Source organism: Sciurus carolinensis, unplaced genomic scaffold (genome assembly GCF_902686445.1).
Source record: "Sciurus carolinensis unplaced genomic scaffold, mSciCar1.2, whole genome shotgun sequence".
Taxonomy (NCBI): Eukaryota; Metazoa; Chordata; class Mammalia; order Rodentia; family Sciuridae; genus Sciurus; species Sciurus carolinensis.
Genome location: NW_025920126.1, coordinates 1,044,989 through 1,117,077, shown reverse-complemented (window position 1 = coordinate 1,117,077; position 72,089 = coordinate 1,044,989). Strand labels below are relative to the sequence as shown.

At 39.6% G+C, this 72,089-nt stretch overlaps 1 pseudogene; it reads left to right on the top strand.

Annotated features, from left to right (window-relative positions):
• Positions 1 to 28,947: 28,947 nt before the first annotated feature.
• On the top strand, positions 28,948 to 61,461 carry LOC124973928 (CCR4-NOT transcription complex subunit 4-like; annotated as a pseudogene).
• Positions 61,462 to 72,089: the final 10,628 nt, after the last annotated feature.

Genomic DNA, 72,089 nt, shown 5'->3' with positions numbered 1-72,089 from the left:
ATTTTCTTTGCATTAATTTTATCTGTTCCTTTCCTTGCCTTTACATGAAATTTTTCTCATACATATGAAATTTTAAGTTTAACTCACTTTCTGATTCTAATGTACTTTTTCTCTGATTAACTCAATTTCTTTCTGATTGTAATGTAGTTTTTCCTCTGATAAACTTATTCAGCATATCTATTTTAACCAAATATATATTCTCTATGTTTATTTCATTACCTTGACTTTTCATCTTGTCTTCAAGTTTTTGTTTATTAAATCAGGGTACCTAAGTTTGGTCCTTGATACATTCCTTTGTAATTTCCCTTCCATTCTTTGTTAATGCTCCATTTCTAAAGATAATTGTTTACTCATTTATTTCATTCTGCTTTGCTTTACTCAGTATGTTTATACACTTACTGTGTAATTTCTTCTCTATGATTTTGGATTTCTACTCTCCTGCTGCTGTATTTCACTACAGGTAAAATTCTCTTTGATGCATTCTGACTTTATTTTGGTGAGCAGGATGAAGAATGGACTTTCTCCTCCCACTCCTCTAAACCCTAAAAACAAACAAACAAACAAACAAAAAAACCAACCACATGTTAACTGCCTAATCCCTGGAAGCATGGAATGTGTGTCAAACAGGGTAAGAAAGAACTTGGCAGATGAGATTATGTTGATTATTTTGAATTAAAAGATGTTTCTGCATCATATGTGTATAGCCAAGGTCATCACAATAGCCTTTATGAGAGGCATCTGAGAGGCTGATGGACTGAGTGGAGCTTTGATCAAGGAAGCAGATGCTGAGCTGATGCCTTTTGAAGATGAAGAATGTGAACAATAGCTAAGAATGCAGGCAGCTCTGGAACCTGAAAACTAATGAAAAAGGAACTGTCCTTCAGTGAAACTTCCAGACAGGAGCTGCCCTACTCACACACTGAGTCCCAAAATACAGAGTGAATCTTGATCTAACACCTACAAGTTAATAAATTTACATTTTAATCCATAAAATTCTGGAAAATTCATATGATAAGTTGTAGATTGTGTGCACATTTCTATGAATCATTGCTTAATTGTTCTTCAATCAATATTTCATTTTAGTTCTTAAAATTTAATCATTAACCTATATCCTCATAAGCATTTGGTATATTTTGACACAGTTTTACCAATTGTATATATAAAAGATAGCATCTATTTTCATTTTTTCTTTTTTAAATAGAAAAAGCTGAAAACCTATAGGAAAAATGTGCCTATGATTCAGTGATGGTGGAGTACAAGAGAACATCCGGACTAACAGGCCTACAGGAGTGAAGGAGAGTGAGGGGGCTGGGTCATGTTCATTCATTAGATTTAGAGTAAACAATTCTACATTGTGTTCTACACTGGGTGGGAGGTAAAATACATCTGCTTCAGAGCTGAAACTATGTATGGACCCTACATAGTTCCAGAAGATGGACTGGGCATTGGGACAGAATCCAGGAGAGTGAGATATTCTAGCTTGACAAAAACTGAATGCCTGAGAAAGGCTAGATGTGGTGAATCCAGAGTTATCTTCTTCCTACCAGTATGCATATGATGAGGAAGAAAGGCTGGAGAAGACAAATCTGGCTGTGAGGATACAGGAGACTGTTGCCAGCAGCAGGGGAAATTCAATAACTGCTGGTGGTGTGTGGATGGATGAGATGTTCGCAAACCCACACTTACATTCCAGTCTGCCTCTCATGTGGGTTTATCCATAATGTTAACAGTACTAATGAGATTTAATGGGAAAAAGGAAGTTTCTGAACAGTATAGGCTGTATGGTCCATTTGTACACACACAAAAAAATTTAAGGACATGTGTATGTTGGTAGATATATGGAAAATTCAGTGAGGTTGTCCATGCAAACTTGACCTGTATGTACTTTTGCTTTTCACTTTGTCTTTTTTCAAAAATGCTTTTCCCGTGAGCATACATAGTTTTACAAAAAGTAGGGTGTGTGTAGCAGGAAGAAAAATGTAGGGAAAGAAGAATCCAAAATGCCAAAACAGTGGTCACCATCAGTAGCAGCAAGGAAAACAGTCCCCGTTCCATAAACCAAAGAAGAGGCAAGACCCCAGGGTGCTCATACTCCCCACACACCTGCCTGCACAGCTTCCCAGGTTCAATGCTTAGTGGTGAACGGATAAAATTAAGGAGGGTAAGAAGGACAGGTAGGGTGGCTCTAAGGCCCAGAGTTACTGGGAAGGACACTCTGAGATAACCAATTGCTGCTACAGGAACTGTGAAAGTGAGAAAGTCCCAGGACCCATCCATTATTCTCAGACCTGGATCGGCCAGCAGCCCATGTCTTCTTCCTTTCCAATGGAGCTCCAGAGGCTGGGACAGAACCAGAACTGAGGCTCCACACACTGTCCTCCATGGCCTAGCTTAGGACCCTTAACACAGCCCTGCTTCACCCTGGTTTGGGGAGGCTAACAAATAAGAAGGAGATTTGAGGATTGTTCAGGGGGCAAGGAGTGGGGGAACCAGGAGCAAGAGGGCAAGAGAGGAGAATTGTGTACGCTCCTGCTGGGTTCCCCATGTCTTCCTCTGCTGACACCTATCCCCACACCACATGCACTCAGTTACAGAGACACTAGCATTCACCCTCCAACCATCCCAGGAATATCCATTAAAACAATAGGTGATTTTCTACCAAATGAAAAAAGAAAGTATAGTAAGTCTTCTCAGGAGTCTCCTGAGTAATGAAAGTCCATCTTCAGGCATCTTTCTGTAGTTTCCCAGGAGTTGGGTAATCTCAAGGTTCCAACAAAAAATTAACCTGAAACATGAAGAGTCCCAGGGGCATAGAGTATCCTCCTTATTCCTCTGCCTCTCACCACCTTTGGATCACCTAGGGACTCATACAGAACCTCCACAATGATCTTGATCATCTCCCTTATATTGGTTTGGGAGACTGCCAGAGATCCTAGAAAGGAGAGGTTGAGGAGGGACTTTCCTTGAACTTGGCTGACATTGTTTGAAGGCAGGCAGGTCAGGACAGGCTGACTAAGTCTGCTGCACATGGCAGACTTTCGTTGCTCCAGCCACTTCCACTGCAGAGATCCCACAACTTGTGTCTCCCAGGACAGCTGAGGATGACTATGCTGTGTAGTTTCCCAGGTGTCCGCAATCTGTGGCTTCCAAAAGCTCTAATACCACTTTTGGCTCAAGTCTGTGGACTGGCCAGCAGCGCCATAGTGCATCCAACCTCCACCTGCAGCAGCTTTCACTCTCACATGCCACCTCCTGGGCAGGTGCCCAGGTCTCAGGTTAGCTGACTTCATCTGTGGGTCTGAAATCAGGTGATAATCAAGGCAGAAGGGCCTGGTGGAGGACAGCACCTTAGCTCATGGCAGCCAAGAAGATAGAGGAGACTGGCAAGAGATAAAGTCCAAGATCACACACGTAGTGACCTGCCTCCTCCAGCCATCCCACCAACCACAGTTGGCACCCTGTTGTCCATTCAGATTATTAATCCTTCAAAGGGACTCATTCACTGCAGCCTCCCATGTAGTTCAGGTTACAGGTGTGTGCAGCTGTGACCAGCTTGCTAACACTTACCAGCTTACCACACTATTAAGAGTAGGTTAAGGTTTTTCAAGATGGCGAACTAGAGGGTGGCTGCATTTCATGTTGATCCAGGACTCAAGATTCAAAAGAGGAGATAGTGAGAGACTTGGGACCAACTCAAAGCCGCCGGGTGAGGCTCTCCCGTTGGGGAGGCGTCCTGGATGGGGCGTTAGCCCCGAGCAGGGAACTTTGTGAAGTGGAGTTCCCTGGCGAGACACCCCTCCCCCCACTGGAGTGGTAAACACGGACCACTGGGAACATCGTAGAGGAGGCGGCTCAGCACAGTGCTTGGACTCGGAGCAACCACTGGGACTCCCGGCGGCTGCCTGAGGAGGAGCAGCGTGGCGAGCTGTTTAGACTCAGAGCAATCGCTTCTGAACACCGGGGGGTTGCCCGGAGGAAGAGGAGAAGCACACCGGGTTGCTTGGTCTAGGAGTGACTGCATCAGAGTCACAGGCAGTTGCCAGAGGAGGAGGCGAGTGGTGAGTTGTTTGGACTCAAAGCGACTGCTCCTGAACACCGGTGGCCTGCCTGGAGGAGGAGCGCGGTAGATTGCTTGGTCTCCGAGTGATCGCTCCTGAACACCCAGGGGGGCTACCCCAAGGAGGAGGAGGAACAGGGCAGGTCACCTGGACTCGGAGTGACTGCCTAGGACTACGGGCAGTTGGCGGGAAGAGGAGACGCGAAGTGAGTTGCTTGGACTCCTAGTGACTGCATCGGAACACCGGGCGGCTGTCCGGAGGAAGAGGTGTGTGGCGGGTCTATGGGTATCGGAGCTATTGTACGGGGCTCCAGGTGGCGGCTCAGAGGAGGGGCTGCATAGCGAGGTGATTAGGTGCAGAGCAGGGTCCCAGGACTGGCTTCTTGCTGGAAGAGCTGCACAGAGACACGACTAGGGGTGGAGCGAAGTTTCCAGGACTGGGGGCAGATTGTCTGAGGAGAGGTAGCCTAAGGAGACTCATCTGCGAAGGGTGAGGCTCCCAGGCCCAGGAGGTAGGTCCGGGGCCCTGGGAACGTTGCAGAGAAAGGCAGCCCAGCGCAGGCAGTAGTTGTAGATTGAGGGGAACCTCTAGGAGGGGAAATGACCAGCGAGACCTCCCCACCGGGTGAGTCTTCCCTGCCGGGTGAGGTTTTCCCACAAGGATGGTAAAACCAGAGACACAGGACCAAATAGGCCTTGCCTCAGCTTGCAGCCTAGTTCCCCTTTGGATGACCATTGGTCAACAAGTGGAGGCACCTCTGCCCACTATCAGGGAATATACCCCACCTGGGGGTCACCAAACCTAGAGAGGCGGCTTCCTTGTGGAGCACCACATTATCAACTTCCTCCAAGACTGCAGGCTACTGAAGGATAAGAGGAGATATACTAGCAATCTTCAGGCACATTATAAGTCAATAGAGGAAATCTGCAATATCTTAATGACCCACTGATTCCTGAACAATATGAGAGAACAAAGAAAGAAAATGCCCCAAACAAATCTAGATGTTACATCAATAAAATCCAACGACAGCATGGCAGAAGAAATGACAGAAAGGGAGTTCAGAATGTACATAATTAAAATGATCAGGGAAGCAAATGATGAGATGAAAGAGCAAATGCAGGCATTGAATGATGAGATGAAAGAGAAAAGGCAGGCATTGAATGATCGCACCAATCAACAGTTAACAGAGCAAATTCAGGAAGCAAAAGATCATTTCAATAAAGAGTTAGAGATATTGAAAAAAAAAACAAACAGAAATCCTTGAAATGAAGGAAACAATAAACCAAATTAAGAACTCCATAGAAAGCATAACCAATAGGATAGAACACCTGGAAGACAGAACCTCAGATATTAAAGACAAAATATTTAACATTGAAAACAAACTTGAACAAACAGAGAGATGGTAAGAAATCATGAACAGAATCTCCAAGAACTATGGGATATCATGAAAAGGCCAAATTTGAGAATTATTGGGATTGAGGAAGGCTTGGAGAAACAAACCAAAGGAATGAACAATCTATTCAATGAAATAATATCAGAAAATTTCCCAAATCTGAAGAATGAAATGGAAAATCAAGTTCAAGAGGCTTATAGGACTCCAAATACACAAAATTACAACAGACCCACACCAAGGCATATTATAATGAAAATACCTAACATACAAAATAAAGACAGAATTTTAAAGGCTGTGAGAGAAAAGAACCAAATTACATTCAGGGGGAAACCAAGACGGATATCAGCAGATGTTTTAATCCAGACCCTAAAAGCTAGAAGGGCCTGGAACAACATTTTTCAAGCTCTGAAAGAAAATGGATGCCAACCAAGAATCTTATACCCAGCAAAACTTACCTTCAAATTTGACGATGAAATAAAATCATTCCATGATAAGCAAAAGCTAAAAGAATTTACAAAAAGAAAGTCAGCATTACAGAATATTCTCAGCAAAATATTCCATGAGGAAGAGATAAAAAACAAAGAAGCAAACCAGCAAAGGGAAGAATTAAGCCTAAAGGAACTGTCAAATAAAGGAGGAAATAAGGTGTGTCAAAAAAATAAATAAATAAATAAATAAAATTTAAAAAATGAACCAAAAGACCGGGAATACAAATCATATCTCAATAATAACCCTGAATGTTAACGGCCTGAATTCATCAATCAAAAGACATAAACTGGCAGATTTGATTAAAAAGAAAAATCCAACAATATGATGCCTGCAAGAGACTCACCTCATAGAAAGAGATACCCATAGACTAAAGGTGAAAGGATCGGGAAAAACATACCATGCACATGGACTCAGCAAAAAAGCTGGAGTATCCATCCTCATTTCAGATAATGTGGACTTCAAGCCAAAGTTAGAAGGGATAAAAAAGGACATGTCATACTGCTTAAGGGAAGCATAAATCAGCAAGATATAACAATCATAAACATCTATGCCCCAAACAGTGGCTCATCCATGTATGTTAAACAAATCCTTCTCAATTTTAGAAACCAAATAGACCATAACACAATAATACTAGGTGATTTTAACACGCCTCTCTCACCACTGGACAGATCTTCCAAACCAAAATTGAAGAAAGAAACCAAAGAGCTCAATAACACAACCAATAATTTAGACTTAACAGACATTTATAGAATATACCATCCAACCAAGAGCAAATACACTTTCTTCTCAGCAGCACATGGATCGTTCTCTAAAATAGACCACATATTATGCCACAAAGCTAATGTTAGCAAATACAAGAAGATAGAGACACTACCTTGTATTCTATCAGATCAAAATGGATTGAAGTTAGAAATAAATGAAAGAGTAAAAAACAGAAACTACTCCAACACCTGGTGATTAAACAATATGCTATTATATGATGAATGGATAACAGAAAATATTAGGAAGGAAATTAAAAAATTCTTAGAGGTAAATGAGAACAAAGAAACATCATATCAAAATCTCTCGACACTATGAAAGCAGTACTTAGAGGAAAATTTATTTCATGGAGCACATTTAATAAAAGAAGTAAAACTCAAAAAATAAACGACCTAACACTACAGCTCAAAGCCCTAGAAAAAGAAGAAAAAACCAACACCAAAAGTAGTAGAAGACAGGAAATAGTTAAACTCAGAGCTGAAATCAACGAAATTGAAACAAAAGAAACAATACAAAAAATTGACAAAATAAATAGTTGGTTCTTTGAAAAAATAAACAAAATTGATAAACCTTTAGCCACAGTAACAAAGAGAAGACGAGAGAAAACCCAAAGCACTAAAATTCGGAATGAACAAGGAAATATCACAACGGACAGGACTGAAATACAAAACATAATTAGAAGCTATTTTGAAAATCTATACTCCAACAAAATAGAAAATTTCGAAGACATCAACAGCTTTCTAGAGACATATGAATTGCCTAAACTGAACGAGGAGGACATACACAATTTAAATAGACCAATTTCAAGTAATGAAATAGAAGTAGTCATCAAAAGCCTTCCAACAAAGAAAAGTCCAGAACTAGATGGGTTCTCAGCCGAGTTCTACAAAACCTTTAAAGAAGAGCTCATTCCAATACTTCTCAAAGTATTCCATAAAATAGAAGAGTAGGGAACCCTCCCAAACTCATTCTATGAAGCCAATATTACCCTGATACCTAAACCAGACAGAGACACATCGAGGAAAGAAAATTTCAGACCAATATCCTTAATGAACATTGACGCAATAATTCTCAATAAAATTTTAGCAAATCGCATACAAAAACATATTAAAAAGATAGTGCACCATGATCAAGTGGGTTTCATCCCAGGGATGCAAGGTTGGTTCAACATCAGGAAATCAATAAATGTAATTCACCGTATCAATAGACTTAACGTCAAGAATCACATGATTATTTCAATAGATGCAGAAAAAGCATTTGATAAAATACAGCACCCCTTCATGCTCAAAACACTAGAAAAATTAGGAATGGTGGGAACATTCCTTAACATTGTAAAGGCCATCTATGCTAAGCCCATGGCTAATATCATTCTAAATGGTGAAAAACTGAAAGCATTCCCCCTTAAAACTGGAACAAGGCAGGGATGCTCTCTTTCACCACTTCTATTCAATATCATCCTTGAAACTCTAGCCAGAGCAATTAGACAGACCAAAGAAATTAAAGGGATACGAATAGGAAAAGAAGAACTCAAACTATCCCTATTTGCTGATGATATGATTATATACTTAGAGGAACCAGGAAATTCCACCAGAAAATTTCAGATCTCATAAGTGAATTCAGTAAAGTAGCGGGGTATAAGATCAATGCTCATAAATGTAAGGCATTTTTTACATAAGTGATGAATCTTCAGAAAGAGAAATTAGGAAAACTACCCCATTCACAATAGCATCGAAAAAAATAAAATACTTGGGAATCAATCTCACAAAAGAGGTGAAAGACCTCTACAATGAGAACTACAGAACATTAAAGAAAGAAATTAAAGAAAACCTCAGAAGATGGAAAGATCTCCCATGTTCTTGGATAGGAAGAATTAATATTGTCAATATGGCCATACTACCAAAAGTGCTATACAGATTCAATGCAATTCCAATTAAAATGCCAATGATGTACCTTACAGAAACAGAGCAAGCAATTATGAAATTCATCTGGAAGAATAAAAAACTCAGAATAGCTAAAGCAATCCTTGGCAGAAAGAGTGAAGCAGGGGGTATCGCAATACCAGATCTTCAACACTACTACAAAGCAATAGTAACAAAAACGGCATGGTATTGGTACCAAAATAGAAAGGTGGATCAATGGTATAGAATAGAGGACATGGACACAAACCCAAATAAATACAATTTTCTCATACTAGACAAAGGGGCCAAAAATATGCAATGGAGAAAAGGTAGCCTCTTCAACAAATGGTGCTGGGAGAATTGGAAATCGATATGCAACAGAATGAAACTAAACCCATATCTCTCACCATGCACGAAACTAAACTCAAAATGGATTAAGGACCTCGGAATCAGACCAGAGACCTTGCATCTTATGGAAGAAAAAGTAGGTCCAGAGCTTCAACATGTTGGCTTAGGACCAGACTTCCTCAACAGGACTCCCATAGCACAAGAAATAAAAGCAAGGATCAATAACTGGGATAGATTCAAACTAAAAAGCTTTCTCTCAGCAAAGGAAACTATCAGCAATGCGAAGAAAGAGCCTGCAGCGTGGGAGAAAATCTTTGCCATTCATACTTCAGATAGAGCACTAATCTCCAGAATCTATAAAGAACTCAAAAATCTCTACACCAAGAATGCAAATAATCCAATCGACAAATGGGCTAAGGAAATGAATAGACACTTCACAGAAGAAGATCTACAAGCAATCAACAAACATATGGAAAAATGTTCAACATCTCTAGTAATAAGAGAAATGCAAATCAAAACCACTCTAAGATTCCATCTCACCCCAATTAGAATGGCGATTATCAAGAATACAAGCAACAACAGGTGTTGCCGAGGACGTGGGGAGAAAGGTACACTCATACATTGCTGGTGGGGCTGCTAATTAGTGCAGCCACTCTGGAAAGCAGTGTGGAGACTCCTTAGAAAACTTGGAATTGAACCACCATTTGACCAAGCTATCCCACTCCTTGGCCTATACCCAAAGGACTTAAAATCAGCATATTACAGAGATACAGCCACATCAATGTTCATAGCTGCTCAGTTCACAATAGCCAGATTGTGGAACCAACCTAGATTTCCTTCAATTGATGAATGGATAAAGAAAATGTGGTATATATATACAATGGAATATTACTCAGCCATAAAGAATGATAAAATTATGGCATTTGCAGGCAAATGGATGAAACTGGAGAATATCATGCTAAGTGAGATAACCCAATCTCAAAAAACCAAAGGACGAATGATATCGCTAATGGGTGGATGATGACACACAGTGGGGGGTGGGAGGGTAAGTGTTAGTGTTAGAGTTAGGGTTAGGGAGGGTGGCAAGAATGGAGGAAGGAGGGACTGAATGGAGGGAAAGGAGGGGTGGGAGGGGTGGGAGGGGTGGGGGGGAAGGGAAAAATTAACAGAATTAATCAAACAACATTACCCTATGTAAATTTATGATTACACAAATGGTATGCTTTTACGCCATGTACAAACAGAGAAACAACATGTGTCCCATTTGTTTACAATAAAAAAAAAAGAGTAGGTTAATTTTGTTCCTCTCAACAGTCCTAGAAAGGAAGCATTTCCCCATTTTGCAGGTGAGGAAACCAAGGCTCAGAAATAAAAATTGAAAGGTCTTTCACCCCTTGGACATTGCTCTGTTTTCTACACTTGAACTTCTGGAGGGACACTCCTAGATCCATACTACGTAATCAGCAATGTTATTGAATGTGTTTCAGTGTTTTGTTGCTTGGTTTTGGTTGAAGTTTACATAATTTTAACATAATCATGATTTAACTTTTATCATTGGTTAGTAAAAATAAAGTAAGATAAACATCTCTTCATCAGGACTATTCTATACCTTTAAAATATCAGAAATTTTAGCAATGTGATGACCTATTTTCAAATAAATATCCTCTAAAAGGAGGTACATAGCAAAAGAAATGCTATCTATGAGCTATCAAAATGTGTAAATGCATTCTAATCTCATGTATAACTAATTAGAAAAATAAGATTAAAAATTAAAAAAAGAAATGCTAAACTATGCAAAAGTTTCAAAATATCTTCTCTTCTCCAAACTTATTTTCATTTTTTCTTCCCATGAATGAGTGATTCTGTTTGAATGATGTACATTCAAACAGAATTTCAAATGTTATTATCAAAGTTTACTACTCAAATGTAACCATTCTAATCATCAGTTAGAGATCATCCCAAGTAAATATCACACCTGTGCCTAGTTATAAATATAAGGCAAAATGAGGAGTTGAATAAGTTTCAGAAAATTGTATATATGATATATATAGATTTTTGTATGTAACAATTCACCTAATAAATCTGTTTAAATGTGCATGCATGAAGCATGGATGAGGGATACAGTATTGTTGTTCTCCAAAATTTTAATCATGCTATAATTATTTAAATCACATATGAAATTCAATAATTCTTGAATATGCCAAAAAAAATGAAACTGGAATGAGTTTAGTAGTGCTGTTGAACTTCAGGTGTTCCCTAGAAATGAATATTAAACATAAAAATGAGGTGCATTCTATACTGGGCGGGAGAGGGAATGAGCTGCTTCAGAGCTCAAACTCTCTGTAGGACCTAAATTTTTCCAAAAGATGGACAGGGTCTTGGGACAGAATCCAGGACAGTGAGACCATCAGGCTTGACAAGAATGAATTCCTGAAAAGTCTGGGGTTATGTTCCTCCTACCAATATGGACATGAGGAGGAAGAGTGGTGGAAGAGACAAGCCTGGCTCTGAAGATACAGGAGATTGTTACCAGCATTAGGGGAAACTCAATACCTGCTCGGGTGTGTGGCTGGATGAGGTGTTCTCAGATTCACCTAAATTCCTGCATGCCTTTCCACTAGGTTTCTACGTAAGGTAAACAGTACTAAAGAGAAATAGCCATTGCTCTTCCTATGCAATAAGCATGGTTCTGAGCCTGACCCTCACTGCTACTGCCATAGCCTCATCATTGGGGAGGTTGAATAATGGGGTATATCTTGGAAAAAAATAATTCCCTCTATTCAATCTATATTACCTCTCTGATTTTGGTGTCAAGTGCTAGGTTGGAAAGTTCAAGTTTATAGAATAGAAATCCCATTTTTAAAAGGTATCACCTTTAGCAAGTGTGCAGTACTGTGAACACTGCCTGGGTCTCTGGATGTGCTGATGTCATCAGTAGGTCATCACACACTGCTCAGGCCTTAGGGATAGCTGGTCTCCTAACAACACGGATAGTGTAGTGAGCACAGCTCAGGACAGCAATCTGGTGAATAGATGGCCTCTTCTCATAAAATGTGTTGATTCTGAAAGTACAGGTACATTCTTTATAATCATCAACAAATTTTTTTGTGAGTTTAGGTTCATAGAGAAAGTTACCTGATCTGAGTAACATTCCAAGGAGTTGCATCATAAAGGAAAAGCAAAAGAGGAAACCTCTGGAAAACCCATTCATCCTTCAATCTGCAAAGATATCAAGGGATACGTGTTTGCATTTTGTCTGGCCCTGAAGTAACGAGGTATACCCTTCTACAGAGGGAGAAGAGAGAATTTCTAGTTAGTGGTAGAGGAGAGGAGGAGAGAGGGAAAAAAATAGCAAAAGGAGAGATGAGGGCACATGGGAGGGAGAAAGTTCCTGAGGTCTTACTGAGTGTCCAGGTTGAGAGTCGAGAAGATCCACATGATCCAGGTCTAGTCTCTTTGACTTTGAACCCAGGCCACCTCACAAAGTCATTTTCTCTCACAGCAGGTGATCGTGGCTAATTTTATTTTTACATATTACATTTTCTTTCATTAGATTTTTTCTAATGTAATGGGGGAAATAAATGTTATAATTATGGGGCTTCTCTGTAAAATATATTATAAAAAGAGATGTGCAAACATATAAACACTGTTTAATCCTGATGGCTAAATGTAAGAGATGAGATTTGGCCCTTTATGGGAAATAATGCACTGGTGTTCAACATGGAGATTAAAAGCAAACACATCACTCCTATGAGACAGAACCTTTGTTCAACAGTGGTCGGGCCCAGATTGAAGGCAACAGTGAGATTCCAAATCATGGCTCATGGTTCTGAGGACAATCTAATGTTTCCAACAAGAATTTCTGAGAATAAACTGTTATTTCCAAAGAAGTTTTGGGCTTGAGTATTTCCTGATGTTCCCTTTGAAGAGGTCTGGAGGGTGAAGTATTCTTTACTCATCAATAAAATGCTCCAAGATGCTATTGATCACAACCTGAGATACACTGGCACATACATTAATTCATATCCATGTGTATATATATGGCACATATATCAAACACATAATAGGCCAGGGGAACATACATGTTTACATCTAACATAACTGTGCACTTATATAGTATGTCAGATTATTTGCTGCTCAAAAATTTGTTAAACTATGACTTCATTAGAGTAGTTCAAACAATAGCAGCTATCATGAGGAATTTCCTTTTTATTTAAGTAACAATTCAGAGCACAGGTGCAGATGAAAAAGACAAGGGTCTTCTGTGGTATGATTCATAATTCGTGGACTGCACAGGATGGAAGCAAACTTTATTATCACGAATGTAGAGTTTTCTAGGAAACCTTGGATTATTAACATTTCATTCAGCTAGAAAACACAAGAGCATGGAGAAGTCACAATGGTTATAATACCACAAGTGTTATACATATTTAATGAAATCTGCATCAATATATTAATGACATAGTTCACTGAACTAGAAAGAAAAACCGTTCTAAAATTCATATCAAAAAATGAGAGACTCAGAACATCCAAAGCAATCTTAAGAAAGAAGAGCAATGCTGAAGGTATCACAAAACTAGACCTCAAATTATATTACAGAAGTACAGTAACAAAAACAGCATGGTATTGGCACAAAACAGGTATAAAGACCAATAGAATATAATAGAAGGCACAGCCACAAACCCACCTAAACACAGTTATCTGAAACTAGATAAAGACACCAAAGAAATATGTTGGCAAAATGGTATTAGGAAAACTGGATATCCACCTGTAGAAGAATGAAACTGGATGACTATCTTACCTTGCTCAAAAGTCAACTCAATGTGAGTCAAAAACATCAGAATTAGACCAGAAACTCTGTAACTGTGAGGAAAAAAACTCAGGCCCAACTTTGACACAGAGGTTGACTTCCTTAACAAGACTCCTAAAGTGTAAGGAACAAAACCAAAAATCAATAATTGGAATGGAACATTATTATTATTATTATTATTATTATTATTATTATTATTACACAGGAGAGGAAGCACTGAAAAATTTGAACAGAGTGCCTAGAGAATGGGAGAAAAATCTCTGCCACATGCTTTGACAGGGGAATAAAATCTAGAAAATATAAAGAACACAAAGAATTTTACAGTGAAAAAATAATTGAATCAGTAAATGTGCAAAAGAAATAAGCAGAAATTTTTCAAAAGAAGAAACAAAAATGGTCAAAATATATGCAAAATATTCAGCATTGCTAGCAATCAGGGAAATGCAAATCAAAACTACACTAAAATTTTGTATTTCTCCATTCAGAATGGCAATGATCAGAAATACATACAATAAATAAATGCTGGTGAGGATGTGGCAAAAACAGGTACACTCGTACATTGTTGGTGAGACTGAATATAGTAAAATCGTGGAAAGCAATATGGTGCTTCCTCAAAACATCAAAACAAAACAAAAACTATGAATGGAATGACCATATAACCCAGCTATCCCACTGCTTGGTATTTATCCAAAGGAATTGAAATCAGCATACAGCCACTGCAATGTTTATATGAACACAATAACTAATTTATGGAATCATCCTAGGTGCTGGTCAGTGGTGAATGGTTAAAGAAAATGGTATATATACATATTTGGAATATTAGTCCAAAAGAAGAATGAAATGATTACATTTGCCAGTAAATGGATGGCAATGGAGAACATCATGCTAAGTGAAATAAGCCAGACTCAGAAAATCAAGGGTGGAATGTTTTCCCTCAGATGTGGAAGCTAGAGCAAAGAAAGGGAAAGAAGGCAGTAGAGTGTATTGGGTATCATAAATATATCGGGAATGGAAGGAAGATCCGTGGAATAGAAGGTTGAGAGGAAGGAAGAATGGGAATGAGGAGGAAATGTGGAATGAACTTAGTAAAATCATGTTACATGAATATGTAAGTGTACCACAGGAAATTTCACTTTTATATGTAGAAAGTACAAATCAAAAACAAATTAGAGAAAGAAGACCAGTAGATAGAGGAAGAACAAGAGGAGGAAAACAGAAAGGGATATGTGGGAAAATGGGAATTGAGATAAAGTTCAAACGTGTGAATTTTTTCTCTATTAACTACTACATATAACTATATAACTCTCTAATTTAAACAAAACATACACATGCGTGCATGCGTGCACACACACACAAGATTAGGAAAGAGGGAGAGAAGGGAAAGCGACCCAACCAAGTACATATATAAGAAATATGCAAATCCTCAAATCTTCAGTTCTGGATAAATCTCATAATACTTAAATTTGTGATCTTCTCTTTTGGAAGGAAAAGAATTTTTATTACTCCAAAGTTAACAACCAATCTCTTATTACAGTTATTAAATAAACAGCATTTAACTTTCAACAAAAAAAGAAAAAAAACAATGTTTGGGATTAAAGAGGAGGTGTCTGGACTTCAACACAGAGAAGTTGTGGACTTAAGTACCTCACTGCCATTATCCACCTTTGTTTTCTTTCTGAGTGGGCTCTCTTGTCCTGCTATGGTGTGTAAATAGTGTATATAAAGGACAAATGAGTCCTAATTTTTACTAGTCTATCTAGATGTTAAAGAGGTTTCCAGTGTTTGACAAAAGTAGAGTTAGTAAACTTACACATGCAGTATGCTGTTTTAGAGTCATAGGAGACTGTTCTTAAAACTACTTAGGAAGTGAAATTGTTAAAGTCATATTAAGCAATAAAGATGTGTATATCTGACCCCTGGATTGATAAGAGACTAGAAGGGGAAGGGTTCTAGGCCAGAATGTTCCTTTTTGGAAGACACTTTCGAATACTAGCCTTAAAAAGCATGGAGATTGCCTCTCAGTGTAGCCTGTGTTAAATAAATGTTGCAGTTTATTCAGTGCCACAGTATGTATAGTTGGAAAGCTCAGTCCTTGTTGGAAACATCTAGTGTTTCTAGATGTTTAAAAGTGCACAGTACATGGTAAACCTAGAGGGCTAAAGTAATGCCCTGTAAGTATTTTTCATTACTACCTAGGAATGGTTGCCATTTAGGGGAATGGAGTTTTTGAACTTGATGTCTTGGAGAGTGTGTTGAATGTTCACTGGGTGGTTGGTGGGGGAAGAAGAAAGTATGCATAGAGAAGCAACCTGTGCCTTTTAGATTAGTTCAGGTTGTCTAGCCATTGTTATATGTGCATTTTAATTAATATTGCTGAGTATTGAAGGATAAGTCCTAATGCCCAACATTTGCCAGAAGTAAGAAGGTAATCCCTATATAAATATCATTTTGTTAGTTTTTAGGAACAACTGTCTTCTGGGAGTAACCTTTGTTAATCTACCTCTTGGAGCTAGGGGTAGTCCTGAATTTCATCACTGGAATGGTGAAGGGTGAGAGGCAGTGCTCTTTGCTTGCATCTCCATATCTCAAGACAGATGTATTATACCCATGGATCTGTATGTGCATTTTTGGTAAAGTACTTGTGTTTATTGTGAATGAAGTTCATACTTTATTTCACAATGTCTAAGCTTTCTAGATGTCCTGAGGTGACAATGTGTCATAAAATTAGAGCTAGTGAATTAGCCCGTCTGGAAAAATTTTGTTATACTTGATAGAAAAGCTGCATGTTGGACTTGGAGTTGCTTTATCTCTGGGCAGTGTGTATCAGGACTTGTTCATGAGGCTGGCAGCAGAGGGGTACATGGAGGAATGAGGGAAAGATGAGGGCAAGTGCTCAAGGATTTACATTTTCCTGTGAGCATCTTCTGGGTGTGCTAGAAGAATAGTTTAATTCACTGGGAACATGCATTCTTGCTAATATTTTAGTAGTAGTAATCTGGTAATGAAACAAGCTTAGTGTATTCTGTTGCTTTATCTCATTTTAGATTGAGCATTAAGAGCATGCATTATTTTAGCTATAACTCTGTGAATATGTCTATCTAGAAGCCAGTTGCCATTTCTATCTTCAGTTAATTTTTTTGTCCCCAAGAAAGGATAACAGATTGAGTTGGTGTAGAGTATTCTTTCTTATCAGAAATGCTCATGTAACTTTGAAATTTTGAATTCATGAATATTCATGATTTGTGGAATAGCATAATACACACTACGATCTCAACCACAGATGGGATATTATGTATGTATATGCATGACCTGGAGGGACATGTCCTACCAAGCTACTTGTGACTGGATGACTTTTTTCTTTGCCTGTTTTTATTTTTCCTGTAATTCTCATATTAACCTTTTTAAAAAAAGATAATTGAAAAATATAGGAGGAAAGCAAGATAAATGTGTTCATCAGGACTACTCTACTTCCTCAAAGCATTGGATACTTTTTGCAATGTGATGCCCTATATAATTAAGCAAAGGAACTCTGGAATGGAGGTACTTAGCAAAAAAAAATGCTATTCTATACAAAAGATCCAAAGTATTTTCCCAGATTTCTATTATTTTCCTTTTTTTTAACCATGATCTAGTTATATGACTCATATATACTAAACTTCATTTGAAAAGTTATTAAAAATTCTAAACAAAAATTACTCCATATTTAACTACTGTAATGTGACATTCATTCATCATCCTATGACAGCAAAATAAAGTCAGAGTGTATCAAAAAGAATTCATCCATGGTAAAACATAGTAGTAATGAAGAGAAACCCAACATCAAGCAAAACAATAGAAAAAATCACATCAGAATTGTATAAACATATTGAATAGAGCAACATAGCATGAAATAAAGAAACAAGAAGTATAGTTGGAAATTGAACTTTAACCAAAGGAATGGAAAGGCAATCAAAAAATACTTCTCATGCTACAAATCCTAGGCAACCAGATTAAATGAACAAGAACTCCAATATAAGAAAAGTCACTGCAAAGAAATGAATATGGAAAACTCAGAGTTGTGTAGAACAGACATGTAGAACAAGTTCATAACAGAATTTAAAAAATAGAAATCACAAAGAAATAGAATAGGGCTTACAATTTTATATTTGTTATGTAAACTTACATAAAATATAGGAAAGGAACAAAATTATGTCATTCAAAGTTGATGGATATTAAAAACGAAAAGCTAAATGATGCATTAAAGTAAAAAGTGATAATTACAGTTTCTGAAGTAAATAGGTCAATACTATCCTAAAATATCCAATTCACAAGGTAAATGTCTAAAATCAAAAGAGAGTGAAGAAAATAATGAACAATCATTTACGTAACGCACACAGGCCATTTTTTCTCTGTCTTATTACCCTCACAAATGCCATCATTTTATATAATGTAGTCTCCATTTTCAAGAAAAATGAACTTATTTAGAAAGGGTATAAAGATGCTTAATGGTTATAAAGGATTAATTCCACAGTATTGCTGTATTAAAGTTTTCATTTTGTTTTCAACTTCAATCATACTTAATGCACATAAATAATCCATCAAGGACACATTGTATCCACTGAAGGTAAGGGTATAGTTTAATGTTTCAGCGCAAAGTTCCACTCCATATGATTTATTTAGTTGGTTCTAATTTCAGAGAAAAATTTTAACTTTTGTCTCTTACTTTGTCATGCCCAATCAGAGGGAAGAAAATAAAAGTTTAGAAAGTATTATTACTGACAATTATATACTCCTATAGGGGAATTGAAAAAGCAAAAGTGATACATAACATATATAAGTATATAACTCTGAATTGTCACATTTTAAATTATCATGTTATTGTTTTGTTTCTCTGGAGACAGTGAGGTACCAAACAAAAATTTAAAATTATCCTTGGAAGTGCACACAGTTAAATAGATTGAAGGAAGTGAAGGCAATCGGGCCTGGGGGATGACATGAAGGGTCAGGTGTTCAAGCCCCCAGCAGATGACATATGGAGACTTGAGCAGTGAGAAGCCAAAGTACAATATCACTGTAAAAACTCTGTCATCAGCACTCTCTTCCCTAACTTTTGACAAGTTGTCATCAATCTTCTATTCTCCTGTTCATAGCTCGAGGCATGAGAAGAATGTTACCTGTAGGACTGAGGCCTCTCTGCCTATACTGGTCACTTCTCCACAAGTCTCTTGTCACTTCCAACTGTTTTAACTTATTGCATCCAGAGGTCATTTGCTCATTTTCCTCTGTTCCTTCTCTCCTTCTTCGCTTTCACCATCCTTGTCTCCTAATTCTGGCAAAGGTGAGATGGAAAGTCTGGCAGCTAAAGCCCTCACTGACCCCAGGCTACACATAGTCCTGAGGGATCTCCAAGCTGGGAAAGACCCAACTGCAGCCCATACACCTGTGAATACTCTGCAGACCCACTAGCCAACCACTCAGGGGATCTGGCCCTAGAACTCTCCAGAGGAGACTCTGCAGGTCTGTGGACACCCTTCCTCCCCTCTTGTGCTACACTGTCCAAGCTGATCTCACTGTCCATTAGTGTGCATTTGTGGACATATGGGACAGGATAACCTTTCAGGAAAAGCAATAGTTTGAATTACTGATTCCTTTTGGAGAACTTCTCTCCTTCTCTCTCTCATGGGAGAGACACCTCCTCTTCATTTGGACATGCATGTGGTAAACATTCTGAACTCTTTCCTTTTTCATTTGACCTGAGGATGGAAAGGGCTTATTGGCCAAGATTGCTGAAAATTGAACATGTGGAAAGGGGAAAAAAGCTCTGGTTCTACCAAATTCTGTACTAGAGGCACTTCAGAGGGACCAGGTCATGGAACACTTCAATATAATTTATTGGTTTCTAGGATTAAATTATTCAAATGTAAGGAGACAGGATGGCCCTGAGAATGTGCCTGTGTGGGACCATGTGGAGTGTGGGCACATGTATCTGTGGTGTATGAGAATTATCCTGTGGCATGTCTCATCTGAGATGTGCACCTGGCATAAATGTGTAGAATGTGAGGTTGTTGTACGACTTGTGGAGTTGTGTGTACTTTCTGGCACACATCTGGTGAATATTCCTGGTGCTGTTTAAAGGGAATCAAGATAAGTGTGCATCTCTGCGTGTCTATGTTTGTGTCTGTGTGTGTATCTTCATGAGTGTGTACATCTTCTGTGTAATGACAGTACATAGTGCTCAGCTGTAACATCTTTCTCAGACCACACAGTCATCTCTACTCATTATATTCAGAGGCTGTCTTGGAAGATAGCTGACTTAAGAGCATCTTCTGAGTGTTATTTTCTTGCACACTTTCTTTTTAAATCAATACTATTGCATCCAAGATTTAAGCGATATCATAAAAATCTAGTATTTATGATTTCTGTGCAGGTATATTTCCAATGGGAAGAGCCATTATCTTTGAATTCACAAACTTTCTTAAATTCAAAATGAAAGACAGAGCATCTTTGATCTCTGAACTCTTCTGAATACCATGTGTGAGTTCTAAGAATACATATGGTCCATGACGTTATAGGCAGCAATTTTCATATTGTGCCAAACTGCAAATCTATGAGCCCTATATAATCATCACATGTTGGGGTTTGCATTAGACCTCCTTCCTTCAGATTGGATTCATGCCATCCATTAAAGCTCTATTGTTGAAGGTGTCAGAGTTCATGAAGTAGTAAAACTGTTAACATTCATTATTTTATGAAATTTTTCTTTAAAATTTCTGCTGACATGGAGCCTGAAGGCTCACACACCCCAGATCTCAGTTTTCTGGGCTCAGTTGCATAGCCAGAAGAACTAAAATACCTAAGAAAACTCTAGAGCACCATTAGGGACAAGAACTGGCTGCTACAAAAGCTGCTCACCTCCTAGCATTCATCTCCCTATCCTACTTCTCCCAAACCCCCGCATACAAATATACTTACTGGGTTCTGTACACCTTCCTCTGACTCCCACAGGGAACTGGTATGTGTCAGTACTCTCTGCTTCCACCTGGGCCCTGCCCTCAACACTCCTCATACTCAACAGCCTTGGTGAGTATCTTGGGAATGGCTCACCTTCCCCTGCATTTCCACACTTCCATTCTCTCCATACCACATCCTATGTATTCACAGCCTCAAATCAAACATTTGTTAAAATCTGGTTTTTGAAGACTTTAATTATTTATGATTTTTTGTCACTGTCCCTGTGTACAATGCTAACCAATCCCTCCAGACCGTATTTAACTGTCCAAGATTATCAAGATCTCTCCTGAGTGTTTCTGCATGCATCTTACACACACACTGCAGACAAGTGGTGTGTGGTGAATGAGTGAGCTTGCTGTAAGTACGTTCATAGCATGCTGATTTAGATTGGATCCTGGTTTAATGTATGGTGAACTAGGTGTTCATAAATGGTAATGTGGAAGGAGTACAGTTTGGGTGAGAATGAACATAGTTTGTGTCTGTTAGTTTCACACATATCTATGTGCATTGATTTCTTGTCCTGTAATGAATGACTTGATTGGTTCTGTGTGTGTAGTTGGTGTGCTTGAGCCAGAGTGTGTGTCATTTTCATGGGTTTCATCTGTTCAATATAATTAATGAAATATCATCTGAGACCAGAGCAATTAGTGTATTTGTGAAATCTAAGGAAAAAAATTAAAGAATATGAAGATTTGAAAATCAATGTATTTAAGGAAAAACCATGAGCTTTGATAACAGGTTGTGTAATTGGTGTGGCATGTTTTTATTCATATATTACACAAAGTAATGAAGATGAACAAATGAGTCACATGTAGCACAAATGAATTTTTCTCACATAATGTTGAGTGAATAGAGCCACCACAGAAAGTAACTAAACAGACACTTCTCAAAAGAAGAAACAAACATGGTCAACAAATATATAATAAAATGTTAAACATCTCTAGCAATTAGAGAAATGTGAATTAAAACTATCTTGAGATTTTTATCTCACTCCAGTCAGAAAGGCAATTAGCAAGAATACAAGTAAAAATAAATGTAGATGAAGATGTGGGGGAAGGTGCACTCATACATCATCAGTGGGGCTGCAGATTGGTGCAAGCATTCTGGAAAGCAATAGAATGTAGTACATATGTGTGTGTGTGTGTGTGTGTGTGTGTGTGTGTGTGTGTGTGTGTATGCAAGTGGATATGACTTGGTTATGGGCTTGGTATGTCTAACTTAATAACATCTTGAATACATGTTGATTTTACTGAAGGTGAATGAAGACAACTTCACTCTCCAGGTTTCTATACAGTGACCTTCAGAACACACAAGACCCAAACATACTCTCAGAAACATGAGCAATAATTTGAAATGTTACGGGTGACCTCTCACTGTCCCACAACAACCATCAAACACTGGTGATTTTGAGCAATGATTTGTTTAGACTTAATCTCCATGTTGACCACAACTACCTCTTTTCCCATAAAGAGCCAAAATTAATCTCAACTTAGTCATCATGGTTAGTTTTTTGCTTTGTTTTTGTGTGTACATGTGTTCTTTTATTTTTCTGTGTCACACATGAGCCACACATTTGTATCTTCATAGTCTGAAGCAGAACAATTACTTTCCATTCCTAAGCATATACATTCTATATAACTATCTTCATCTCTGTAAAATCAGTTTATAAGAATTTAAGGGTTCCTCAATGTTTCCTTAATTTCTATGACAAACACTTTCAGCTTCATTAGCAGGAAAAAGTATTATAATAGATTTATAGCATCATTTATTTACTCAATTTCTTAAGGAAGAGGCCAATGAAAGTTTTCCTACACCAACCATTATGTCTCTGACAGACACGCACTGCCTTGGTGTAGGTGATCTGGGCCAAAACCACAGAGACAAGACCTGGGTCATCTGAATCTTCTCTTCACTCTCAGACAACCTGTGTCCTCAGGAAGACTTCAGGAACCCTACAAATATCCCTTTATACCTTTTCAGTCACTTGCACTTTCTCCCTCTCTCCTCACACCACCCCCCACACCACCCACCATGAATTAAAAATGCTCTCTTCTCCTGTAGTAATTAGGGAAACACAAATCAAAACCACCCTAAGATTTCATCTCACTCCAATTAGAATGATTGTTATCAAGAACACAAGCAAGAAGGGTTGGTGTAGATATGGGGAAAAAAACACACTCATACATTGCTGGTGGAGTTGCAAATTGTTGCAGCCACTCTGGAAAGCAGTATGGAGATTCCTCATAAAACTTGGAATGGAACCACCTTTTCACCCTGTTATCCCACTCCTTGGTTTATACTCAAAGGACTTAAAATCAGCATATGTCAGTAACACAGCCACATGAATGTTTACAGTAATGTAGCCACATCAATGTTTTATAGTTGCTCAATTCACAATAACTGGATTGTGGAACAAACCTAGATGCCCTTCAATAGATGAATGGACAAAGAAACTGTGGTATATGCACACAATGAAATATTACTCATCCATAAAGAAGAATAAAATTATGGCATTTGCAGGTAAATGAATGGAACTAGAGAACATCAGGCTAAGTGAAAAATGCCAATCCCAAGAAACGAAAGGCTGAATATTTTCTCTGATAAGTGGATGATGAGGGGTGGTGGGGGCACAAGAGATGAAGTGAGGAACTTTGGATTGTGTAGAGGGAAATGGGGCAGGAGTGGGTGGGGACGGATGCACAGTGGACTGAGACAGACATCATGACCCTATGTACATGTATGATTACACAAATGGTGTGAATCTACACTGTGTAGACTCATAAAAATGAAAAGTTATACTCCACTTGTGTACAATGAATCAAAATGAAGTCTGTAGAAATAAAAAATTAAAAAATGCTCTCTTCTCTTTTTAGAAGCCAGTTCCAGGCTACTTTATACCCAGAGACTATTCTAATCATACCTCTTGATTTCTGTAATAGCTGGGGGATGAAGGTGTTTTCTAGGTTTTTCTCTTCTTCCTTCCCTTCAAGATATAACTCTTTGGAGGGTTACTCAGAACAGGTAACTTTCTCTTGAAGTTCACATCTCGAATAGTTCACTGATGATGACTGAGAATGAAATTTATACCTTCAAAAACAACAAAGAGAGGCTGTTTTCCAAACACTATCTTGAGCAGTGCTCAGTACAGCATCAAGGTTGTTATGAGACCAGCAGTCGCTGAGGCCTCAGCAGTGTATTATGACCTATTGATGACATCACAGGGACCCAGCCAGTATTCAGAGAACTGTAAAACTGCTAAAGCCCATCACCTAAGAAGATGCCATTTATATAGTGGACATTCTATCATAATTGAATTTTCCAACATTGCACTTGATAACAAAATTGGAGAGACAATATGGATTCCACAAAGAAAATTTTTCTATATGTCTAGGGATACCACATTATGCACCTGCAGAGACATGGTGAGTGTATGGCTGTATAAGAGAGGATCTGGCTCAGAACCATGCTTGTCTCACAGGAGAAGTAAAGAATTTATCTCACTTGTACTGTTTATGTTATGTAGAAATGTAGTTGGGTGGCATGCTGGAATGTCCATGTGAGTAGCCCCTACTGATCACTCTCACACATTCACACACACACACATGCACATACGGCATACATCACACACACATATACCCATATTCTGACTATGTCACACATTCACACTCAGTTATAAAGCCTATCTCCAAAGGCCAAAATATCCTGCTCTTTTATACATTAATTTAAAAACTGTTAAGCCACTTAACCAAAATGAAATCTGCATTAACGATAATTTTTGTGGAATATGAATGAGTATATAATATTAAAATAGCACTAGTGGATCCTGAGTTAACTATTTAACAAGAGAAAGGATGAAATTTTGCAGGTAAAGAAACAGTATGTATTAAAAATTATTGTCAGGATAATAAAGAAAAAACCATCTGCATAAGAAATCTGTCATCTTATGTCTGAGATCCAAAATTAGACAAATCACAAATTTCCTCCAAGGATCCTACCCTGGCAGTATATGCAATGTGACTTTTAAACTCTTCATTGTGCTCAGTTCCTAAATACAGTCTTGTCAGAAATAGAGGGCAAACTCTCATACATATGATGGCCCTGAAAACTTCCTAATCATTAAATATTTGCTCTTTGATACAGCCACATCAATGTTCATTGCTGCTCAATTCACCATAGCCAGATTGTGGAACCAAACTAGATGCCCTTCAGTTGATGAATGGATAAAGAAACTGTGGCATATATATATACAATGGAATATTACTCCACCATGAAGAATGATAAAATTATGGCATTTGCAGGAAAATGGATGAAATTGGAGAATATCATGCTAAGTGAGATAAGCCAATCTCAAAAACCTAAAGGATGAATGATCTCGCTGATAAGCGGATGGAGGACATATAATGGGGGGTGGGAGGGGTTAGCGTTAGGTTTAGGGTTAGATTTAGGGTTAGGGATAAGGAGGGTGGTAAGAATGGAGGAAGGAAGGATTGTATAGAGGGAAACGAGGGGTGGGAGGGGTGGGGGGAAGGGAAAAAATAACAGAATGAATCAAACAACATTGCCCTATGTAAATTTATGATTACACAAATGGTATGCCTTGACTCCATGTACAAATAGAGAAACAACATGTATCCCATTTGTTTACAATAATAAAAATAAATAAAAAAAAATTGCTCTGTGATATTTGAATGTATATTATAGAGAACTTTTAACCCCATGAAAATGTCATGAACCATTTCTTCCATAAGACATTTTTTAAAAAAATATTTTTTGTTCTAATTAGTTGTACATGAGAATAGAATGCATTTCCACACATCATACATAAATGGAGTGTAACTTCTTATTATTCTGCTTGTACAGGCTATAGAATCAAACTGCTCATGTAATTATATATGTACATAGAATAATAATGTCCAATTCATTTTACTATTCTTCCAACTCCCATACCCCATCCCTCTCTTCCCTTCCCCTCTGCCTCATGTAAAGTATCTCCATTTTTCCCTAGCTCTCCCCTCTTCCCCCACCATTGTAAATTAGCATCCATATCAGTGAAAACATCCAACCTTTGTTTTTTGGGGATTGGTTTATTTTGCTTAGCATTATATTCTCCAACTCCATCCATTTACCTGTAAATGCCATAATTTAATTTTTTGATGGTTGAGTAATATTCCAGTGTGTGTATATGCCACATTTTCTTTATCCATTCATCTGTTGAAGGGTACCTAGGTTGGTTCCATAGTTTGACTCTTGTGAATTGAACTGCTATAAATATTGATGTGGCTGTATCACTGTGGTATTCTGATTTTAATTCCTTTTTGTATAGACCAAGGTGTCGGATAGGTGGGTTAAATGGTGATTCCATTCTGAGTTTGCTGAGAAGGAGTTTGATGGAATCTCAGTGTAACTTTAATTTGTATTTCTTTAATTTCTCGAGAAGTTGAACAATTTTTCTTATATTTTTTGACCATTTGCATATCTTCTTCTTGATAAATATGATCAGTTACATTGCCCATTTACTGTATGGGTTATTTGATTTATTGTTGTAAAGTTTTTAGAGTTCTTTATATATCCTGGAGATTAAAGCTTGATCTGAGGTGCAGGTGGCAAAGATATTCTCCAATTCTGTGGGATTTCTCTTCACATTCTTGATTGTCTCCTTGGCTGTGAAGATTTTTAGGGTGATTCCATTTAATAATTCTTTTTCTTTCCAAAGCTTACATGAAGGAAAGATAGTCCTACATTTTCTTCTAGTAGTCACAACCTCTCTGATCTAATGCCCACATCCTTGACTCACTTTGAGTTTTGTGCAGGGTGAGAGATAGGAGTTCAATTTCATTTTGCTACATGTGTATTTCCAATTTTCCCAGCACCATTATTTGAAGAGGCCATCTTTCCTTGAATATATGTTCATGGCCCCCTTTTCTTGTATGAGATAACTGGATTTATGTGAGTTTGTCTCTGTGTCTTGGATTCTGTATCATTGGTCTCCATATCTGTATTGTGGTCAGTACAATGCTGTTTTTGTTTCTATATCTCTGTGTATAATTTAATATCTAGTATTATCACTTTTTTGCTAAGGATTGCTTTGGCAATTCTGGGGATCTTATTTTTCCAATGAATTTCATGACTGATTTTTCTATTTCTATGAAGAATATCACTGGAATTTTCATAGGACTTGCATTAAATCTGCACAACTTTTTTGGTAGTATGGCCCTTTTGACAATATTAATTCTGCCTAGCCAAGAACGTGGAAGATCTTTCTATCTTCTAAGGCCTTCTTCAATTTTTTTCATACAGTTCCATAGTTTTTGTCATACAGGCCTTCTACCTGTTTGTTAGATTGATTCTGAAATATTTTTTGAGACTATTGAGAATGGGATAGTCTCCCTGATTTCTCTTTCAGATGAGAAAATTTGCATTGGTACGTAGGAACAAAATTGGTTTATAGGTTTTAATTTTATAACCATTACATTACTGAATTTCTTTATGAGTTCTAAAAGTTTTCTGGTGGAGCTTTTTGAGTATTCTAAATATAGAGTGATGTCATTGACAAGTACGAATACATTGACCTATGCTTCTCTTATTAGGATCCCTTTAATTTGTCCTTTTAACTAATTGCTCTGGCATTAGTTTCAAGAACTACATTGAAAAAGTTTTGAAAGAAGATATCCTTATTTACATAATGTAAAAGTACTAATGGAATAAAGACTTACTTTTTCTATGAGACAAGCATGGTTCTGAGCCTGATCCTCTCTGGTACTGCCATATCCTCACCAATGAGGAGACTGAGGAATACAGTGTCCCTAGACACACAGAAGAATTTCCTTTGCATAATCCATATCATCTCTCTAATTTTGATTTCAAGTGCAAAATGTATGAAATCTCAAGTTCATGACAGAATTTCCACTGTATAAAAGCTACCACCTTAGGTGATGGACTTTAGCAATCCTGAAGTACTCTGAACACTGCCTGGACTGTGCTGATGCCATCAATCGGTCATCATGCACTGCTGAGGCCTTGGTGATTGTTGGTCTCATAGCAACCCTGATGCTGTCCTGAACCCTGCAATGCTATCCTGGTAAACACATAGCCTATTTCCATTTTACTGTTGTGTTTGAAGGTAAAGATTTAATTCCTAGCACTCATCTACGGACTCTCTAAGAGCTGAGCTTCAGAGAGAAAGTTACATGATCTGAGTAACCCTCCAAAGAATTGCACCATGAAGAGAAGGTAAAAGAGAAAGTATCTGAAAGCATACTTGTCCTTCAGCCTGCTAAGAAGTTGAGGGGTAAGTGTTATCATGCCCTCTGGGCCTAAGATGACGAGAAACTGCCTTCTAAAAAGGGAGATGTGTTCATTTCCTGATTCACTGGTTCACATGGATGTTAAGTGACTAAAGGACAAAAAAAATTCACTATTCTACACCAAAGTGAAAATTTTTTTGTGTCTCAAAGAGCACTATCAAAGAATACAAAGGCAATCCACAAGAGAAAATGTGCATAAAACATGAACCTGATAAATGATTAGTATCCAGAATATATTTTAAAATTTTTATACCTCTACAAAACAACAAATAGAACTCAAATGTGGGTAGAGTACTTTTCTATGAACTTTGTGTTCCCTCAAATTTCAAATCTTCAAGCCCTATTCCCTAATGTGACAATATAATTGGAAGTGAGATCTTTATAGTTGCAATGAAGATTAAATAAGATCTTCAGTTGTCATGATTCAACAGGATTACTGAGTTTTTCAGAGACACCAGAGGCTCACTCTCCAAGATGAGAGCCCTCACCAAAAACTGAACACTGAATGTTGATTTTGGACTTTTCAAACTCCAAAACTATGAGAAAATAAAGTGATTGCTTAAGCCACCCAGCCTGTAGTATTTTGTTATGGTAGCCTGGAAAAATTAGCATGCACTTGAGCAGACATTATAACAAAGACATACAAAAGGCCAATATGTACCACAAAAGATATTCAACATCACTAGTCACTAGAGTCATGCAAATCAAACACAATGGAATACTACTTCAACTCCATTAGCATTGCTACTATTTTAAAATTAAAAAAATTTTTTTGAAATATTGGTCAGGATATAAAGAAAACAGAACCCTTGAACATTGTGGTGGAAATCTAGAATACAGACACTAAGGAAATAACAATATTTCTCATAAAATTAAAAACAGGGGGAGTCTTACCCTAATGAAAGATGGTGATCTGTCTGGCTGTGGAATCGACCAAAAGCAGAAACTTTCTCAGTCATGGATGTTGGATTTGCTGAAGCAATCTGGTCTGGTTCTGAAGAGTTTTCCAGACACTAGTTCAGTGGTCTTTTGTGAGGATGTGGCAGCAAGTGGAGTTGACAAAGGAAAAAGTGAGGGAAGGCAGGTGGGTCTTCAAACTTCTGAAGTTTAGCTCTCAGTCCCTTAAATTAGTATAAATTTTTGTCACTGTTTAATAAACATCAAGAATCTCAAAATCCTGATGCTAAGGAAGACCCTATGGAATGCAGTCTGTGTGGAGCCCTTGAGATGTGTGAGATGAATTTTTTCCCTTGCACCTACCTGTGGCTATGAGATTTGTCAATTTTGTTGGCCTAGATGTTGCAATGATGAAAATGGTCTTTGTCCTGCACATAGAAAGCCACATCCCAAAGATCCAGAAGTTTGTAAACCACTCTCACAGGAAGAACTGCAAATGATAAAAATAAGAACAAAATGAGAGAAAACAGAAAAACTACCTTCCACTGTGGGTGTATTTTTTTTTTTTAATGTGCCCTGCAAACAAACCTCAACTTCTTTCTAAGTCTGTTCCAGTGCCTAGCTGACCCAGAGGTTTAAAAACAAACAGAATAATTTGGAAACTTTGGTAAAGCACATAAAGTTTGTCATCAGTAATAGCACATCATATGCAGGCTCACAGGGTCCTAGTGCCAATGCTTATATCTGACCTATATCTGGTCAGAAAATGCTCTAAGAGCTGTACAGTATGTCAACAATGTGGTGGTAGACGGCAGAACTCTTAAGACATCTGTAGGTACAAAAATACTGCAGTTACTTCTTACAGAATATACAGTGTCCAAAACCTGACCGTGTATATACATGAACTGGGAGACGAGGCAGGAACAAAAGAGGAAATTGTCATGGGTGAACACCAATAATATGAACAAAAATTATTTCAAGAATTGTATAAGTTAATTCCAATTTTCAATTATCTATGGGTTCAGTCAATAAAAATAAGAACCAAGTGACACCACTGCACAGCCCCATTGATACACCTTTAGATTCTCTCAGTATAGGAAATTGTGGTAATTCTCAGCAGAATCTAACAGTGATACACCTTCACCACCACCTGGTTTAACAAAACGCAATCCAGGCAACCCCACAAGTTCATGCAATCACAGTACAAGGTCCCCATTTGAAGAGGCACTAACAGAGTCACAGTCATTATTCTCTTGACAATTTTTGCCATTCCAACCCTATCCCTAGTAGGCCTCCTTTTCCAAGTTCCCCATGGACATCAAGTGATTGGCCTATGGCACCAGTCACAGAGTCTCTTCACACCATAAAAAATTCCCAGTATCATCCTCTACAGACTGGCAAGCAGCATTTGGCTTTGGTTCTAATAAACAATCAGAGGATGACTTGGGGTTTGATCCTTTTGATTTTACTCAAAAAGCCTTAGCAGACCTGAGTGGCAGGAATTGTTCATCCAAGGCAAACTTTCCCTTTAATCCACATCTCTTCAGAACTCCTCTTCACATACAACAACTGCCAAAGCTCTAGGCTTTGGATTCCTAACCTGCTGCATGGACAAACTCTTAATTGTACCCTTCTAGTCATGCCACAAAGGTTCCCTCAATTTGCAGAAGCACTGGGCAATTTACAATTCCTTCAGTTTTCTAGGCCAGGCAGCCTACTATTCTTGGATGGCCTTTCCATGCAATAGCATCATGCGCTTGAAACACACAGCAAACCCCACTTCAAATAGTACTTCCTTGGACTTGAATCTCTCACCACAGCACAACACATGTCGGGAAGGGATCCCAATAGCAGGTAGGTTCACTTAAAGCCTTTGAAGATTCTTAACTAACTCATGCTTCTCTTTGTTGAGGGAGAGGACTGTTGAATAACAGAAGGTACTTATTACTCATGGAAATTTATGTAAAAAAGTCTTTATCATAATTTAAATATTTTCACTTAGGTGCCTTGTAATATTGTGCATTGTAAGGATGGTGGAGTATTATACCAAGACATTGTTTGGAAGCTTTTGCTTAATAGGGTAATTACCAAGCTTTAATATGGAATATATGTGTATAAAGAAAAATAAATATATGAACTCTGAATCTATGATTCTGTAAAATCCAATACCATAGTCAAAAAATTTTATTTTACACTATAAAAGTAAAGTGGTTAAAAAATGTTTAAAGTGATAATGAGAACACGAGGGATTAAAGTTACTCTAACTTGTAGCGAATTTACTTATTTTGTTCACCAACATGATGCTATAAATAAAGTTTGAGAATATTTGAGAGATCTGATTATTAATGTTTTGTAACATGTTAAAGACATGCATTGTGTGGAAAAGAAATTATTCAAGGAGAGACATTTACCTTTTTAGTCTTGTTGTTAGTTCTAGGGAAATATATGTAAGAACACAAGTTTAATACCAGGATATTTATGGTTTTGTTCTTCTTCCCTTGAAGGTTTCAGAACATTTGTGTCTAAGATTCTTTGTAACATTTATTAGAGGTGGTGTTTTCTAAGGAAGTCATTCTTCTAATTAGTGTTCTCATTTAATTTGGGCTTTTGTGATTATGTGTAAAAGAGACTTTGTTCCTCTCCTGATTCTCTCAAGTAGAATAAAATAATTCCACACTCTGATACATAATTTATATAATTAATATTTATCTCTTGACCTTTAAGGTGTGGCACAACACAAGTGTTTTCATATTAGAATACTTTGACATTAAAACATTCATTCTTTAACTTTAGCAAGATTGATAGATAAATTTACAGAGCTCCCTCTAAATCTTTGGCTATATTCCCTTCAGACCAATAACATTTCATGATCTAGACAATTAGCTAGGCCTTAGTTTGTGGCTGTGGATAAGGGAAGTTCATTTACAATTTACATAAGTTTAAGAGCACCTGATGTCATGATTTACACATTGATGAGATTTCTGATACTAGCTCATTTAATTATGGTAGATAGTAGGTAATCCAGAGCAAAATTTTTCAGTCCTCTTTTATGTGATACTTGTTTATGAAACAGTAAGTGTTCAATTTCTGTACTTTTCTTCCATTCAAGACAGCCTATTAGAAAGCAATTATGTTTTCTTTTGCTTTGTTTTAATCATTTAGAAAGGTGTCATTTGAATTATTAGTGAATAGTGTAATTGGTTATAACTTTGAAAACTAAAGTGCCCATAAATATTTTAAAATAAAGTATTAGCCCAATTAGAATTACTATTTCAAGTGGGGATTCAAAAGAAGTATAAAAATATGAATACTATTTCCAAGCATTATAGAGTAATACTTGAAGAGATAAAGTTATATATAAAAATGGAAACCATATGTATGGTACTGGAATCTGAGAGACATCAAGGTAGCCTTTGCTCATTGAGGAGACTTCATTGAAGATGTAGGAATTGATCTGCACTACACTGTCTTTCACTTGGGCTAGTGGCAGGGGAAAAGACCTTTCACGCTGATGGAAAACTCCAGAGTAAAGGCACAGAGGCAGGCATTAGTGTGTCATTATATTAAGAAGCATTTGAATTGCCTTTTATAACAGGAAGTGCTTCTTAAACCATAGTAATACAATGGTTGAGAAGATGAGACTCTCTGACAGCAAGGCACAATAGTGTGGGCTTGACAGGGAACTCTAGTCTAGGCTGCTTTTCTGATGTACTTTCATTTGACTTTCTACATGTCCATCTTCAATAAATTATGTTCTTCCAATATCTTAGTTATCAAATTACCCATTAGTATCTAAGATCAAATTTAATCCAAATATTTCAAGTAAGAAGATATTTTGGAATGCTACACTGGTAATGAGAAACTACTGACGAGTGAGTATAGTTGGACTATGTTAGTTGTTTGAAATCTTCATCTTAATTAGATACTTTAATGTTAAAATGTGGCATTAAGTGATAGTTCTGTCTCTGTGTTTTTTTCCTTTCACTGTATACTGAAGCATAGAACACTAAAAACTTATTTTTCAGAGATGCTAAAAATAAATTGCCAACTTTAATACAATTTAAATACATAATAACCATATGATTCAGCAATTTCACTTCAGGATATATACCCAAAAGTCATAAAATCAGGAACACGAATAGATATATGTATACTGATGTTCACATCAGCATTATTCCCAATGGCTAAAAATGGTTTCAACTATCAATCAATGGATGAATAAATCAACAAAATGTGGTACAAATATATAATGGTTGCTATTCAGTCTTTAAAAGGAAGGCAATTCTGATTCATGTCACAATATAGATGAAGCTTGAGGATTTTAAGCCAAATGAAATAAACCAGTCACAAAACAGATACTCTACTGTTTCCACTTATATTCAAGTACTTACAGTAGCAAAGTTCATAGAACATGTGAACGGTGGTTGCCAGAGACTAGTGGGGGGTGAAGAATGGGAAATTAGAGTTTAATGAATACAGAGTTTTGGGTGAAAAAGTTCTGAAAATTAATGGTGGCAAGAGTTGCAAAATATGATAAATTACTTACATGCCACAGAAATATAACTTTAAAATACATAATAAAGTTAAACAAGAATTTCAGAAAATAAATGAACAATTCATTAAAAATAATTAAATCCAAAGCCTTCTCAAAAGAAACTTCCCAACAGACAAAACAGAATATTCATTAAGATATTGTAACATTTTTTAAAAAGTTATTTTAAATTACTACCATGTACCACCCATGCACTTCAAAAAATAAACTGAAATAAGAGTTTTTGTTGCAACTCTGACATAATAAATTTGTAAGCCTTCTTTGTGTGTGTGAGATAGAGAGTATGCTTGTGCGCTAGGAATCAAATCTAAGGCCTTACACATCCTAAGCATGCTCTCCACAACTAGGCTACATCAATAACACTATAAGCTTTAAAAAAATCTTTAAAATAAACAAAACTGATGGTGTGGGGATATAGCTCAGTACTTGCTCAGCATAAACCTGGCCCCAGATTCAATGCTCAGCACTGGAAAAAAACTTAGCAAATCTTCATGAAAGTAAGCATCCATTCAGATATATTCAAAGACTATTAAATGTCAACTACAATTAGAAGGAAAAGCAAAATCCTTGAAATTTATCTTTGCATTTGGTTAGCATCAATCATTAAGCCAAATGTGATTTAAGCCTATGCTTTACGTAATGTTTGAGCAATTTCTACTGTAGAGAATTATTTATACATAAATGATAAGAAAAAGCTGAGTCAGTGGCACATGCCTTGATACCAGCAATTCCAATAGCTGAGGCAAGAGGATCACAAGTTCAAATTCAACCCAAACATCTCATGAGACTCCATCTCAAAATAAAAACTGGAAAGGGTTTGTTATGTAGGACAGCATCCCTGTTCTAAATACCCAATACTGCAAAGCCATAAAAAAAAATAAAGCTCTGTGGGGTATGGTGGCCTGCAATCCCAGGAGCTTGGGAGGGAAAAGGATGGCAAGTTAAAAGTTGGCTTAGACATCTTAACAAAGCCCTAAGCAACTTAGCTAGACTCTGCTGTCTCAAAATAAAGGAATTAAAGGCCGGGGATGTGCCATGGTGATAGAGTGCCCCTGAGTCCAATATCTGATACAAATAAACCTTATTCATGATAGTTCTACACTATTCTTCCCATGATTTCCTTTGCCTAAGTTTCTCTTCTAACCTTTCAAAAAGTTTAAATATTCTTTAAAAAGGATAAATATCAATCATATCATTTTTGTTATGTAGGTGCAAAATCTAAGTACCCAACAACTACAACACAACATTTAAATAGTCTACATATCAGTAATCTTTCAGGTACAAAAACTGAATGTGCAAATTTAGCAAGACACTGTTTATTAAAATTCCACATTCATTTGGGTACTGTGGCCCATGCCTGTTATCCCAAAGGCTTGGGAAGCTGAAGCAATAGAAAGTAGAGACCAAAGCCAGCCTTAGCAACTTAGCAAGGCCCTAAGCAACTTAGTGAAGCCCCCTCTCAAAAATTTTTAAAAAAGACCTCTCATGCATCAGGCTACTGAACTCTGGGAGGTTTCATTCCTATATGACTGTTATACTGTAGATTTTCTTTTTTCTCCTTATTGAAAAAATTTAAGTTTTTATTTGTTTACTTTTCTTGTTCTCTTTTCCTTTTGTTTACCTGTTCCCTCAGAGTCTCTTTCTCCCTTTTTTGCATGCTAACATCCAATTTCTTTTGATTACACTCTCACCCTTTCTATTATCTAGAACTTGTGTGTATTCTTTTCTTTTTCCATTAACAGCCACATTCTACATCCCTCTGCATCCTCTTTATCCTCCATTTGAAACTGAAGAACTTATTGCAAATCTGTTTGTTTTACTGAAGATAATATTTGAACTCATTCTGTTTATTATGACAATTTTGTTATTGTCCTCATAGGGGCTATTTGGTATAGGATTGCATAGTGTCTGAATTGGGCACTGCTAATATTGATCTCCCCTTAAAGAAACGGTTTTGGAAACCTATAGGGCCACTAAAAGCCTATAGGGGGAAATCTGTAATACCCCAGATCTGCACTGCTAGAGGGGAAGATATATGAACAACATGAAAAAACAAAGGAAGAAAATGATCCAAACAAATCTAGATTCTATAAAAATAGAATCCAATGACAGTATGTTAGAAGAAAAATCAGAAAAGGACTTTAGATTATACATGATTAAGATGATTTGCAAAGCAAATGATGAGATAAGAGAGCAAATGCAGGCAATGAATGATAATACCAATAAGCTGAAAGAGCAAATGCAGGAAGCAAAAGATCATTTTAACAAAGAGATAGAGATTCTCAAAAAAAAAAAAATGGAAATCCTTGAAATGAAGGAAAAATAAACCAAATAAAAAACTCAATGGAAAGCATCACCAAAAGATTAGACCACATGGATGACAAAACCTCAGACAATGAAGACAAAATATTTAATCTTGAAAATAAAGTTGCTCAAACAGAGAAGATGGTAAGAAATCATGAACAGAATCTCCAAGAACTATGGGACATCATAAAAAGACCAAATTGAAGAATTATTGGGATTGAGGAAGGCACAGAGATACAAACCAAAGGAATGAACAACCTATTCAATGAAATAATATCAGAAAATTTCCCAAACCTGAAGAATGGAATGGAAAATCAAATACAAGAGGCTTACAGAACACCAAATGTACAAAATCACAACAGATCCATACCAAGGCACATTATAATGAAAATGCCTAACTTCAAAATAAAGATAGGATTTCAAAGGCCGCAAGAGAAAAGCACCAGATTGCATATAGGGGGAGACCAATACGGATAGCAGCCAACTTCTCAAACCAGACTCTAAAAGCTAGAAAGGCCTGGAACATGGTATTTCAAGCTCTGAAAGAACATGGTTGCCAACCAAGAATCCTATACCCAGAAAAAATAACCTTCAGATTTGAAGATGAAATTAAATCCTTCCATGATAAACAAAAATTAAAAGAATTTACAAATAGAAAGCCTGCACTACAGAATGTTCTCAACAAAATATTCCATGAGGAGGAAATGAAAAACAACAATGAAGATCAGCAAAGGGAGGAACTACCTTAGAGAAAAACTACTCAAAGGAGAAACCAAGCCAACTTAAAAACCAAACATAAGCCCAAATGACTGGGAATACAAATCATATCTCAATAATAACCCTGAACATTAATGGCCTAAACTCATCAATCAAAAGACACAGACTGGCAGAATGGATTAAAAAGAAAGACCCAACAATATGCTGCCTGCAAGAGACTCATATAGAAAAAGACATCCACAGACTAAAGGCGAAAGTATGGGAAAAAACCTACCACGCACATGAACTCAGTAAAATAGTGGGGGTTTCCATCCTTATATCAGATAAAATGGACTTCAAGCCAAAGTTAGTCAGAAGGGATAAAGAAGGACATTTCATACTGCTTAAGGGAACCATAAATCAGGATGACATAACCATAGGAAATATTTATGCCCCAAACAATGGTGCATCCCTGTACATCAAACAAATCCTTCTCAATTTCAGGAATCAAATAGACCACAACATAATAATTCTGGGTGACTTTAATGCACCGCTGTCACCACTAGATAGATCTTCCAAATAAAAACCAACCAAAGAAACCATAGAACACAATAACACAATCAATAACCTAGACTTAATAGACATATATAGAATATTCCATCCATCAACTAGTGGATTCACTTTCTTCTCAGCAGCACATGGAACCTTCTCAAAAATAGACCATATGTTATGCCACAAAGCAGCCCTTAGGAAATGCAAAAAAATAGAGATACTGCCTTGTGTTCTGTCTGATCATAATGGACTGAGAGTAGACATCAATGACAAAATAAAAAACAGAAATTACTACAACACCTGGAAACTAAATAATATGCTATTGAATGAAACATGGATAACATAAAACATCAGGGAGGAGATTAAAAAATTCTTAGAGGTCAATGAGAATGATGATACAACATATCAAAATCTCAGAGATACTGTGAAAGCGGTACTAAGAGGAAAATACATTGCATGGAGTGCATTCCAGTAAAGAATGAAAAGTCAACAGCTAAATGACCTAACATTACAGCTCAAAGCCCTAGAAAAAGAAGAACAGAATAACAGCAAAAGTAGTAGAAGACAGGAAATAATTAAAATCAGAGCTGAAATCAATGAAATTGAAACAAAAGAAACTATTCAAAAGGTTGACAAAACAAAAATTGGTTCTTTGAGAAAGTAAACAAAATAGACAAACCCTTAGCCACATTAACAAAGAGAAGGAGAGAGAAGACTCAAATTAATAAAATTCGTGATGAAAAAGGAAATATCATGACAGACACCAATGAGGTACAGAACATAATTAGAAGCTACTTTGAAAATCTGTATTCCAACAAAATAGAAACTACCAAAGACATTGACAAATTTCTAGAGACATATGCTCCTCCCAAACTGAACCAGGAGGACATACACAATTTAAACAGGTCAATATCAAGCAATGAAATAGAAGCCATTAAAAACCTACCATCCAAGAAAAGCCCATGACCAGACGGATTGTCAGCCCAGTTCTACAAGACCTTCAAAGAAGAACTCATTCCAACACTTCTCAAAGTATTCCAGGAAATAGAAAAGGAGGGTACCCTACCGAACTCATTCTATGAAGCTAATATCACCCTCATACACGAACCAGGCAAAGACACATCAAGGAAAGAAAATTTTAGACCAATATCCTTGATGAATATAGATGCAAATATCCTTAACAAAATTTTGGCAAACCATATCCAAAAACATATTAAGAAAATCGTGCACCACGATCAAGTGGGGTTCATCCCTGGAATGCAAGGATGGTTTAACATCCGTAAATCAATAAATGTAATCCATCATGTCAATAGACTTAAGAATAAGAATCATATGGTTATTTCAATGATGCAGAAAAAGCATTTGACAAAATACAACACACCTTTATGCGCAAAACACTAGGAAAATTAGGGATAGTGGTAACATACCTGAATATTGTAAAGGCTATGTATGCTAAGCCCATGGCCAACATCATTCTTAATGGAGAAAAACTGAAACCATTCCCTTTAAAAATGGGAACAAGACAGGGATGTCCTCTTTCACCACTTCTATTCAACATTGTCCTCAAAACTCTAGCCAGAACAATTAGGCAGATGAAATAAATTAAAGGGGTATGAATAGTAAAAGAGGAACTTAAGCTGTCACTATTTGCTGATGACATGATTCTATATTTAGAGGATCCAAAAAACTCCTCTAGAAAACTTCTAGACTTCATCAATGAATTCAGCAAAATAGCAGGCTATAAAATCAACACACATAAATCTAAAGCATTTTTATACACAAGTGACAAAACAGTTGAGAGGGAAATGAGGACAACAACTCCATTTTCAATAGCCTAAAAAAAATAAAATACTTGGGAATCAATCTAAGCAAAAAGGTAAAAGATCTCTACAATGAAAACTACAAAACACTGAAGAAACAAATTGAAGAAGACCTTAAAAGATGGAAAGATCTCCTATGTTCTTGGATAGGAAGAATTAATATTGTCAACGTGGCCATACTACCAAAAGTGCTATACAGATTCAATGCAATTCCAATTAAAATCCCAATGACATAATTTACAGAAATAGAGCAAGCAATCACGAAATTCATCTGGAAGAATAAGAAACCCAGAATAGCTACAGCAATCCTTAGCAGGAAGAATGAAACAGGGGTATCGCAATACCAGAACTTCAATTATGCTACAAAGCAATAGTAACAAAAACGACATGGTATTGGTACCAAAATAGAAAGGTGGACCAATGGTACAGAATAGAGGACATGGACACAAACCCAAATAAATAAAATTTCTCATACTAGACAAAGGTGCCAAAAATATGCAATGGAGAAGAGATAGCCTCTTCATCAAATGGTGCTGGGAAAACTGGAAATCCATATGCAACAGAATGAAATTAAACCCCTATCTCTCACCCTGCACAAAATCAACTCACAATGGATCAAGGAGCTTGAAATCAGACCAGAGACCCTGCATCTTATAGAAGAAAAAGTAGGTCCAAATCTTCAACTTGTTGGCTTAGGATCAGACTGCCTTAACAAGACTCCCATAGCACAAGAAATAAAAGCAAGAATCAACAACTGGGATAGATTCAAACTAAAAAGATTTCTTTCTCTTGGCAAAGAAAGCTATCAGCAATGTGAAGAGAGAGCCTACAGAGTGGGAGAATATCTTTGCCACTCATACTTCAGATAGAGCACTAATTTCCAGAATATATAAAGAACTCAAAAACTCTACACCAAGAATACAAATAACCCAATCAACACATGGGTTAAGGATATGAACAGAGACTTCACTGAAGAAGATCTATAAGCAATCAACAAACATATGAAAAATGTTTACCATCTTTAGTAATAATAGAAATGCAAATCAAAACTACACTAAGATTCCATCTCACCCCAATTAGAATGGTAATTATCAAGAATACAAGCAACAAAAGGTGTTGGAGAGGATGTGGGGAAAAATGTACACTCATACATTGCAGGTGGGGTACAAATTAGTGCAGCCACTCTGGAAAGCAGTGTGGAGATTCCTTAGAAAACTTGGAATGAACCCACCATTTGACCCAGCTATCCCACTCCATGTCCTATACCCAAAGGACTTAAAATCAGCACACTACAGAGATGCAGCCACATCAATGTTCATAGCTGCTCAACTCACAATAGCCAGACTGTGGAACCAACCTAGATGTCCTTCAATTGATGAATGGATAAAGAAACCGTGGTATATATATACAATGGAATATTACTCAGCTATAAAGAATAATAAAATTATGGCATTTGCAGGCAAATGGATGAAATTGGAGAATAGCATGCTAAGTGAGATAAGCCAATCTCAAAAATCCAAAAAATGAATGATCTCACTGATAAGCAGATGATGACACATAATGGGAGGTGGGGGAACAAGATTGGAGGAAGGAGGGACTGTATAGAGGAAAAGAGGTGAGGGGTGGGGGAAGGAAAAAATAACAGAATGAATCAAACATCATTACCCTATGTAAATGGATGATTATGCAAATGGTATGCTGTTACTCCATGTACAAACAGAAACAACATGTATCCCATTTGTTTACAATAAAAGTAAATTAAAAAAGAAAGACACCTTCATCATGGCAAATCTGCTGCATAAATCAAAACAATAAGTTTGCAGAAGGCAGACGTCCTCCATCAGGTAAATTGAGACAAGGCCTCAGTGGGGGCCCATTACCCTGATGGAAGCAGAGATGGAAGCTTATCTCCATCAATCTTCCCCCTGAAAAGACAGCACTAATTAGACATTGGCACATATTTGTGTCTGCAGAGCAGGAAATGAGCAGAACATAAAAGGGCTGCCTCTGACGACATCTTTCTGCCACCGCACACAACTGACGCCATGCAACTCTTGGGGTCCTTAAAGAAGAAGTTCTGCCCTTTATCTGGCTCTCCTGGAAATCCTGTGATGTGACTTTTAAAAGAGCTCAATACTTCAGATGGGGAAGTGAGGCAGGGAGCGGCCAGTCATGGACAGATGCGACATTTAGGCATTTGGTGGTGAGTTATTATTGCTACCAGGCCCATGCTAAGCACTGTGCTCGGATGTGATGGTGAGTCAAACAGTTTCTGCTTCTACAACCCTTAAATAGGGAGGAGAGAGGAGATTAGGACACACAGGGTGGGAGGGACATCAAACCTAGTCCAGGACCCAAAAAGTTGGTGCTCATCTGTAATCCCAGTTACTCAGGAGGCAAAGGCAGGAGGATCGCAAGTTCAAGGCCGGCCCCAGCAACTTAGTGAAACCCTGGCTCAAAATAAGAAATAACAAGGGCTGGGGATGGAGCTCAGTGGTGGAGCACTTGCCTAGCATGTGCAAAGCCTGGGGTTCAATTCCAAGGACCACAAATATTATAATAATAATAATAACGACAATAATAACACCTAGTCCAGGGAGCAGCCAAACAGGGACTTTGACCCAAGGAGGGTCAGCTTCAAAGAGAGAACCGCAGCTGTGAGGCAGGCATGGCACTGAGAACGTCACCAGCAAAGCAAGTGCAGGCACTAATCCCAGCTCGGCCAGGAGGCCTCTAAACCAGGAGGCCAGGGGGATGGCGATTCCAGATGTCTCCAGATGCCACAGGCTCCTGGGCTTTCTGCCTTTTGGAGTTGCACAGGGTAAGCACTGAGATGTCACAGATTTGACCATGACACTGTAAGATACCAGGTTCTCACACTGACTCTGTGGTTTGCCTAGCCTCTCTGCAGCTCTTATAATGCACACACTGTCCCTAGCGCTCCGGGGCAGCCTCTCTGCCTGTCAAAGAGAAAGAGAGCATTTCTCTCCAGTCTTCCTCCTTCAGCTGAAGTCTCTGGACATGAAGCAATTAGCCTGGGCCAGGAAGAAGAGGACTGCAGGTGCCCAGGGAAAGAGAAGGCACTTTCCCCCCAACCCCGCAGCCCTGTTGCTGTCGACACTGAGGACTGACTCGGCAGGGTGCATGAGTGTCCTTATTTAAGGCATCTCTTCTTTGTCAGTGTATTTATCAGGGTTCTCCAGAGAAACAGAACCAACAAAACCAACAGGGGAGTTACCCCACGGTTCGACCTGTGCTTTTTCAACTTTACTGTGCTACAAAAGGGGTAAGCATTTAGTAGAAACAATGCTGCAGTTCTGCATTCTGACCTTTTCCCAGGCTGGCCATAAGTGGTGTGATGTCCTGTACAACGCTGGGCAGTGACGGCAGCTGCCCTCAGCCCTGCCACCAGGAGAGGATTCCACCAAGGCTCTGCTGGGCGCTGTGCTGCTGAGCCAGGTTGCTGGTAGGCCGGGCACACTGAATGCATTTCCCAGCTGCAATGTGTTCAACTTATGAGAGGCTTATCAGGAGGTGACCTCATCGCAGGTTGAGGAGTATCTGGATTTATGAGACAGAAAGAGAGATTTACTATGAGACAGTGGCTTGTATGGTTATAGAGGCCAGGAAGTACAATGATTTGCCTTCTGCTGGCTAAAGACCCAGGGGAGCCAGGGATGTTGTTCCAGCCCAAATCTGAAGAAACAGGGGAGCTGGTGACAGAAACCCCAGTTCCAGGGTAGGAAAAGACCAATGCCCCAGCTCAAGTAGGCAGGCGGGAGGAGCTGACCCCTTCCTTCTGCTTTCTCCTCTGTTTAGGAGTCAAATGGTCTGAATGATGTCCGTTCTGGGGGGAAGAGTCATCTACTTCAGGTAATGCACCGATTCTGATGCTGATCTCATCCAAAAACATCCTTGCAAGTGCCCCAGGAATGATGTCTTCTCTAGTCATGCCTGCTCAAGCTGGCAGAGTGAAATTAACCCTCCGAACCACTTTCTCCCCCAATTTTGAGGCCAGTTTTCTGAGCCCCACTTTTGCTAGTGACGAATGTTTTGCCTTTTCTCGGTCAACAAAATTTATTAAATTTATTCTGTTATAAATTGGCCCCTACTCCAGTACCCCTTCTCCAGCCTTCATAAATTGCTAACCCAACTCCTCTGCACTCTGTTACAGTGAGCAGAGAGCAGCTTTTATGACGCTGCTGTAGGTGCAGAAAGAATACCTGGAAGCTCAGAAACATAAAGGAACAAAAAGTTCTAGCCACAGTGTTCTGAGCCAGCTCCCCCTCCATCAGGCAGATGAAGCTTCTCTCGTGTCCCAGGAGAACTCGAGGATTACAATGGATCTGGTTTTACCCTTTGTATTCTTTAAAACATTTACAGTCAACCACTGTGGTCTGGGTCACTAGTGGCCAATAGTAAGCCTTCATTGATCCACTTAACAAGAGTGGCACACCATTTATAAATGTGCTACTTTCAGTTCCTTTGTGTGAAAACTATTTTCATCCCACCTAAAACATATTTTATCCCACCTAGAATTATTTTTTTTATGTTTATGCACCCTGTCTCTCCCAACAAAATATATATTGCATGAAAACAAAGACCTCATCAATTTTGATCAGCATTGTATCCTGTGTGCTAAAAACACAGTGCCTAATACACAATAGATACCAATCGTATTTGTTGGATGAATGACAGGCAAAGTTACTGTAAAGAAGACTTGTTTCATTCAAGGATTTTACAAATAGCACTGTTCATTTTTTATGTCCTTGTGTTTATGACTTAATTGTGGTTTTCCCTCATACACAAATCCCCCATACCAGACCTCCTATCCTTTGGATCTTGGCTAAACAATTTCCTCTCTTTTTGTCTCTGTGAAGGAAATTTGATCACATGCATTGGAGATCAACATCCAAGAAGTCATTGGTGAGGCTGAGGAATTTAACATGCTAAGAACATTGTCATATCCCTTCCTGGAGATGCCTGGGACACCTAATTGAATTCAAATGTATCTAATCTCATTTACTCTACACCAATAATCTGGGAAGACTAGAAAACAGCTCCCAACAGAAGAGCACAACTTACTGGTTTATTGAATCAGGTGCCACAAATCAGGTGTCTGAGGGGAAAAGGGAGCATCTCTGATTCAAAATCGATTGTAAAACCACTCTTCTAGAGACCACAGGAGGCCTGGCTACCTCCGACTCCTCTCGTCCATTTCCACTTACTGACTCCATGCTCCCCTTTCCCTAGACCTTCCATACTTGTCAAATAAGTAGATACATGGACAGCGCAGAGCAAAATCTTATTTACAAAAATCCGTGAGCCTCCCAACTAACCTTCAGTTTGGGAAATGGGAACACCATAATATCCTATACATATTCCTACACTTTCATGTTTGTTTGTGTACAACAGACTTGTAGATTTTGTTTCGTGGACTATCTCCTCCTCTACAAATTAGCACTTAAGGCAACAGGAATACTGAAGTTTGTCCCAAACCACGTAGCATATTATGGCTAGATCAAGGCACCAGATCACTGAGCATTTGCCTATTTAATTGTACTTTGCAAGAAGATTGTTTTGCTCAGGCACCTGTGACCAGCAGCACTTGGGAAGTTGCCCACCGTGTTTGATAGAGGTCATCCAACTTGGAGGTCACCCACTTCATCTTTTATTATGACCTCTTTCCTCCAGGCGATCCTTGGAGGTGGACATCTTGTCCATCCTGGACATCAGCAGGCCCTGTATGTTGACCCTTCTGGCCAATCTCCAATCTTAAGTCCCTTTAACTTAGCCATGACAGGTACCAGTACTAAGCACTAGAATATGCTAGGTGCTGTCCTAAGGGCATTCTGGAGATCATCTCACAAGAACCCTAAGTAAAGTATAGGTGCCAAGGTTCTCTCTGCTTCAAAAATGAGAAAACTGAGGCTGAGAAAGACCCAGCTGTGCTCCCAAGTCACTCAGCTAGTAAATAGCAGAGCCCAGATTATCAGGTAGGATTTAGAGCCTTTGTACTAAGTTCTGTATAAACTTGCCAGAGTCAGTGATGTTCTATTCAGACACTCAGGAAATGATAAAGACAATAGGTTTTTCATGGTCCTCCATCCGCTCCTGTCACCATGTTAAGCCATCAAGGCAATTTATTATCAAGCTCTAAAACATCAAAAAGATTGTTCTATTATTATTCCCAAGAATGACTTCAATGACTATTGTAGATGAATATGTCATGAATGTGTCTTGGGATTTTTCTTTTGACTACCCAGCAATGAAATCATTTTCCATGTTTGGGGAATCCCACTATCACCACCACCATCAATCACTTATTAAAAGCCAGAGTCTAAAAATGTGATGTTCCCCTCCCAATCTCCTTGAAAATAGACTATGGGATCATGGCCCAGACCTGCATGTTCAAATGACCCCACCCAGGACTTCCAAACAGGAGCTAGAGATGCAGAGAACAGGAGACTGAAAAGAATCCACTCTGAGGACAGGTGGTTACTGAAAAAACATCCTCTTCCCGGGGAAGTGGGGTCAGTGGTGTCCGCTGTGGCCCAACTCTGCAGCCCACAGTACCCACAGCACGGCCGTGGTGATCCCATCAGGCCAGCTCTGTGGCCAGGGTTTGTCCACCATTCCAGCACTGGTCCTAGTTGCTTAGCCTCCCCTTGACCCTGTCCTGTTCTCTAGGTTTCCTGGCCATTGTGGGAACTGCTCCATGACCTTTCCACACATTTCTCCTCTGCTTGCAACAGTCAAGTCAATTTTTGTTGCTCATTCGGACTAGATCAAGCAGGCAGAAGTCTAGGATCACAAATGCCTCTGTTCTCCATGAGCCCCTACCAATCTCTTCCCTAAAGGGGATTCAGGAGGATTTTGTTTTATGATAAATCCCAGAATCCGGAGTTTCTGCACCCTTAGATAAAACTATCCCGCTAGAAGTAAAGGTCAACTCTGAAAGAATTCATTTGTGCATGGCTAGGACAACTATATTTACCAAGCCCCAAATAGTGAGTTTCTACTTAGAACCAGGGTTCTGAGCCCATGAGGTTTGCTGAAATACAAAATGCCCTGGGATGCAGGACATTGTGTCCCTCCATGAAAGAGGAAATGCTTACCTAATACTAAAAAGACAAGGAAATTAAGTGAAAAAAGTTGTTGTGAAAGAAAACATTCCTTAAAAATCAAGCCAATTTAAAAAAAGATGGTAAAATAAAATAATTAAAATGTAAAAAAAATATAAATCAAGTGAATTAAGAACCAAAATACATAGGAGGCCTAAATCCCTGCTTTACTGACTACATTTTTCAAATCTGCATGTGTTCATAGAAAGATTTTTTAAACATACATACACAGGTCATAAAATAAAATTTAAAGTTTTCTATCCAGAGAAGTTACCCACTGAAATTGTCAGCTGCTTATGACTAAGTTTCTAGTAAGATATATACCACAGATACTTAGTCTCTTCCACAGTAGTTCACCAAATGACTTCTATGTACCAAGCACATTTCCAGGTCCGAAAAATACCCAGGTGAATCAGGACAGTCATGGTCCCTGAGCACTGTTGGAGAGTTGGCCTCATGGATGAATACTCTAAAGGCAATGTGGCCACCAGTGAGAAAGGCAGCCATCAAAAACACAGACAATAACAAATGTGGGAGAGAAGGTAGAGAAAAAGTAGTTTCTACCTGTTGCAGAATTGTAAATTAGTGCAACCACTATGGAAATCAATATGGAGATTCCTCAAAAGGCTAGGCATGGAACCACCATATGACCCAGCTATACCACTCTTCAGTATCTATCCTCAAGAATTAAAGTCATCATAATGTAGTGACACATGCACACCCATGTTTATAGCAGCACAATTCACAACAGCCAAACTATGGAACCAGCCCAGGATATCCATCAACAGTTGAGCAGATAAATAGAATGTGGTATGTATACACAATAGAGTTTTATTCAGTCATAAAAAAGGAATGAAATTATGGCATTTGCAGAAAAGTGAATGGAACTACAGACCATTATGTTAAGCAAAATGAGCCAAACTCAAAAGATCAAGGGTCCTATATTTTCTCTCATATGTGGAAGCTAGAGAAGATAAAGGAAAGAAAGGTTGGAGAGGTGGGAGTCTTATGAAAAGCAAAGAGAGATCAGTAGAGGAAAGGGATCAGGGGACTGGAGACAGGGAGGGAGGGGGAAGTGCCAGGGAGAGATATTGGCCCAATTATATTGTTCTATTGTGTGCATGTGCAGACATGCAGCAATGATAACACACCAATACAAAAATGTGGAGAGAAAATACAGTGTGGCAAGAGCTAAGAGAAATTGGGCAACAAGGACAAGGAAGAGGATCTTTCTGGGGAAAAACAGAAAGTCAAGTATTATTTAATAATAATAAACCTCAATTTAATTTAAGTAAACCTCAAAGAAAAAAATTACAAAGTTAATTCTTAGCTAAAAGTCACCAAACTCCCCCTTTTCCATGTTATAGATGCTCACATCCTCTTCCCCATCCTAATGACACTCTGATGTGCCTTGTTATGAGGGTCAACCACCACATCACTGTGTATGGTCACAGAGGGAGGGTCCACCTCCCAACGCAAAAGCTGCAGGCATCAGCGCCTTCCTCTGCAAACTCAGAACACCCAGGGAGCAGACCTGTGACCTGTGCTTGGCCAGCTGGACGTTCTTCTGGGAATTGAGTCTGGAACAAATGCTTCAACCAGTGGACTGAGCAGAGTGTTACTGCCACAAGGCCATCACTGTGGCTTCTGCTGCCCAGTCCTGTCTGGATCCTGCCCTTTACAGAGCCTGGTCCTCCAGCCTGTGTCATCTGCAGTCATCTTGGTTTCTCCCTATGGAAGCCGACTTCCACATCTTCCATTAACTCCCCATTTGCTCAAGTAGCCAGAGTCTTTCTGGTCAAGGATGCTGCCTGATTCATTGCAGCTGGAGCGCTCACAGCAGGTCCTACTGACCAACAAAGCTCTCTTCCCTCCGGGTCAAGACCTCCTCGCCAGAGACCACCTGTCATGTTTCCTTCCCCTGCTACTTCATGCTCCTCTTGTCTTGTCTTTTCCCTCAACTGGTCAACAGTGCTATTCCCCATCTGAAAACATGGAGCAAAGTTATTTTACATGGGAATTTGGAACCATATCTAGGCAATAGTTACTGATGAGCCCCACATATAACCTCCCAAGCCTTTGAACACCATTAAATGTAATGTTGAATAAGGGTTTTTTTCAAGATGGTGGACTAGAGGGCGGCTGCATCTCACGTTGCTCCAGGACGCAAGATTCAAAAGAGGAGATAGTGAGAGACTTGGGACCAACTCAAAGCCACTGGGTGAGTCTCTCCCGTTGGGGAGGTGTCCCGGAGGGGGCGGTAGCCCCGGGACGCAGGGAACTTTGTGAAGTAGAGTTGCCCCTCCCCCCACAGGAGCAGTGAACGCGGACAACTGGGATCATCATAGAGGAGGTGGCTCAGCACAGCACTTGGACTCGGAGCAACCACTGGGGCTCCGGGCGGCTGCCTGAGGAGGAGCTGTGCGGCGAGCTGTTTGGACTCAGAACGAGTGCTTCTGAACACCGGGGGGTTGCCCGGAGGAAGAGGAGAAGCGTGGCGGGTCGCTTGGTCTAGGAGTGACTGCATCAGAGCCACAGGCGGTTGCCAAAGGAGGAGCTGCGTGGCGAGCTGTTTGAACTCAGAGTGAGCGCTCCTGAACACCGGGAGGATGCCCGGAGGAAGAGGAGGAGCGCAGCGGGTCACTTGACCTAGGAGTGACTGCATCAGAGCCACAGGCAGTTGCCAGAGGAGGAGCTGCGTGGCGAGCTGTTTGAACTCAGAATGACCGCTTCTGAACACCAGGGGGTTGCCCGAAGGAAGAGGAGAAGTGCGGCGGGTCGCTTGGTCTAGGAGTGACTGCATCAGAGTCACAGGTGGTTGCCAGAGGAGGAGGTGAGTGGTGAGTTGATTGGACTAAAAGCAACTGCTCCTGAACACCGGTGGCCTGCCTGAAGGAGGAGCGCGGTGGGTCACTTGGTCTCGGAGCCACCGCTCCTGAACACCCAGGGGGCTACCCCAAGGAGGAGAAGGAACAGGGCGGGTCACTTGGACTTGGAGTAACTGCCTAGGGCTACGGGCGGCTGGCGGGAGGAGGAGACGCGAAGTGAGTTCCTTGGACTCCTAGTGACTGCCTCTGAAACCGGGCGGCTGTCCGGAGGAGGAGGTGTGTGGTGGGTCTCTGGGACTCGGAGCTATTGTACGGGGCTCCAGGTGGCGGCTCAGAGGAGGGGCCATATAGCCAGGCAATTAGGTGCAGAGCAGGGTCCCAGGAGCTAGGTGGCTTCTTGCTGGAAGAGCCGCACAGAGACACGCATAGGGGCGGAGCGAAGTTTCCAGGACTGTGAGCAGACTCTCTGGGAGAGGCAGCCTAAGGAGACTTGCCTGCGAAGGGTGAAGCTCCCAGGCCCAGGAGGTAGGTCTGGGCCCCTGGGAACGTCGCAGAGGAAGACAGCCCATTCCAGGCGGTATTTGTAGATTGAGGGGAACCTCTAGGAGAGGAACTGACCAGCGAGACGTCCCCACCAAGTGTCTTCTCTGCCGGGTGAGGTTTTCCCACAAGGACGGTAAAACCAGAGACATAGGCACAAACAGGCCTTGCCTCATCCCGCAACCTAGTTCCCCGTTGGATGATCATTGGTCAACAAGTGGAGGCACCTTTGCCCACTAGCAGGGAATATATGCCACCTGATGGTCACCACCCCTAGAGAGGCAGCTTCTTCGTGGAGCTCCGCATTATCAACTTCCTCCAAGACTTCAGGCTACTGAAGGATAAGAGGGGATATACTAGCAATCTTCAGGGACATTATAAGTTGATAGAGGAAATCTGCAATATCTTAATGACCCACTGATTCCTGAACAATATGAGAAAACAAGGGAAGAAAATGCCCCAAACAAATCTAGATGTTACATCAATAAAATCCAACGACAGCATGGCAGAAGAAATGGCAGAAGAGGAGTTCAGAATGTACATAATTAAAATGATCAGGGAAGCAAACGATGAGATGAAAGAGCAATTGCAGGCATTGAATGATCGCACCAATTGACAGTTAACAGAGCAAATTCAGGAAGCAAAAGATCATTTCAATAAAGAGTTAGAGATATTGAAAAAAAAACCAAACAGAAATCCTTGAAATGAAGGAAACAATAAACCAAATTAAGAACTCCACAGAAAGCATAACCAATAGGATAGAACACCTGGAAGACAGAACTTCAGATATTGAAGACAAAATATTTAACCTCGAAAACAAAGTTGAACAAACAGAGAAGATGGTAAGAAATCATGAACAGAATCTCCAAGAACTAGGGAATATCATGAAAAGGCCAAACTTGAGAATTATTGGGATTGAGGAAGGCTTAGAGAAACAAAGCAAAGGAATGAACAATCTATTCAATGAAATAATATCAGAAAATTTCCCAAATCTGAAGAATGAAATGGAAAATCAAGTCCAAGAGGCATATAGGACTCCAAATACACAAAATTACAACAGACCCACACCAAGGCACATTATAATGAAAATACCTAACATACAAAATAAAGACAGAATTTTAAAGACTGTGAGAGAAAAGAACCAAATTACATTCAGGGGGAAACCAAGACGGATATCAGCAGATTTTTCAATCCAGACCCTAAAAGCTAGAAGGGCCTGGAACAACATTTTTCAAGCTCTGAAAGAAAATGGATGTCAACCAAGAATCTTATACCCAGCAAAACTTACCTTCAAATTTGACGATGAAATAAAATCATTCCATGATGAACAAAAGCTAAAAGAATTTACAAAAAGAAAGCCAGCATTACAGAACATTCTCAGCAAAATATTTCATGAGGAAGAGATAAAAAACAAAGAAGCAAATCAGCAAAGGGAGGAATTATCCTAAAGGAACTGTCAAATAAAAGAGGAACCAAGATGTGTCAAAAAATAAATAAATAAATAAATAAATTTTTAAATATGAACCAAATGACCGGGAATACAAATCATATCTCAATAATAACCCTGAATATTAATGGCCTGAACTCATCAATCAAAAGACATAGACTGGCAGATTGGATTAAAAAGAAAGATCCAACAATATGTTGCCTGCAAGAGACTCACCTCATAGAAAGAGATACCCATAGACTAAAGGTGAAAGGATGGGGAAAAACATACCATGCGCATGGACTCAGCAAAAAAGCTGGAGTAGCCATCCTCATTTCAGATAATGTGGACTTCAAGCCAATGTTAGTCAGAAGGGATAAAGAAGGACATTTCATACTGCTTAAGGGAAGCATAAATCAGGAACATATAATGATCATAAACATCTATGCCCCAAACAGTGGCTCATCCATGTATGTTAAACAAATCCTTCTCAATTTTAGAAACCAAATAGACCATAACACAATAACACTAGGTGATTTTAACACGCCTCTATCACCACTGGACAGATCTTCCAAACAAAAATTGAACAAAGAAACCATAGATCTCAATAACACAATCAATAATTTAGAATTAACAGACATTTATAGAATATACCATCCAACCAAGAACGAATACACTTTCCTCTCAGCAGCACGTGGATCCTTCTCTAAAATAGACCATATATTATGCCACCAACTAATGTTAGCAAATACAAGAAGATAGAGACACTACCTTGTATTCTATCAGATCATAATGGATTGAAGTTAGAAATAAATGAAAGAGTAAAAAACAGAAACTACTCCAACACCTGGAGATTGAACAATATGCTATTATAAGATGAATGGATAACAGAAGATATTAGGAAGGAAATTAAAAAATTCTTAGAGGTAAATGAGAACAAAGAAACATCATATCAAAATCTCTGGGACACTATGAAAGCAGTCCTTAGAGGAAGATTTATTTCATGGAGCGCATTTAATAAAAGAAGTAAAACTCAAAAAATAAACGACCTAACACTACAGCTCAAAGCCCTAGAAAAAGAAGAACAGACCAACACCAAAAGTAGTAGAAGACAGGAAATAGTTAAACTCAGAGCTGAAATCAACGAAATTGAAACAAAAGAAACAATACAAAAAATTGACAAAATAAATAGTTGGTTCTTTGAAAAAATAATTAAAATTGATAAACCTTTAGCCACAGTAACAAAGAGAAGACGAGAGAAAACCCAAATCACTAAAATTCGGAATGAACAAGGAAATATCACAACAGACATGACTGAAATACAAAACATAATTAGAAGCTATTTTGAAAATCTATACTCCAACAAAATAGAAAATTTCGAAGACATCAACAGGTTTCTAGAGACATATGAATTACCTAAACTGAACGAGGAGGACATACACAATTAAATAGACCAATTTCAAGTAATGAAATAGAAGAAGTCATCAAAAGCCTTCCAACAAAGAAAAGTCCAGGACCAGATGGGTTCTCAGCCGAGTTCTACAAAACTTTTAAAGAGCTCATTCCAATACTTCTCAAAGTATTCCATAAAAGAGAAGAGGAGGGAACCCTCCCAAACTCATTCTATGAAGCGAATATTACCCTGATACCTAAACCAGACAGAGACACATCGAGGAAAGAAAATTTCAGACCAATATCCTTAATGAACATCGACGCAAAAATTCTCAACAAAATTTTAGCAAATCGCATACAAAAACATATTAAAAAGATAGTGCACTATGATCAAGTGGGTTTCATCCCAGGGATGCAAGGTTGGTTCAACATCAGGAAATCAATAAATGTAATTCACCATACCAATAGACTTAAAGTCAAGAATCACATGATTATTTCGATAGATGCAGAAAAAGCATTTGATAAAATACAGCACCCCTTCATGCTCAAAACACTAGAAAAAATAGGGATAGTGGGAACATTTCTTAATATTTTAAAGGCCATCTACGCTAAGCCCATGGCTAATATCATTCTAAATGGTGAAAAACTAAAAGGATTCCCCCTAAAAACTGGAACAAGGCAGGGATGCCCTCTTTCACCACTTCTATTCAATATCATCCTTGAAACTCTAGCCAGAGCAATTAGACAGACCAAAGAAATTAAAGGGATACGAATAGGAAAAGAAGAACTCAAACTATCCCTATTTGCTGATGATATGATAGTATGCTTAGAGGAACCAGGAAATTCCACCAGAAAACTTTTAGATCTCATAACTGAATTCAGTAAAGTAGCGGGATATAAGATCAATGCACATAAATCTAAGGCATTTTTATACATAAGCGATGAATCTTCAGAAAGAGAAATTAGGAAAACTACCCCATTCACAATAGCTTCGAAAAAAATAAAATACTTGGGAATCAATCTCACAAAAGAGGTGAAAGACCTCTACAATGAGAACTACAGAACACTAAAGAAAGAAATTCAAGAAAACCTTAGAAGATGGAAAGATCTCCCATGTTCTTGGATAGGAAGAATTAATATTTTCAAAATGGCCATACTTCCAAAAGTGCTATACAGATTCAATGCAATTCCAATTAAAATCCCAATGATGTACCTTACAGAAATAGAGCAAGAACTTATGAAATTCATCTGGAAGAATAAAAAACCAGAATAGCTAAAGCAATCCTTGGCAGAAAGAGTGAAGCAGGGGGTATCGCAATACTAGATCTTCAACTCTACTACAAAGCAATAGTAACAAAATCGGCATGGTATTGGTACCAAAATAGACAGGAAGGTCAATGGTACAGAATAGAGGACACAGACACAAACCCAAATAAATACAATTTTCTCATACTAGACAAAGGGGCCAAAAATATGCAATGGAGAAAAGATAGCGTCTTCAACAAATGGAGCTGGGAGAATTGGAAATCCATATGCAACAGAATGAAACTAAATCCATATCTCTCACCATGCACGAAACTAAACTCAAAATGGATTAAGGACCTCGGAATCAGACCAGAGACCTTGCATCTTATAGAAGAAAAAGTAGGCCCAGAACTTCAACATGTTGGCTTAGGACCAGACTTCCTCAACAGGACTCCCATTGCACAAGAAATAAAAGCACGAATCAATAACTGGAATAGATTCAAACTAAAAAGCTTTCTCTCAGCAAAGGAAACTATCAGCAATGCGAAGAAAGAGCCTACAGAGTGGGAGAAAATCTTTGCTAATCATACTTCAGATAGAGCACTAATTTCCAGAATCTATAAAGAACTCAAAAAACTCTACACCAAGAATGCAAATAATCCAATCGACAAATGGGCTAAGGAAATGAATAGACACTTCACAGAAGAAGATCTACAAGCAATCAGCAAACATATGGAAAAATGTTCAACATCTCTAGTAATAAGAGAAATGCAAATCAAAACCACCCTAATATTCCATCTCACCCCAATTAGAATGGCGATTATCAAGAATACAAGCAACAATAGGTGTTGGCGAGGATGTGTGGAGTAAGGTACACTCATATATTGCTGGTGGGGCTGCAAATTAGTGCAGCTACTCTGGAAAGCAGTATGGAGACTCCTTAGAAAACTTGGAATTGAACCACCATTTGACCCAGCTATCCCACTCCTTGGCCTATACCCAAAGGACTTAAAATCAGCATATTACAGAGATACAGCCACTTCAATATTCATAGCTGCTCAGTTCACAATAGCCAGAATGTGGAACCAACCTAGATGTCCTTCAATTGATGAATGGATAAAGAAACAGTGGTATATATATACAATGGAATATTACTCAGCCATAAAGAATGATAAAAGTATGGCTTTTGGTGGCAAATGAATGAAACTGGAGAATATCATGCTAAGTGAGATAAGCCAATCTCAGAAAACCAAAGGACGAATGATATCGCTAATGGGTGGATGATGACACATAATGGGGGGTGGGAAGGGTTAGTGTTAGGGTTAGAGTTAGGTTTAGGGAGGGTGGCAAGAATGGAGGAAGGAAGGACTGTATAGAGGGAAAAGAGGGGTGGGAGGGGTGGGGGAGAAGGGGAAAAATAACAGAATGAATCAAACAACATTACCCTATGTAAATTTATGATTACACAAATGGTATGCCTTTACGCCATGTACAAACAGAGAAACAACATGTATCCCATTTGTTTACAATAATAAAAAAATGTAATGTTGCAGGGTTGGCATCATATAGATTACTGAGTCGGAAAATGATGTTAGACCTCAAGTATCCTCACTTCAGTTTTATGGGTAATTAAGCTGAGAGTGCTGCTGGGGTTTGAGAAATCAATTACATCAAATGTATGGAACAGAATGTCCATCTCAGTGGCTGTAGGGAGTGACTTTCCAGACCCATGGCGGCTGAAACTTCTTCCTCTGTCTCCATGCACAATATGCATGAGACAACAGCAAGAAATTATAGCTGAGAATAACTCAGCTACTGCTGCTGTAGATCAAGTTTTTCAAGAGGGCAGGGACCAAATCCACTTCACTCATTTCCAAATCCCCAAAGCCTCTAACATGCTGGAGCAAGAGTTCAGTCTTATTTTTTATTTATTTATTTTTTATTTTTTTGCATCAATGAATGTCAAACACAGATAGAGCTAAGCACTTTATCTACATCACTTCATTTAATCTTCTCAACACTGGCAAATACTGTCCTTGTCTTTAACAGATGTGACAATGGAGTCTCTGAAAGGCTAAGGGACTAGGACTTGTGAAGTCAGGATTTGGGTCCAGGCTCTGATGATCCCGAGGCTTATGTTCTCAAGCACTGGGGCATGTCTCCTCCCCCTACAGTGTCTAAGCACCTCCACCAGGAGCCCACTGTCCAGTGAAGGATGCAGACAGGGACAGAATTATCACTGCAGGAAGTTCAGCAGCATAGGGCAAGGAAGGAGCCACAGGCAGTGCCCACACGCCCACTGCCACCACCTGAGTTGACGAGTCTCATACGACTGTTTCCACCCACCATGTCCTCACTGATACCCACTTTCCAGGCTTCCTCATTGCACCGTGGTAATGGTAACTTCCTACCACAGGGCTTCACCATGCCTTTCTCCTGCCTAAAGTTCACCAATGGTTTTGACTTTGCTCTTGGGGTCAGAAGCTTTGTACTTCCAAGTGTGAGCTTCCAGGAGCATCACAATCACCTGGAAGACGTTCGAAGAGCAGAGTCTGGTCTTGTCCTAGACCTCCAGAGTCCAAATCTGCCTTTTAAACAAGTTCTCCAGGTGATGCAGAAGTGCCTTACAGAAGCAGGACGGTAAAGGTCTTCATGAATCCTCCAAGGTCACGTGCAGGCTAACCTCCACAGCCAAACCTCCACCTCCTCCCGCCTCACCCTTGGGCCACTCTCAATGTCACACTGATCCTTGAAGGCAGCTCTCTCACCCAGGTCCAGGACTCTGTGTGTGCTCTTTCTGCACCTCCACCCTGATTCTGGGCATCCTGGCCACTTCCTCATGACTTTGGCCTTGACTTAGACATCGCTGCTCCACAGGAGCCTTCCTTATCCTTCACCTCTGCCTCAGCCACAGTTACACCAGCTGTTCCTGCAGCACACACTCATCACCAATGCAAAGGTCACCAATGTAAAGGCTTTTCATTGTGAGGCAAGGGTGGCGTCTGCCTGGTTCCCACCACATCGCCATATGACAGTACTGTCACATTCTTCATGCCTGGTGTGAAGTACTTCATAAAATCAATCACTTTATTCAGAAACAATGTTCAACTTCCTCCTCATCCTGCTCTCCAGCCCATGCTGCCCCCTCTCATCCCCCAAGTTAGGGAAAAAAGATGAATGAAACCTACTCAAAGCAACATTTCTCTCCCTACTGACTTTTGCAAGGGATCAATAGTTGAGGTTGACTGATATCTGATGCCAACGCACAAGCTCATATGAGCACGTTCACCTACCCAAAATGACACCAACTGCTCACTCAGACAAAGGGAGAAGGAATGTACATACTCCAGTCAGAAGGACCAGGAGAAGGGGCATTAGAAAAGAAAACCAAGGCACTGCCCAAGTGCCAAGTCCTAAAGCTTCTGTGGAAATACGTCTAAGCTTCAAGTAAGGGCTGGGAAAGTAAGAAAATATTTAAGAGACAGGATTCAAAAGAGAAGTGTTATGACACTGAATGGAATATGTCTCTAAGTTTTTAAAGATCTCTGATGGACACAGAATAAGTAAAAATTTGAGAGTTAAAAAAAGGTCTCGTGACAAAACCCATCCTAAAAGAGATTATGTTAATATGGCAGAGGAGATTCTTCACACCCATCCTGACAATGTAAATGATCTCTATTCTCAATTTCATATAAGGCCTGATCTTCCCATCGTTTTTCACAAGTCTATGCATGAGTCAACATAAAGTTACTGACACTTTCATGTAATAGGAAATTAAATTAAATTGGATCATCAACCCGCCTGGGAAAGGTCACCAAGGTACTGTGGGAGAAGAGATTAAATGACTTCAAAACTTACCAAGATTGTACTTTCAGCAATTTCCAAGACACCAGCCTGTGTCTTCAGATTCTAAGTCGGACACTGTCTAGCTGGCCCATGCCCTGGGGGTGTTAAGCACTCAGCTCTGTGTTGTAAGTCCCCCTTCCTGGCACCCATGACAGGCCATCCTAACTGATCTTCTCACTCTTGCCAGGACGTGGCCTCCACAAGCTCCTCTGCACTGTGTTCCCAACAGCCACCATCCGCTGGTCAGAACTGGCAGCCGTGAGGGACCTTTGCCTTGGTGATGAGGCGAGATGTCCTTCTAAAGCAAGAAGCTGATTCTCTCTCCTCCTGCCCTGTTGTGCCTTTGGATCAACCTCTGTGGTCCAACAACCAAAGATATTTGATTTGAATCAAAGTCCCCTTTCCATGCATATTTTGAACATAGAGTTCTTCCCTGAATCAGATTCAATGTTAGTCCATTTAATGCCTTTCTTTTTAAAGGGCTGATGTTTGTTAGACTTGTGCTCCTGTGGACAGATAGGCTTGGGACCAGACTGGGTCTTATTCCTTCCTGTCTCCCACTGAGCATGACTTGAGTAAGTTACCCACCTTGACCCAGTCTTACTATCTTCCTCTATAAAACAGGGCTGATGCTAATAACTACACCAATGAGGTGGGATTGCAATAAGGATTAAACAAGATTTGCACATGAAGTTGTCTGTTTGTGTTGTTGGTTATTGGCATGTTCTTTTTTACTTGTGTCACCAAACAAAATACTCGTATTAATGAGAGTTCTTACTGTTGGAAGAGATTGAAGCTAGATGAAACACAGAGGAAGAAAGGACATTATTAACTTATATACCTGGAGGTGCACAGATGATACTAGCCCCAGGCCCATCTGGATCCAAGGACTCAAACAGCATTAGCATCTGTCACTGTTCAGTCCAGATTTCATCTCAGCTATGGACTGTGAGTTATCCTGTCTCAGGCTTCTTGGGGACATTGTTTCTGGAGTCACTTCCTCTATACCTTGAGACACAGGGAGCAAGATCAAACTCCCACCTCTACCTTCAACTCAGAAAATTTCCAGAGAAATCACATGCCTTTTCCAGTAGCCAGGGAAGTGGGGATTGTATTTAGTGACCACACTGGGACCACATGGAACAGGAGACAAGTCTTCTAAAGAAAGAGGGGAAGGACAGAGCAGGGGATGCCCTTCCACAACAACAGATGTCCACAGGACTGTTACTAAGGTTAATAAGTGCATTCCAAGTGCCTCTAGAGAGGACATGCTGTATCCATCTGTGATATTTGATATATATACACATTGTTCAATGAACGATAGAGATGAGTCATGTTAAAAGTTGCACGTACTTTGCAAACAGAGCTTTATGTTTTCTGCAAACAGAGCTTTATGTTTTCATCTATCCTCCAAAATGCTCAGCACAAAACAGATACCCTGAGGAATATTTGTAAAGTGACCAATAACTTAGATTTGGAATAAAATTACATTACTGTACTAGTCAGGATAAATTAGATTATACTTCAATTTTTTTAAAAACCCCAAATCATAGTGACCTAGCACAAGTTGATTTCTCATTTGCATGGTCTGCCATGAGTACAGGTAACCCTCTCCAGGTCCACTGTCTTCCAGGAGATGCTCGGAGACCCAGGGAAATTGAGGTTCTCTAGTCCCACAGGGGACAATCTGTAACACAGGGGCTCCCCAGGCAGTGTGCAGGAGAGTCAAGGTGAGTCAAGACTGGCAATTAAGTCTTTTAGTCCAAAAGCGACCCACATCATTCTCTTCACAAGCCATTGGGTAGGACCAGTCACCAGCCCCACCTTACTGCAAAGAATTGTGGAGTGTGATCTTCCCATAGGACTGGGGAGAACCAGATGTGTGTGAATGTTAGCATCTCCTGCTGGTATCAATTAAAATAAAACTATATCCTATATAATTTATACTCTCACTCTTAAATGTTAACAAAGATCCAATGAAGGGAAGAGCCTAAAACTTGTTAATATGGCTTGACAGGCCTAATGCTGTCCTTGAGCACCATCTCCAGATAGAATCATAAACATTTCTGACTAAACCCTTATTATAGCCTAGGAGAGGTTAATTCCATTTGAAAGTTCAAAGTTGATTTATTTGGCACCATGCACTATTAGACAGAAATGACCTTCGAATTCCAATTGAGGATATCATCTTACTAGAAGGCAAGTGATAGTTCTCTGCAAAAGTCTTTTTTCAAAAAATATGTCTATTCTTTGACCCTGTAATTCTGGTTCTGTGATTTAACCTGAGGAAAAGTGGAGGGATGTGACACAGATGCAGCTGTAAGGATGTCTTCTGCACCTGTTTGTAACAGGAAAAAGTAAGAATTAACCTGCATGCCAGCAGGAGTGTATTGGCTAAATAAATTAAAGAGTATCCTCACACTGGAATAACATGCAGCCATTCATGATCACGCTGTGAAGGCACATTTATTAATATGAAAAGAGGTTTGTGGTGCATTATGTAGGGAAAGCAGGCTATAAAATGACGTGCACACCACACAAGCTTGGGAAAGATGCTACAAGGGAATAAAAAAAGGAATCAATAATGTTTGCTCCTGTGTGGGTGGGATTATTGTTGTTTTTATTTTTTCCCTTTTGCTACACTATTATTTTTTGCCATTATGAGAACTGCTGTAAAAATAAGAGAAACAAGGTAGCTTAAATTACAAATAAATAATCTCCTCGGGCCTCTCACACACGGTGCTCATAATGGGGCTTTTATCTTGGAAGCTGACTGCAGGCGATTGGGTTCTATTTAGTCTGCATTGCTCACAGGCAGCACCAAGGACAATAAGAGCAGGAGCATTTGTGGGAGAGAGGGCTCCCTAATTTATAAGCCCTTTCGAATTCACAAGCCCTCTCTCCTCCCTGCAACTGTATGGCAGGTGGTTTGGTACTTGCTACTAGTACTATGTACCTAAGGCTCAGAACCACTAAGGGAAAGAGATTAGCCTGAGGACAGAGACTATGTAAGTATTCAGGATTCCTCCAGTCCTCTGCTCTGTCCCACTCCAGGGAGCCCCACTGTGGTCCAGGCACTGCTTCTTCACATAGGAAATAAAGAGCCCCCTGGAGCTGTTGGTGTCCAGTCCTGCTCAAACCCTTACTGGAGAGCTGTGGCCCTCCTCCCCCAATGAGCCTTACTGTGCCATTGGTGGAGTGCAGGTAAGAAAGTCAGCAATCAATAGATATTTATTGTGCTGTCCTCAAAATTAACACTGTCGACACATGGAGCTAATAATAAGCGTGGCCTTTATCCTTTAGGAAACAAGGAAATATTTGAAAGTCCTAAGTGGTAGATGATGTGGTCAGAGCTATGTTCAGGAAGAAAATTCTTCTGGAAAAGCCTCCGTTGGAGGGCAGAGGTGGTGGCTCAGTGGTACAGCGCTGGCCTCGAATGCGTGGAGCACTGGGTTTGAGCCTCAGCACCACATGAATAAATAAAATAAAGGTATTGTATCCATCTACAACTAATTTTTTTTAAAAAAGACTCCGTGGAGGTTAGCAAGACTGAATGAGGCAGGAAGATGAAGGAGTTATTGTAATCATCCAGGCAGGAGAAAATAATGCCTAAATAAGAAGAAGCTCCTGACTACAGAGAATATCAACATCATCATCATTTTGATAGCAGTCATGGATCACTGAGAAATGCTTCATCAATTCATTTCATGGTTTTGTGAACATCAGAGTGTACTCTCACAAACTAAGATGGCTATGATGTCACTAGATGATATCGTCTGAGGACCACCATTGCATATGTGGCCCATGATGAAATAAAGCATCATGTGGTACTATCATCCAAATGATAAGTGCTCAATAAATGGTTGCTACTGCTAATGCCAGTGATACAATGCTAGTGATTTTCATAATGACCCCAGTCAATGTTTAAACCAATCCTACAAGGTGGGCATTATCATGTCCTTTTCAGAGGTTAAAAAAGTAGGTCACTTGCCGAAGTTCACACATCCAGTATGTGGCAGTGATTCCAGCTCAGGCCCGTGTAACTTCAAAGCTCCCCCTCTGGGTTACCATGCTCATAGTCAGTGAAAGAAAGTGGCAGCTGGCTAGATGGTGATGATGATGGGGGAGATAAAGAATTCAGTCACAGAAAGATGGATACCGAGGCATATCCAAACGGACACAGCCAGTAGACATGGAGAAAGGTGGGGTTGAGGGTGAATCTTTGGAAGTCATCAATGAGGAGTTAAATCAAATCCATGAGAGCGAACAAGTTCAGGTAGAAGAGGAGCAGAGTGAACGACCTTGGATGGAACTCTGGGGAACCTCAGAGTTTAGATCAGGAAAGCATCTCCAGAAAAAAAAAAAACAAATTACAATCAAGGCAGGAGGAGAATTAGGAATGAATGGCACCAAGGAAGCAAATAATGAAAAGCTCCAAAAAGCAGAGGGTAGACTCAATAGTACCAAATGCTACATATTTGGTAATAATAATACAGGTCAATATTTTCAAGTCCTACCTACCTGCCAGGCACAATTCATTTAATTGTCACAACAACCTCATGAGGTAGACACTATTATGATCCCTGCTTTACAGAGAAGATGAGCCGGCCCTAGGTACCATGGCTATCAGAAGTGGAGAAAGGCATACTTGCTCCGGGACTCATGGCCTCTGCCCTCTACTGCCCTCCCCATAAATGGCTAACACTTTTTGAGAATTCAACACATGCCTAATGTCATTCTGAAGACCAACTCACAGAAATCTCAGTAAGTAGGCACCTTTACTACTCCCACTGCACACATGGGGAAACTGAGTCACAGAGCAATTTGCCCAGGATTGCAGAGCTTTTAGAACCATGAAGGTGTAGTTGCCTCTGTCCTGGAGAAAATTAAGGAACTGTCAGTCAGCATTTGGTGGATGAATGAAGGAGGTTCAATCAAAGCCTAATCCACTCAGGAATCCAAATCAAAATGAAAGGTAGGAATAAAAATTCAGAGTTCAGTGGAAACGAGAAATATGGAACACTGGTATTGGAAGAGGCTGGGATGTTCGTGAACGCAGTTCACCAGAAGTCATTACATGGTAGGCCCGCATACTCTGGTCCTTGTGCTGGTGTGAGACCATAGAATCCATTCTATCCAATGAGTTGTGAGAGGACAAGACATATGTGACATCTAGACCAGCTGACCACAGTAGGAGAGCACTCTTTGCCTCTGCCACAGCAACCGGCAGCAATGGAATTGGGACAGCTGCATCGACCTGAGTCCCAGAGCAAGGGGACATGGGATGAGCCCACTGACCCAAGTAGACATGCAGCATGAATGAGAAGTAAACCTGGGGACAGAAGTTGCTGTCATGGCTATGCTGCCTGGTACAACACCTTACACATTATCTGCATGGGGACACACACAAAAGCAAAGAGAACTGCCCACTGTCACAGAGCTGGTTACTTAGAGGCACCAAGGGGCAAGCATCCAAGTCACTGGCATCCCACCATTACACATTCCCATGACAGCCCGCTGAACACCCACACATCTTGCAGCTTGCTGCCTCTTCTGACCTGCAGCTTCTTCTGCTTCTGCAAATTAAGCAAAGGCTGAATTCAACCAATCATTGCTTAATTTTTACAAGTGCTTCCTAATGCAATGCACCCAAACTGAGTTTTCTCCAGAGGCTCAGGGAGAGGCAGGGGGATTCTGGATGGATGTAAAAGGGAAATCTTGCTCTGTTATTTATAGAATCAGGGCTAATTTAATTAAGTTTTGACAGAAATTGCTCAATTTCATAGACAGTTGCCACCTGCTTCTCCTGCAGCCTGGATCTCCTGACTGCTCATCTCCATTTTTGATATATGAGGCTATAAAACAGGGAGTGAACAAGGCACCTTCGAAGAGGCCTTTTGTCATTGCAATAACTAGGAGTAATTTATGGGTCCCCAGAATTGTGGGTTCTCTGTCTCTTACTCTGCAAGAGAATGAAATCACCATCCAGATGCTGGCAGTCAACCAGAAGGTCAAAGTGACTCTGAAAGGTATCAGTCTTCTGGACTCTAGGGTAAGGCAACACCAGTGTCCATGTTCAGTTATGAGGGTATCAGCAAAAGTTTTAGACTGAGGCTATCGTTTGTGTATTTTGGATTTAATTCCTCTTAGGGGTATCTTGGATCATCTCCCCTGTCCAGACTACTGTCCAATTTTCTCCCATCTTTCAAGGCTCAATTTAACTCCTGACTCTTCTACAAGTCCTCCCCAACTACTCTGGCCTACGATATGGAATGCATGTGCTGACCTTTTATAATTCTTTGGGTGTCTCTCTCATTCTGTCTTGGTCCTTAACCTTCATGTTTGCATGTCTAGACTCTATAGATAAGGTTTTTGCAGAAATAGGTTTCATCTCATGTGCCAACTCTCCATTAGTTGTGGCTGTCTACAGTCCTACAGTGAGAATTCTGTGGTCACATCTGGGTTCAAGGATGCAGTGATGGATTAGCAAGGTCTGCAATGAGCATGGCAGAGAAAGGTCCACAATCTACACTTACTTACATTCCCATGAACATTCCCAAGACAGTGCATGCTCAAAAATTATTTGATGAGTAAATATCTCTCCTTATAAAAATGACCTAGTAGCATTAATCATATTTATTCTAATTATAAATGTTTTCAAATAGCACTTAACAAACCTATGTATAGAACTGATTCCCATCAGATATTTTTCAAAGCTGGGTTTTATAAACGGGATGAGTTTTGACAACCAGTCCTCTAATGTATCTGAATTTTAAAATACCAGTATCAATGAAGTCCTTCCCAAGACTTCTCAGTAGGACTTCTCAAATATTTTAGTCACTAATGCATATGCTCAATTCTGCAGAGGATCCGGACATGAAATAATATCTATCTATTCATCCCCAAAATCCCTTTATCAGGAAGCATCTGCGTTCTACAAAACTTTGGGGAAATGTTTGCTTGGGCTTTTCAAACACCAAACTTGAGGTTACCAGCAGAGTAGTAACCTCTGGAACCCAAGAGGCTGGGCTCTGGGATCTGAGTGGACTCAGATTCTAGCTCCAGCACTTACTTGCTGTGTGGCCAGGCAGAGGTCACCGAAGCTCCAGCCCCACTCTAACCTGCAACATGCAGACTCTAATGGAGCCGCTCCTCAGAGCATCGTGAGGACTGGATGAGCCAAGGCAGGAAGAGAACCTAGCTTGTAGGAAGCACCCAGTAAAAGTTAGCTGATTCTTTTGCCAATGAGGAAGAAGCTCAGAGTGACATAGAAATATAAACCAGAATGCTACAGGCTGGACTCCCTGGGCGGCAGATTCTGAGATGGAGGCTAGCAGGTAGGAGGTTGTTGAGGATTAATCCTGGGCGCAACACCTGTGGAGGAAAGGAACAGAAGAGAGAGAAAGTGGACCTGTGACAAGGCCAAGGACCATCAACCCCCAAAATATCTAGAGCCACACCGATCCTTCAGAATTGTCCTGGTCGAGATAATAAGTCCAGGGCTTTGGAATTCCACATGGATCAGGAAAGGCCAATCTTGGTCAAGCTGCTCTCTGAAACTCGGGCAGCCCCTCCTGGAGCCGCCAGCACTCCCAGCAGCCTGGACAACATGACCCTCACTCAAGGGCAGTGTGAGCAGGGCACACCACATCCTATACAACACCCATCATGCAAAAAGAATGAATGCACAAGCAAAAATGAGACAAAGCAAAAGCTTCCTCTGACCCTCTGGTAAGAAAAGAGGGCAGTCTACAGCTGTCAACCTAATCTAGCAACTTATTTACTCATCATTTATTAACGCCTACCATATGTCAGGCCCCAGGGTTTAGGGCTTATGCATCAGGTGCCGATTACACAGCAATCATAATAATAATGTTTCATATTCGCTACTTTGTAAGGCATGAAAATAAAGATAGGGAAACTGAAGGAAGTGACACGAAATCACTTGAAGTCAGGATATATTCTCAGGTGATCAGTCACTTGTAAGCCCAGTATGAAAAGGTGTTGATTTGAATAAAGAAAGGGACCTAACTATTTTTCCCCCAAAAGCAATGCATCAAGTTGTTCTGGTAACTTAGCATGCTTGGCAAACTGTGTGCACTGCACAAAATTTAATTCCCATATTTGGTGAAGACTGGACTGACTAGAGGAACAGGAGGATTTATTGTTTTAAGTAGTTAAAATGCCTCCCACTAAATTTGTTGTGACCTTCTCCCCCTGCCTGTGATCCCAAGTTAACAACAGGCTGGAGCTGACCAAAGGTTAACAACACACCAAATGAAACAAAGGCTGCCCAAGGAGACAGGTGCCTGCCCCCTGAGGTGACAGAGCCAAGTCCTCATGTCCCTGGTGGCCGGTGGCCGGGCTGCCATCCTGTCCCCAGGAGGGGCTTCGGTCCTCGCAGCACTCCCCAACCTTTAGACTCTTCTCCATCTTCTAACGCATCATGTTTTGTCTGCCCGGTGGCCCTTCCAGCATTGTTCTCTTTTAGCATAAGGCAAGTCTTTGTCTTCTCATTGATCTTCCTGCCCAGTTGTGTTGATGAGGTTCATGACACACCACATGCAGGACACCAGAATACACCATCCTGAAACATACTTCTTGACATAAGGTTCTGAGCTGGTTATTTTGGGGAGAAAGCAGACACAGAAGGAGCTCTGGAAAGAACATCATTCTCCTTGTTGCTACTGCTGTTGTTTTTAGCCTCACTGCCCCAAGTGCACTTTTCTTGTCAGTTAAAGTTCTTTTTCTAAAATTTTCCAAGGCAAACTTCTAAGAATGAGCCCTTGGCAGGTATTCATTCTGCACCTCTTCTTTCACTCAGCAAATATTTACCTGCAGCAAGCCAGGCATGGTGCTGAAGGCCGGGTGCCTAGGTGAGCAAGGCAGGCAGATTCCTACCCTCAGGGAGTCTTCCAGTGTGGGAGGATAATGGCCATTAGCCGAGGAAGTACAATGCAGAATTTTGAAACATGGCTCTTTGTAACTCTGTTGGTGGGAGTTAAAAATAGTACAACCTTTTGGAAGAAGGACAATTTGACAGCAGCTATCAAAGTGTAAATGTATATAACTTCAGATCCAACAGATGCAAAAGTGAAAAAAAAAAAAAGCAAGGTGGTAGAAAATAAAACAAGGGCATAAAGATATAGAGATGAAAATAGTCATTGCAACATAGCAAAAATCAAAAAGGGAGGAAGAAAGACATGGAGAGGGCAAGGAAGAAAGGTGTTCAACTTAGGCACATAAAATGTTTGAAGAGTTTATGTGAGCATTCGACTGGGAATCAGGAAGTAGCAGACCACAAGCCATTCAGTCTGGGGAAATTTGATAACACATTGGAGGAAGCAAGACAAAGGAATTATATTTTATTGGTTAGAGTGGAGAGCCCCTGATAGAGGTGAGTTTGTGGTTCTGATTGGTTACACTCACATTTGGGGTTTCAGTTTGCTTTCATAGCAACCCAAGGTCATCTTAGCCTAGTGGCCTCCCAATTAAGTGATTATTTTTAACAGTAGGAAGGAAGGGAGGAGCAGTATGGTTTTAAAAATATTATGGAATTTTACCACGGAAACTCTATGTAGTCAATTAATACATGACACTGATCTCTAAATGGGACTTAGAGGTGCTGCTTTTGCAAAAAGCTGTTGCTCTTAGACCTGAAGATGTCAATCGTTAACTAAAAGCAGGATGCAGCTTGGCATCTCTGCCTTCATTTTGTATCTGCTCCTTTATTACCTTCAACTTTGTGACCTGCTCAGCTGTATGTCGGGGTTGCGTACGGACCCCTGGCCCTAGGTGGAGCCTGGCCAAGATGGCGCCTGGCAAGCTGCCAGTGCAGTTGAAAAACTGCTATTCTGCACGTATACAACTAACTTCACCTTGAGGAAGTCTCAGTAATTGGTCAAGGCCTCTGCATGATTCTTGCGTGATTCTTAGGTGCTTCAAGTTATACCCATATACGTCTATCTTTTCCCCACATATCGTGAATATTCTAATTAGTTGATATAACCTATATAAGTGACAATAACTTCCCAGAAAAAAAGAGAAATAAAAAGAAGAATCAGCTGTTAATAGGGAAGTTTGCCACCCATCACGTCTCCGGGTCGTTCTTGCTGGCGGGAGCGACAAGTGGTGCTGAACCCCGGGAATCTTACGTGCCGCGGAGAGGTGAGTGAGGTGAGCAACGGATCGGTGAAAGTGTGCACCCAGATCTGTCAGTGGACAGGGAGGTTTCCTAGAGACGATAATATTGTGATTGTGATAAAGTTCCTAGGAACGAGAGGTGAAAGTTTCCTCAAAAAATGGGGAACGAGGTTGCTAGATATAGAATGGAAGGTCCCTTGAAAGAAATTCTTAAAGCTAACGGCACTCCCTTAAAGACAAACTGCTTGGGCATTTTTAAAGCAGGTAGAGGAGATTTCACCTTGGTTTCTGGAAGAAGGATTGTTAACTATCCCACAGTGGGAACACCCGGGGGAAGATTTAAAGCGCTGTCCGGTAACGCTCCCAGGGACGTTAGCAGTTTGGTCATTAGTCAGAACTTGTTTGCGTTCCCCTCGGGAGGCTTTACAAAAGGCAGTTGCGCAGGGAGAGGAAGTGTTAGAAAAGGTAAAAGAAGAGTCACAAAAGGGCTCTGTTAGCGCTCAGTCAGATTCTGATGAGAGCGAAGAGGGACTCTCAGAGATGGAGTTAAATAAAATTAGTAAAGAAACAAAGTGTTCTCAAGCTGGTTCAATTAGTCAACAGGCATTAAGGGAATTGGAGGGCATAGGGCAGCAGCTAGAAGACAAAAAAAAAAGGCGTTACAAAAAAAAAGTTACTCAAAAGAGTTGAGCTTACAAAAATATGCAGTGGCGCAGTGGAAAAAAAAAAAAAAGGGAGAAAGTACAAATAAAACCACAAACAGAGCACAAAGAGAAAAATCAGTTTAGGGGAGGGTCCCCCTAGGCAGAGAGCTCAGCAGCTCCATTCCTTAAAAGTAGTAAAAAATAATGTTTTCTGATTTTCTGCATTCAAACCTAACCTGATTTCTCAACCAGGCAAAAAAGGGGTTAAAAAGTCCTGGGTGATCCTCCCTCCCCCTGCCACATTGGAATGTAACTACAGCGTCTCAAGGAGAAAAGGGGGGTAACCTAAAGATAAGAAGAAAAGGAAAAAAAAAAAAAAAAAGTGTCCGTTTTAACTCCTGGGCCGCTACAAAAAACTAACTTATTCTTCAGGATTCTTGTTTTGTTTTTTCTTTAATGCTATATTTTTGAGCTCATAATTTTGATCCTACATACCTAGGTTAATGATTTTATTTTTGATCAGTTCTATTTTTTATTCAACTGAAGTTTTTAAACAGCTGTTTCATTGCAATGAACATTTACCTATAAAGTTACAAGGCCTTTAATTTTGTGTTATGTTTTTATGTTGTGCTGTCTAATGTCATGTTTTGTCAAAACTGAGCGCTCTAAAAATTAAAATTTAAAAATGGATCCAAATACTTTTATTCACATGATTTAAAAAGGTTCAATTTAAATTGGGTAAACTAATAAAAGTAAAATATTTTTAAAAATAACTTGCAAGTTTCCAGGTGGTCAAACTAATGAAATGTTAATGTTAAACAATGTCTAATATCAATTGCTTCTAGGACTTTTCTTCAGCAGGAAAGAGGCAACGGATCCTGTTCAGGACACTTGTCTGATATCTTGGTTTTTATAAAATAAATAAATTGGAGTTAACATGTATGGGATTACTCAAATGTGTTTGTAGAGACGTCTGGTTAATTTACAAAGTTGAAATGCTAATTGTTAAATAACATCAAGTACTTTTAACTCCTCAAATTCCATGGGGTATCATACTTAAACATTATTGGTGTTTTCACAGGTTGGTAAATAAAAGGGTTTAAACTTGCTTTGTGCCATCACTAAACTAAAAACAAGGTTATTAGAAGTTATGTCCTAACAAGTGAAATTCTATATATAAAGGGTCCCAAAAGTTTCAACTGTGTTTCAATTAAGAGTACTATAAACAACAAAATATTTAATCTTATTAAAATAGGGTGATTTATCTAAATTCAGAAATTTCATAAGAGTTGTTTCAAAATGTAAACAAAAAGGTGTCAACAGATAAAAAAAATAAATAAATAAATAAAAGGTTCTGGGTATAAAAATATATTTAGTAAAAGGTAAAAGGAAATGTTTCTGGATAAAAAAAGTCTGTGTATAACAAAGGACAAGTTTCAACAAATCTGTGTGTAACTAAGTTGGTTATATGTATGTAAAACAGCTAAAGCTATTTAAGGTTTTTCCTAAGGTGAAATACTAATGTTCTAATATAAGCCAAAGTTTAATCTATATGGTAAAATGACATGGTAAAATGACAAGGATTTCTTAAAACACTAATTTACTCTTAACTTTGTGTCTCTTAAGTTTTATTCTTTAAAACAATTGTCTTAAAAATAGGGGTTTATACAATTATGGTTAAGCAACTGTTAAAGATTGTACTACATTATAAAGTCTAAATTTTTCTTTAAAAACTAAAATTGGTAAGAACCAATTCCTCACTAAAATTAAAATAACTCTAACCACAGATGTACCTTATAACCCACAAAAACAAGGTATTGTCAAACATACACATCTCACCCTCAAAAATACTCTTTATAAACAAAAAGGGGGAATAGAGGAGACCTTCAGGTCCCCTAAAGATAAACTTTCTCTTTGTCTCTTTGTTTGGGGTTTTTTAACTCTGGGTAATAAGGGTAACTCGGTGCTTTACTGGAGCTGTGGCTCAGTTTGTGTGTTTCCACGGAATAAACTAACTTACTACCTCTTTTTAGTCTCTTAGGAGGAACAGTTCAACTATGTAACAAAACAACTGCTTCTCTCAATTGTACTTCAGATTTGTGCTATCTCTCAATGTTAAAATGCTTCTAGGTTCCTGCTGGCAGACTTAATGTGTGTTCCTACCTTCTTGCCTATGCCAGTCTCTGTTACAGATGATATTGCCAGTATTGCTTTCTAGAAACAAGAGAGACTTTGGAATCACCGCAGCAGTCATTACCGCTATAGTTGCATCAGCGGCAGCTGCCACTGCAGCAGCTGTAGCCTTAACTACGTCTGTACAATCTGCAGCCACAATCAATAAGGTGGTTCAACAGACTGCTACTGCCTTATCTACTCAGCAGACAGTGGATCAACACTTAAAAGCAGGGATTCTTTTAGTGAACCAGCGAGTGGACTTACTTCAAGAACAAATGGACATTTTACAGGAACTGTTAAACGTGGGATGTATTTATCATCTGGCGGGACTGTGCGTTACACCTGTAGCTTATCATAACTTCAGCTATGCAGCAGATTTGTCTAGAATCTTGTCTGTTCAGCTACATACCAACTGGTCTTATGAATTTGATAATCTTACTGCTATTCTTAGATCTCAAATTGTTAGCCTTAATGCTACTAGAGTTGATGTAGCTCCAATGTCTGAAGTGTTAAATTGGTTATCCTCCTCTTTCAGTTTTATTAAGCAGTGGGCTGGTATGGGAGCATTATGCATGCTTATGATCATTGCTGTTATCTTCCTCTCACGCACTATCATGCGTGTGCGTCAGAGTCAAGCGAGAGATCGTATCATCTTCCATCAGGCCATGGCTGCCCTAGAGGCCGGCAGCTCCCCACAAGTGTGGCTCGCGAGGCTGGACCATTGACCAGACGGGTAAGGTAGTAGGTAACTCCGTACCGACCTAAGACAGGAGCTGTAGCATGCTCTACAGTTATCCGATGACGGGTAAGGACGGTAGTTGACCACTCCGCCTAAGACAGGCTTGGTCCCGAGCTTTTCTTTTAAAAGAAAAAAGGGGGAACTGTCGGGGTTGCGTACGGACCCCTGGCCCTAGGTGGAGCCTGGCCAAGATGGCGCCTGGCAAGCTGCCAGTGCAGTTGAAAAACTGCTATTCTGCACGTATACAACTAACTTCACCTTGAGGAAGTCTCAGTAATTGGTCAAGGCCTCTGCATGATTCTTGCGTGATTCTTAGGTGCTTCAAGTTATACCCATATACGTCTATCTTTTCCCCACATATCGTGAATATTCTAATTAGTTGATATAACCTATATAAGTGACAATAACTTCCCAGAAAAAAAAGAAATAAAAAGAAGAATCAGCTGTTAATAGGGAAGTTTGCCACCCATCACGTCTCCGGGTCGTTCTTGCTGGCGGGAGCGACAGCTGTACACATGGGCATACTGGTCATTTGAGTATTCATCTAAAAACTGGTAATACGAGGTTTCTGATGCCTAAGTTTACCTACCTATCTCATCCCACTTCAAGACTGAGATAAGACTTTCAGGGACGTTCGACTGTCAGCACGTACAGCATACAGTTTCAGACCCCTGGAGTGGCACCTAGAAGTCTTCAGGCATTGCCTTGCACCTGCAGGTCACTCCACAATGAGTTGCCCCTCTAAAGACAAATCATCCCACAGAAACAAAATGGCCCCTTCCAGGATCACAGGTCTGATTTTGGTAGGGACTTTCCCAGAACAAAGGAAAGATAAAAAGGCACTATCAGCATCAATGTGCACATTCCACAACTCTGTTGTAACACTGTTGCAACTCTATAGTTTAGAAGTAGAAAATCAATCAGAATGTGTATCACCTTATATGGGAGACAGAGAGCTGGCATGAAAAGAGGAACTAACAGGAGGAATATAAGACAAAACCTCCTGCATCTGGGTCTCAGCCTTTGACTAAGAATCGCTGAGTCAAGGCCTGCACTAATAAACTCTGCTTCCTGCTGGAGGCCATGGGGTCCTGTCCCCAGGAGAGTCCTGCAACAT